Genomic DNA, 72,089 nt, shown 5'->3' with positions numbered 1-72,089 from the left:
ACTGTGAAAAGCTTCTCTTCTTATGTCAAAACAGAGGTCGTCGGTGAGCCTGATTTCCTCGCCTGAAGTCGTCGTTCTGGTTACTTGAGGTGCGAAGCCTTCCGGGTAGTTTAAGGTTCGTTCATGTTCCCGTTGACTGCTTGTTCGTCATTCTTTTAGTCGAGTTTGTGAGGTTGTCGATGAGTCCTTTGTTCCCGATGAGTTCTTGTTGAACTTCCGCATTTGTATTAAAGAAGTTTTCATACATAAAGGTCCGTTCCTTTCTCTGCTCCTATATAATTTTGGTGATATTTGAAGTCATTTTTGTCATATTCTATATTTTTTTTATTTTCTTTCTTTTGTTTAACAATTACGTAAACTTAGCTTCAGTCCTTTAGTTAATGTTTCGTGTTTTAGTCGTCCTCTCCAATTAGCTGTTTGCTTGGGATTAATTGGTTTTAATCTTCAATAGTAAAGTAAAATCTTGGTAAACCAGCACATACGGGAAAGGGAAATGGCATACATCAAATGTTGTGTATTTGTCTAAAGAGCATAAAGAAATATGACAAACTTACATTGTTATCCTTGCTCCCTGTTATTATAAGTGTTCTTCCAGAACTTGATACACATGAATTATTTTGTTAGACCCATTTCCACAATAAAGTTTTATTCAACCCATATCTTCTCCATAACCAATTTGGCCTAATCATTCTCAAATATTAGGAAAATAAATAATCTTGAATATTTGTAGTTTGCTTCAGTTGAGTAAAACCTTTTAGAATAATTCTAGGCGTGCCATGCCAAATAAAATCCCTAACCCCATGACCCTCATTTAATTAATTTTAATCCTTTAGAAATCGAGGTGTGCCATTTAGTTGAAATTCCATGGTCCTCGCAAAGTGCAAACGCGTAGTCGCTTTAAATGCACTCTTAATAAAATTACCTTTTTAAACTCGGGTGCGTATTGATGCGACCCAAATCCGAATCTAGACGAAGTCGAAATGTGTTGACAACCACGGGTGCATTGATTGCGACGTAGTTCGAAACGCGTTTTCACGACATCGCAATTCTTTTAAAAATAAATAATGATAAAAAGCGGTTTACGAATAAAAGGCACATAAGCTAGCATGTATTAAAATCAGATGAAATCAAATACAACAGTTAAGCGACCGTGCTAGAACCAAGGAACCCAAGAATGCCTAACACCTTCTCCCGGGTTAACAGAATTCCTTACCTGAATTTCTGGTTCGCGGACTATTAACAGAGTCATATTTTTCCTCGGTTCGGGATTCAATCGGTGACTTGGGACACCATTAATCTCTCAAGTGGCGACTCTGAATAATTAATAATTAAATCCCGTTCCGATTGTCCTTTAAATGGAAAAACTCTTTTACGCCCTTTCCGGGGGTGTAGGTAGAAAAAGGAGGTGTGACACTCCTTCAACTCCTTCAACTCAAGCGGGGCCATACGATAGGGCGGGATAGAAATGGGATGAGTGCCCGGAGCCAAATCAATACAGAAGTCAATATCCCTATCAAGTGGCATACCCGGTAGGTCTGAAGAAAATACCTCAGGAAACTCACGAACAACAGGCACAGAATCAATAAAAGGAATCTCGGCACTAGAATCACGAACATATTCCAAATAAGCCAAACACCCCTTCTCGACCATACATTGAGCCTTCATATATTAGATAACACTATGGGTAGAATGACCAAGAGTCCCTCTCCACTCTAAACGAAGCAAGCCCGGCAAGGCTAAGGTCACAGTCTTGGCATGAGAGTCCAAAATAGCGTGGTATGGTGATAACCAGTCCATCCCCAATATGACATCAAAATCAACCATATCCAAAAGTAACAAATCTACACAAGTCTCAAGACCCCCGATCACAACTATACATGAACGATGGACACGATATACCATAATAAAATCACCCACCAGCGTAGACACATATAGAGGAGCATTCAAGGAATCACTAGGCATGACCAGATACGGTGCAAAATAAGATGACACATAGGAGTATGTAGATCCTGGATCAAATAGAACTGAAGCATCTCTACTACAAACCAGAACAGTGCCTGTGATAACTGCATCGGAAGCCTCAGCCTCAGGCCTGGCTGGAAGAGCATAACATCGGGGTTGGGCCCCACCACCCTAAACTACATCTTTGGGACGACCTGCTGCTGGTTGGCCTCCACCTCTAGCGGCCTAACCTCCACCTCTAATATATCTACCTCCACCTTTAGCACCTCTACCTCTACCTCTAGCTGGCTGAGTAGGCTGTGGAACACTCGGTGCCTGAACCATAACACGGGAACCCTGGTGCTGAGAGCTGCTCAATGCTCGAGGGCAAAATCTAGCAATGTGACCCATATCACCACAAGTATAACAAGCCCTCGGCTGCTAAGACTACTGACCTTGACGACCTGAATGACCACCCCGAAAACTCTGGAGCGGCGGTGCATTGATAGGAGCTGGTGGTGCACTATAGAACTGCTGATTAGAATACTACATACGAGAACAACGGCCACCTGAAGCGTCGTAAGAAACCTAAAGTGCTGACTGAAAAGGCCTAGGAGGATGGCCTCTACCATACGAATCCCTGCCTCCAGACGATGAGCCACTGAATCTGCCTGAATGACGAGGCCTCTTGTCACACCCCTAACCACCTCCTTGCGATAGAACCATCTCAACTCTCTTGGCCACATTGGCCGCCTCCTGAAAAGAAATCTCACTCCCTGTCTCCTTAGCCATCTGAAGTTAAATAGGCTGAATGAATCCATCAATGAACCTCCTCACTCTCTCTCTCTCTCTCTCTCTCTTTCTCAGTGGGAAGTATAATAAGAGCATGACGGGCCAAATCAATAAACCTAGTCTTGTACTGAGTAACAGTCATAGAACCCTGTTGGAGACGCTCAAACTGCCTCCGATAGATCTCTCTATGAGTGATAGGGAGAAACTTCTCCAGAAATAGCTGAGAAAACTGCTCCCAAGTCAAAGTTGGTGACCCGGACGGTCTAGCCAAACAATTATCTCTACCAAGTCTTGGCGGATCCAGACAAGCAAAAAGTAGCAAAGTCGACCCCATTGGTCTCCACTATCCCCATGTTCCTGAGAACCTCATGACAGCTGTCTAAATAATCTTGGGGATCCTCAAAAGATGCACCGCTGAAAATGGTAGTGAAGAGCTTGGTAAACCTGTCCAATCTCCACAAGGCATCAGCAGACATAGTTGCTCCATCATCGATCTGAGCTACTACACCTGGCTGAACTGCTCCAACTGGTTAAGCTGCTGGAGTCTGAAATTGGGGAGACATCTTCTTCGAAGTTTGAGTAGCAGGAGTCTAGGCTCCTCCTCCAGCCTGAGAGATGGCTGGTGCTACATGAAGCAAGCCTGCCTGGGTGACACTCTCCATAAGGCCCACTAGACGTACTAGAGCATCTTGGAGTACTGGGATAGCAATGAACCCCTCTGGGACCAGATCTGGGCCCACCGGAACTGCCTGGGCCGGAACCTCATCATCGAACTCAACTTGAGGCTCCGCCGCTAGTGCTGCTGCTCTGGGCTGAGCTCTGCCCCTACCTCGGCCTCTAGCACGGCCTCGCCCTCTGCCCCTTGTGGGAGCTGTGCTGGGCGCTCGAGCTATTGATCAGTGGATGAGGAAGTGCGTGTTCTCGCCATCTGCGAAAGAACAGAGTAGAAATTCAATTAGCATTGAGAAACCAAACCGCACGATAGAAAAGAATAGATGTGAAGTCTTTCCTAACTCTGTAGCCTCTGGGGATAAATACAGACGTCTCTGTACCGATCCCTCAGACTCTACTAAACTTGTCCATGAATTGTGAGACTTATGTAACCTAGAGCTCTGATACCAACTTGTCACGACACGGATTTTCCACCTTCGGGAGTCATGATGGCACCTACTAGTGAAAGCTAGGCAAGCTAACCATTTAAAATATTTACCTTTTTTCCATTTTTAATCCTTTAACAATTAAGAGCCAATATTACATAAACAACGAAAATTTAAAAGCGGAAGACTGAAATGTAATATTTTAATAAAGATGTCAATACCAATCCATACATAAACAACCCAAGACAGGTGGCACAATTCCACAGACTGTCTTGGAATACTACAAATAAAGGTCTGAAAGAGTTACTACAGCATTGTCTCTGAATTACATAAAAAACATAACAAAAGGATAGAATGAGACGCCAAGGCCTGTGGATGCCGGCAGGACTACATCGGATCTCCGGATGGAAGGCAGCAACCCCAAAGCTAAGGTCCAAAAGTTGTTGCAACGGGATTTGCACACAGTGCAGAGTGTAGTATTTTTACAACCGACCCCATGTGCTGGTAAGTGCCTAGCCTAACTTCGGCGAAGTAGTGACGAGGCTAGGACCAGACTACCAAATAAACATGTGCATTTAAATCATATACCGCGGAAAATAAAAGCAGGAATGTACAGTTAAGAATGGGATGGGGAAACATTCTGCGAGGAACCATCAAATGATTAAAGAAGGACAACAGGTAAATACAAGGAACACCATAACTCAATTATCAACAAGAATCAAAAATCAAACAAGTTCACGACATCACCCTTCGTGATTTTACTCTCTTCCTCACCATAAGAATCAATATAATCTGCACGGCATTACCCTTCATACTTTTACTCTCGTCCTCACCATAAAATTAATATAATCGGCACGGAATTGTACATCGTGCGGCACGGCATCGCCCTTCAAATTTTTACACTCTTCCTCACAAAATCATACATGGCATTACCCTATGTGCTTTAACACTCTCTCACCAAAACAATGCACGGCATCACCCTTCGTGCTTTAACACTCTTCCTCACCCAAACAACAATCACAAGAAATAAGGCAAGGAAATAAATGAAATCATAATAAAATTCCGGCAAGGGAACAATAGTACAACAATCAAATCTCGGCAATGGAACAATATCAAAACATCAACATCCCGACAAGGGAGATAGCATTAAAAGCAACAACATCCCGGCAAGGGAGACAATATAATAACCCTCTTCTCTTTTTCACATTTACTTCACAACTCACTACACAACTTGAGTCAATGCTCTATAAGGTTCAATTACCAATTTTACTTCCACAATTCGTTTTACAACTTGAGCCAACACTCTTCAATATTAAATTACCAATATTACCTCCACAAGCTTTGCTCAAATAGAATCATCACATAAGGCATGAACAATACAAACGGAGTCAAAGTAATCATAATATAAGACTCACGGGCATGCTTAACACCAACGTATAGATACTCGTCACCATGCTTATACGTCGTACTCAACAAATAACACATAGCAAATAGGACACAACTCCTAATCCATCAAGCTATGGTTCTTCAAACACTTACCTCAAACTTCCACGGCCAACTCAAGCCTCAAACACCGCTTTCCTTTAGATTTCGCCTCCAAATAACTCGTATCTAGTCCAAATTGATTTAACAAAATTAATAAATGCTAAAGAATTCATACCCAATACTTAATTATAGGTTTTCTATCATTTTCCCCCAAAAAGTCAAAAATTGACCCCGAGCCCGCTTGGTCGAAACTTGAGGTTCGGACCAAAACCCGATCACCCATTTACCCACGAGCCCGAATATGCAATTAGTTTCGATATCCGACCCCAAAACGAGGTCTAAATTCCAATTATTCAAAAAGCGCTAACTCTACCCAAATTCCTAACGTCTACCATAAAAATTCTTAGCTTTTTCTTTAAAAGTGATGAAAAATAGTAAGGAATTGAAAGAACAAAGTTTAGAATTGATTACCTATGACTTGGGGATGATAATTGTTGATGAAAATCATTCTTAGGGCTGTAAACCTCGAAAATATGGTGAAGAAGAAGGTCTGCCGGTTTTTAAAAGAGTATTTATATTAGCTGGGTAACTGACCTATGTGTTCGCACTCAAAAGCATGCATTCGCATAGGTTAAGGGAAACTGGGCAGTGCATTTGCTTGGGGGGGGGGTGCGATCGTATAGAGTACTGGCCCTCCCCTCCCCCGAGCCTGTTTTAATTATATGCATTTGCACATAAGGGAGTGCATTCGCAGAGTACACAAAATAGGGCCCCCTGAGACTACACTATGTGATCACGAACCTACCTATGCGATCGCATAGCACAAAAACCTAGACACCAGCAAACAACAAAAACACCAGATTTTCTAAGTCCAAAAACACTCTGACGCCTATCCAAAACTCAACCAACCCCTCGGGGCTCCAAACCAAACATGTACACTACCTCAAAAACATCCTACAGACTTACTCGTGCGATCAAATCGCCAAAATAACATCTTAAACACCAAATTTAGCATAGAAATCTAAGAAAAATCTCAAAACTTTCAAAGTTTCAAACTTCACAAATACGGGTCCGAATCACATCAAACGACCTCCGTTTCTTAACAAATTTTACAGGCACAACTCAAACATCATATTGAACCTGTACCGGGCTCCATAACTAAAATACGAGCCCGATACCATAAAGTTCAAATATAATCAAATTTCCAAAAACTCATATTTTCAGCAAAATAATTTCTTTCAAAAATTCATTTCTCGGGCTTGGGACCTCGGAATTCGATTCCGAGCATACCCCTAAGTCCCATAAGGAACTACTAAAACCTCTATTCCCGTTTTTGGGCTATAAGACTCTTAGCTTCCAGCGAGCTAGGTACATAAGCTTTTTTCCTATGGACCCTCCGGGATCGTCAAATCATAGGTCCGGGTCTGTTTACCCAAAATTGACCGAAGTCAACTTAAATTCAATTTTAAAGGCCAAATTAACATTTTCATCACATTTTCACATAAAAGCATTCCGGATATACGCCCAGACCGCACATGAAAATCGAGGTGAGGAAAAAGGAGGATTCTAAGGTCATCACATTGCAGCATTAGTAAAACTCGATGCTTGCTAACTATCTCACTTAGGTGACAATTCATTAGTCAATTTGAATAGTTTAACGCATATAATCCCACTTAGTTTAAAATTTGGTCGGGAACCACATTTGTGGACCTCAAAGAGTGTCTAACACCTTATCTTTGAGGTAATTTATGCCCTTACCCGATCTTTGATGACGTTGACTAGTTAAAATAAGGTTATTTGAAAATAGGTGTCCTAACGCACCGTAAAAATTGTTAGGTAGTGACTCTTCTCTTTTAATACCCATTTAAAAAGAGTTGTCACATGTCGAAGCCCGCTTTGACGAGAAAATGGGGCGCGACACATGATTTTGAAGCTTGTAGTCTTCAATTTGCAAAGGAAGAGATGAAGGGTAGAACATGTTCCACTAGGCATGCCAAATTTGCAATAAATTTTTGAGATACAAAAAATAAACTGCAATCATAATATAAATATGAAAAAAACATAATTTTATTGATAAGCAATGTGGGTACAATTCTGTTTGTTCTCGTGATTCTTCTCGCCTGATTATCTCTGCGACTCGAGGATTGGAGCAGCAAATTTCTCGAAGGTAAGATGTAGTTGATCTCCATGCAAGGATGTTGTGGATCTTCTTGAACTATTTGATTGTCAAGAAGTATCCTGTCGCATCTTTATCTTTTTGTGAGTATTTGATAAGTAGAGATTTTTTACTACTTATTAGCGCCTTTTAGCTTTTATTTTAGTCTAAAAGTATTGAATTATGTTCCTAAAACTAATTAAATGTGCAAAATTGCAGGAATGTTGGAAGTTAGACTCCCGAGATGAAATCTGACTCAAAAAGGAGTAGTCTAAACACAAGGCAATAAAAGGCATAGAAGCTTACAATGTGCGGTCCGCAGAATTCCATCTATGGCCGTAATCAAAGAAGGAAAACTCAGCAGACTTTTGAGCAATTGAGGACCATGAATTATGTGGCCGCAAAAGCTGGGCTAGGATCCAAGATAAAAAATATAACAAAAAGCCAAGTCCAAAGCTTCCTCAAATTGCGGTCAGCACAAGATTTGTGCGACCACAGAAGATTATCTTGCGAAGCAAAAGAGTGCCTTGTGGCCGCAGTGCTAAATCTGTAGGCCACAGAAATAGTGCCTCATGGCCGCAGTTCAGAATTGTGCAGTTGCAGACCCCCAGTTCCTGATAAGATGAAGAAACATGCGGACCGTACATGGAATTGTGCGGCCGCAGAACTTCACGCGGGACATTTTTGTTCGAACTTGCCAGCCATGTATAAATAGAAGAGTTTCATGAAATTAGGTCAAGTATTGAATCTCTGTAGTACTATAGCCATTTTTCTTTACTTCTTTGGGAAACTTTAGCTTATTTTGGTTGTTTAATATTAGATTTCTCTATTTTAATCTTCTAATATGAGTTTTATTATCTTTTATTCTTTGTTTTCTTCTACACCCACTATGAGTAGCTAGATTTTTACTAGGGCTGTGACCCAACCCTAGTTTGTAAACCTTATGGGTGATTAATTTTATGTTTGTTTATGAATGGGTGTTTATTATTTAGCTTAGTTCATGCTTCAATTGTAGAATTAATAGTTGCAAATATTAATTCATGCCTAATTGCTTTGTCTATTCTTGAGAAAGAGAGACCTAGTCTAGGTTTACTTATCTAATAAGTAATTGGTTCAATTGAGAGAGTGATTAACCCAATTAAAGGGTTCAATCTAGAGATAGTAACAACCCGACTTGAGCTCTTATCAACCGTTTTTGTAGATACCTATGAGAAAGCCAAATTAGTCAAAACCACTCTCTTACCGAGAGGTATTGAGTGGGCAACGTAGTGTTGTGAGCTATAATACATCCCAGTCAATAAAATAAGCATAAAAGTCTTTATTCCATTAGGCAAACACCTAGGTCATGGTCAAAGCCCTATGCCTTTTATATATTTGGAAAACACTCAAAAACAATTAACTATAGTTTTATATCTTTAAATTTGCAATCATTAGCTTAATTTTAGAAGTAGAAACAAAACCCTATTTGTAGAAGTGCAATCTAGATACTTCACTTACTCATTCCGAATATATACTCCTAGCTCCCATCTTAGCTCCCTGAGGAATCGATCCCGACTCTTTGTTAGGTTTTATTATTGCAAACGACCATGCCATACCTCTTTAAAGGCGTGCATTTGGACGTGATCAATTTTTGGTGCTATTGACGGGGAATTAAAAATGGTGTTAGCTATATATTTGGGTGTATTTTTAGAATATCTTCTTTTCCTTCTGTGTTACTAACCTGCTTGAGAAATCGTAGGTCCAACCATAGAAAACAATGAGCTCAGAAATATTGCTTTGGGGGATGTGGACGCCGAGGATGAGCAAGTAGATGAGATTCCTCTTGAACCTCAAGCCAATAGAAGAGGTCGAGCGCCTCATGACAATGTCCCCGCTCCATCCCCACCTCCTCCACAAGCGGCTCTACACCGAGTGTTGCCCAATAAAGGGTATGCAAGTGCTATAGTCTCACCCTGTATTAGGGCGGAAAACTTTCAAATCACCAATATGATGCTCACTTTGCTAGAGCAACGAGGTTTCTTCACCGGGGCTCTGAGTAAAAATGCATATAAACACTTGGGTCACCCGCGTGGCAGGTGGGAATACTCACCATTATACTACAATGACATGACGGAGAATATGATTCAATAAACTTTCTACCGTAGAATTAATACGACCAACCAATGCATGCTGAATCAACTTGTCAGTGGAAAGTTCATGACCACGCCTTATGCAGAGGCTTGTGATATTTTGGATGAAATAGCGGAGACATCTTCGGCATGGAAATCTCGGGCTAATGTTCCACAAGGTGATCCCAATGTGATCCACCTTCACAAAGAGTTGCATGACCATGGGCAAGCCATTGCCGAATTGACTACCACCATGAATCAATTAGCAAAGGCTCAACTTCAACAAGTGCAAAATCCTAAGCAAGTCAATGACATGGATGGAATGAATATGATGGTGAACAAAAGAAAGACCAAGGGTCTGCAAGTACAACATAGAGTGGAATTATGTGCAAGAAGATAGTGGGTTTGATCAAGACGATTCTTACAATGAACAAGAAGAGGAAATGCAATATGTGAACCACTTTCAAGGGCAACGAAACAATTTCTAAGGCCCAAGTCAACAACAATAGCGACCTCAAAACAATCAAGGCAATTGGAATTCTAACAGCCAAGGTAATTGGAGTGGTGGAAACAATCAAGGTAAATAGGGGGTAACAATCAAGGCAGATAGAACAATAATCAAGGCAATCGGGGGTCAGGTTTTCAAAGGCCCCAATATATCAAGAACCGAGCAACCCGCCTCCTTATCCTTCCCATGGCCCAAGTTTTTCCAACAATGAAATGGGGTGTATTGAGAATATGTTCAAGCAAATAATGGAAAAGAATGTCGACTCAGATGCCCATCTTGACTCATACAACACATCAATCCGCAACTTAGAAGTCCATATGGGGAAAATCTCTCAAGCTCTAAATTCTCGTCCAAAGGGGGCACTACCAAGTGACACGGTGGTGAACCCAAAGGGTTGGAACAATACGGGGCATACCATGACTGTTACTACAAGAAGTGGAAGAGGTGGGAATACACCGACCTCAAGTTAAAGGCAACTTGTGGAGGATGAGCAAGTGGTACAAGAAGAAGAGATCATGAACAATGTGGAGCAATCTAATGATGAGGTTCGGATTGATATTGATGAAAGTGTGGAAGAGACACAAGAGGATATGAACCCGTTTAAGGATCACATTATTGACATATTGGAGCCGGTAGTGTAAAAGGCTAAGACACCATTGTCTAATCCTCCACCTCCATACCCTCAAAGACTTGCCGAGAAAAATGGTAAGAATCAATTCAAGAAGTTTATCCAAATGATGAAGAGCCTCTCAATCAATGCGCCATTCATTGAAGCCTTGGAGAAAATGGTCGGTTATGCAAAGTTCATGAAGGATCTTATGACAAAGAAGCGGTCGATGAATTTTGAAACTATCAAAGTCACTCATCAAGTGAGTGCAATTGTACACTCAATGGATCGCACGTTGGAGGATCCCGATGCTTTCAGGATTCCTTGTACAATTGGAAATGCCGAGTTTGCCAAAGCTCTTTGTGATCCTGGGGAAAGTACCAATTTGATGCCATATTCAGTTTTCAAGACTTTGAGAATTGGTCAACCAAGATCCACCTCTATGAGATTTCAAATGGTCGATCGCACTATGAAGAGACCTTTGGGAGTGATTGAAGATGTTTTGGTTCGTGTTGATAAATTTATTCTTACGACATATTTTTTCATTCTCGATTGTGAAGTCAACTACGAGGTGTCGATTATTCTTTGAAGACCTTTCCTTGCTACAGGAAGGCTCTTTATGATGTTGAGAACAGAGAACTTGTTTTCTAGGTTGGTGATGAAAAAGTGGTTTTCCATGTGTGTAAGTCCATGAGGCAACCCAATAGCAATGAGGTGTGCTATTTTGTGGACTTGGTAACTGATGTGATTGTTGAGGATACAAGTGCCACAATCAATGTTGGTGATATGTTGGAGGCCGTCTTGCTCAACTTTCATAATGACGAGATGGATGGCTTCATGGAATGTGTGAACTCTTTGCAAGGAATGGGGTTGTACAATTATGCACCCCGAAAACTATATTTGGACCTTGAAAATAAGACAACTCCTCCTACAAAGCCTTCAATTGAAGAGCCTCCTACCTTGGAGTTGAAGTTATTGCCTCCACATCTTCGGTATAAATTTCTTGGCCCGTCATCTACTTTACCGGTTATTCTTTCCTCTTGTTTGACTAATGTACAGGTAGATTCTACATTGGCAGTGTTACAAAAGAGGAAGAAGGCTATTGGGTGGATAAGCAGATATTCGGGGGGATAAGCCCGCATGATGCATACATAAATCAACTTGGAGGAAGGCGCCAAACCATCTATTGAACATCAAAGGAGACTCAATGAATCCATGTAAGAGGTTGTCAAAAAGGAGATCATCAAGTGGTTAGTGCCGGGGCTGTCTACCCCATTTTTAATAGTTCTTGGACTTCTTCGGTTCAATGTGTCCCAAAGAAGGGGGTATGACGGTGGTCACTAATAACAAAGATGAGTTGATTCCTACAAGAACAGTTACCGGATGGAGAGTGTGTACGGACTATTGCAAGCTCAACAAAGTCATAAGGAAGGATCATCTCCCACTTCCTTTTTTAAACCAAATGTTTGATACGTTGGCTGGTCGTGCTTTCTATTGCTTTCTTGATGAGTATTTAGGCTACAACCAAATCCCTATTGCTCTGGAGGATCAAGAGAAAACAACCTTTTCATGTCCCTATAGTACTTTCGCCTTCAAGCGGATGTCGTTAGGTTTGTGCAATGCACCATCGACTTTTCGAAGGTTTATAATGGATATCTTCACAGACATGGTGGAGGAATACCTTGAAATCTTCATGGATGACTTCTCAGTGGTTGGGAATTCTTTTGATGATTGTCTTGCAAATTTGGATAAAGTATTGACAAGATGTGAAGAAACAAATTTGGTGCTCAATTGGGAGAAATGTCATTTCATGATCTAGGAAGGCATTGTCCTTGGTCAGAAGATCTCAAAGAATGGCATTGAAGTTGACAAGGAAAAGATTGAGGTAATTTCTAAACTTCCACCTCCAACTTCGGTGAAAGGTGTGCGGAGTTTCTTAGGCCACGCGAGATTTTACCAGCGTTTCATCAAGGATTTCTCTAAAGTGGTGAACCCCTTGTGCAAGCTTTTAGAGAAAGATGATAAGTTTCACTTCAATGATGATTGCATGAGAGCCTTTGAATTGTTAATGTTCAAGTTGGCAACTACTCCCATTATCACCGTTCTAAATTGGAGTGTTCCTTTTGAGCTCTTGTGCTATGCAAGTGACGTAGCGGTGGGGGCTGTTTTGGGGCAACACATCAACAGGATTTTTTATCCGGTCTAATATGCTAGTAAGACCATGAATAGTGCTCAAGTCAATTATACCATTATGGAGAAAAATCTCCTTGCCATTGTGTTTTCAATTGAGAAATTTTGCCCGTACTTGATGGGTGCAAAAGTGATTGTCCACACGCATCATGCGACACTTTATTATCTTATGAGCAAGAAAGATTCCAAATGCTCGGTTGATGAGATGGGTGCTTTTGTTGCAAGAGTTTGATATTGACATCCAAGATCGAAAAGTGAGTGAAAATTAAGTGGCGGACCACTTGTCTCATTTGGAGGAGGAGGGAGGCCGCATGATGGCCTTGAACTCAATGGCTCTTTCCCCGATGAACAACTTTTGGCTATTTCAAAGAAAGAGGTGCCATGGTTCGCGGATCTAGCAAATTTCCTTGTGTGTGGTATCATCCTGAATGAGTTCTCTACAAACCAAAGGAAGAAGCTCAAACGAGATTGTCAAGATGATTATTGGGATAAACCGTACCTTTTCCAGATTTGTACGGATGGGGTGATTAGAAGATGTGTACCATAAGAGGAGAAATGTGAAATTCTTGAGGCTTGTCATTCTTCTCCATATGGTGGTCACCATGGTAGAGAAATAACGGCGGCCAAAGTGCTAAGTTGCGGTTTCTATTGGCCCACTCTTTACAAGGATGCAAGTGATGTAGTGAAACATGTGATGAATGTCAAAGGGCCGGTGTAATCTCAAAGAAAAATGAAATGCCCCTCACCATCATTTTGGAGATTGATATTTTTGATGTGTGGGGTATTGACTTCATGGGTCCATTCATGAGTTCTTGTGGAAACACCTACATCTTGGTTGCGGTTGATTATGTGTCAAAATGGGTTGAGACTGTTGCTCTTCCCAACAATGAGGCGAGAAGAGTGGTGGCGTTCTTGAAGAAGAATATTTTCACAAGGTTTGGTACTCCACGGGCTATTATAAGCGGTGAGGGGTTACATATTTGCAACAAGGCTTTCAACACCTTACTTACCAAGTATGGTGTCACTCATAAAGTCACGAATCCTTATCATCCATAAGCAAGTGGGCAAGTTGAAGTATCCAACCGGGAGATAAGGAGTATTTTGTCCAAAACAGTGAATGCTAACCGTATGGATTGGTCCAAGAAACTTGACGATGCTCTATGGGCTTATCAGACAGCTTACAAAACACCTATCGAAATGTCCCCATGCTGAGTGGTGTTCGGAAAAGCTTGTCATCTTCTGGTGGAACTTGAGCACAAAGCCATGTGGGCTCTAAAAAAGTTGAATCTTGATTGGGATGTAGCGGCTAACTTGAGGGTGGCACATTTGAATGAATTGGATGAGTTCCAGTAGCATGCATACACAAGTTCATCCTTATACAAAAAGAAGATGAAATATCTTCATGACAAGTACATTTGGAACAAAGAGTTCAAAGAGGGAGATCATTTATTGTTATTCAACTTACGGTTGAGGATGTTTCCCGGGAAGTTAAAGTCTAAATGGAGTGTCCCATTTGAAATTGTGGGTGTAACACCCTTTGGTGCATTGGACTTGAAGAACAAAAACAATGAGGTATTCCGAGTCAATGGTCACCGGGTGAAGCACTAATTGGGAAAAGTTGGAAATGGCCACGTCGTGGCAATGATTCATTTCAATTGATGGTATTCTGCGTCATGCCACGATATTAAATTAGGCACTTCTTGGGAGGCAACCTATGTTTCTTTTTCTTTTATTTTGTTTCTTTTGTTGTTAGTAGTTATTTTTGCGCTAACTTGATTTGAAGTGTACTGCAAGGGTGAGTGTGCTTTATAGGAATTGTGCCTAGAAATCTGGTCATGTGTGGAAGGAACTGCGGCCCGCAATTGCATTGTGCGGACCGCACAATTATAATGCTACAATAAAAAGATGCCCTGCGGCCATAACATTAAATTATGGACTGCACAAATTGAAGGGAGAAAGAGATAGCTCTCTCAAGTTGGCCTGTCAGAAAAGTTGCCGATCTGTAGCCGCAACAAAAAAATTTCGGCCAGTAACAGAGATCTGCGGCTGCACACACAATTCTGTGAACCACAAAACAAAAGGGTAATTAAGCCCCCGAGTAACAAAGTACGGAGTTCAATTGGAATTCTTTGGCGGCACTCTCTTCTCTTTCCCTTAGAAAAATTGACAAGTATAAATAGAGGGCTTAGGGATACTATTATTACCCTTTCCCTCTCTGAGCACACAACTGGTTGAAATCCCTTGCTAAATCATCTGCCCACACGTCTAGAAACTATTGATCACTCATTTCTTGACTCACTCACTTGGTATGCTTCATAATCTTGTTAGCTTCTTTTAATTCTTTTTCTTTTTAGATTTTTAGTTAAAATTTTAGGCCATTTGTCTGTTGAATCTAATTGTACATACTTGTGGGGTAAATCTGTAGTGGGTCAACTAGTACTTGCTAATTAGAGACTGTGTAACTAAATTTTCATGCTTGTGCGATGTTTCCATGTCAAATTTGTGCAAAAATTGCAAACCCTAGATAAAAAATGTCGAACTGTTCGTAATCATTTTGAAATCTTCGGCGATATAAGAAATTATGCGGTCCGCAGAAGCTAAATCTAGGGTACTTAGTAAGCAAGGTTTCTGCGACTGCACGAAAATTGTGCGGACCGCAAAAATCCTATTGCGGCTGCAAAACAGCCTTTTACCTATTATCAGAAAGTTGTCAATTTGATGACTCACATGTGCGGACACAAGACAAATTGTGCGAACCTTAGAAAATAGGTTGCGGCCGCACATCAGCCAATTCTCTAGTATCAGAGAGTTGGCACGTTTGGATTTTAAAGTTGTTGCCGTAAGGAAAAATGTACGGACCGCAATCCACATCTGCTGCCATAAGGGAAAATTGTGCAGTCCCCAAGGCTCAATCTGTGGCCGCAAGGAAAATTATGCGGATCACAAATCCCTACTATGCAAGCATGTTTCAACTGTATTCTTCACTATCTTCTCTGGTGTGTTCTTGTTTGTTTGAACTTGAATTGAAACTATCAACTACCTTTGCTTGGTATAGAAAATGGTTTGATCTCGAGGCAGAGGTGATACTTCAAAGGGTAGGGGTGAACCTTCCAAGGGTCGAGGAAAGAGTGCTTTACCCCTCGCCCTACAAAAGATAATCACAAAGAAGACTACAGCCGGCAGAGGGAGAGGCGTAGAGCCCTCTGAGTCCAGTTCTTATGTCCCGTCTAGGGAAGCACCGGAGGGCAACTCGATTCAAGAGTAGCTGGCTGTCCAATCAAATCCACCAGGAAGGTATCAACTCCGGGACGAGTCTTACACATCTTAGAGCACTTCTGAGGGTTCAAAAGTACTAGTCAGGCTTTTGATCCATCTACTACACCTATCCCTATGGCCCCAGATACTACAGTTGATGACATCCCGATGATGGCAGATGGGGAGATGCTACAGTTGACGGCCTTGAAAGGTCGAGAAAGAAAGAGGTATGGGAGGACCGGTTTGTCAGTTTAGTAGCCTTCTCCAGCTTCCGCGAGTGGTGGCCAGTGAGGTCGCTCACTCTTGAGCGACAGTTTTAGTTGAAGGATCTGGAGAAGTATAACCCAGCAGTGCTGACACAGTTCAAGGAATGCAAAGGGTGGATGTGGTTTACCCAAAGTGTGGTGGATGCTAAGGAGTAAATTGTCCAGGAATTCTACACTAATGTGGCACACATAAAAAGGAGACAAAGGTGACAAAAGTAAGAAACCTCAAAGTGTGGTTTGACCAGCATACATTGAACACATTCTTGGGATTTGATGAAGTCGAGCCCACAGAGTACTTAGAGAAGTATGCATTTGGGGAGGCAACTCATACTTGGTTAGCAGAGATTTTAGTACCTCCTTGGCCACCACTACCATGGATCACAGCAGGGGTTCATATTCAGAGAAACACTCTGAACTTTGAGGTGAAGGGGTGGCAAATCTTTGTCTGCATCAGATTAGACCCGTGCCAAAATGAGACCTATCTTCTGATTCTGTGGGCAGTTCTAGTTGCTTCTATCATGGTCGGGTACCCAATCAATGTGGGTGTCGTGATATCGACCAACATCTCTTTGATTGTTAGGCAAGATGACTCGTCTTACCCGTATCCCTACACTATTACAGAGTATCCCATAGATACGAGGGTAGAGCCAAGGGATTATGACATGAAGGTGCAGCCAAAGAGGCCTTTCTCATGGTACTCTCTGATGGATGCAACGAACCCAAAGAAGAAGGTTCAGCCTCCTACCATTGTGGGCCAGTCTAACGAGCCAGCTATGGTAGTTGCGGAGGCAGTTGATGGTCCATCCACTTCGGTCGAGCCTTCCTCCAGTGCTGCAACGATGCCTCCACCACCATCTTCAGTTCCTACTACATTTCCTGCCATAGGTTCCACCTCGGCTTTGAAGCCGGTACCCATGCCTACTGCTCCACCTTCTGCGCTGCGAATCTCCCAAACACTACCGAGCCTCAACAACTGGATGGAGATAGCCACTGTAAAGCTGTCTGATCTATCTAGTACTGTTGCAGCATAGTCATCCATTCAGGCACCTTAGGTTTCTCCAACAGTGGAAGATACATTGAATAAGCTCCTAGAGAACCAGACTACCATCATGAATACTTTGGTACAATATGGATCAGTGATTGAGGAACTGGGAAAGGAAGTAAAGAAAATGAGAAAGTCCCAGGCTTCCAAGAAGTCAGTTGACAAGCTCCGGAGACAGGTGACCGAGATTGCAATAGTCGGAGATCTCCCATTTGAGATGTTGATTGATCCAGCTCTTGCAGCACCAACAACATCATAAGCTCCATTGTCACCAGCTGGCCAGTCTGAGGAGCCATACTTGGATGCCGACACTACCTAGGTAGTACACCAGATGTTCACCAACCCGTCCACTCCCAGAATTGAAGATGATGAGATCCAATTGGAGCTTGAGGGTGGTGACACTTCTGGGGACACGGAGATGTCCAAGGATCCATAGGGTGTCTTCTTCACTCTTTACCTTCCTCCACTATTATTTTGTAAGCATTGAGGACAATGCTTATTTTTATGTTGGGGGTGGAGTTTATTTGATCGTATTTGCTGACTTTGAGGCATTTGGCTTGTAATTAACTTGATACTATTCTCTTTTTCTTTCTCATTATGTATACATTCTATCTCTTCTCTCATTATGTATATATCTTATCTTTCCTATCTCATTATGTACATTCGTTCTACTTTCAGTGGTTTTTGTTTTGTATCTTCTTTATGTTTATTTCCTCATTAGTTAGTGTTTGATTTAGTAGTTTCTTTTTATATTTTAGTAGATAATAAACCTTTTATTTTCTTAATGCCACAGTTTTTTCCAAAGGTAGTTGTTGTGTGAATCAGGTGACTCGTCCAACGATGGATGGCGTGACAACCTTCTTAAGGGAATGAGTCTGTTCTGTGTTTTGGTAATAATAGTAGTAGTAATGAATAAAAAGACCTGATTAAGTCAAATAAGAAGAGTCAAACATGTTTCATTTGGCACCAACACACTTAACTACATGCTTATGGTTAGAGACAAGGTATTGATATCATCGAGAGGTCTAATTGTACCATAGTGATCTTCAATCTTGAATGTGGTTGCTATGGGCCCTCGACTCTATCCTCTTTAACAATGTAGTTGCATAAAGGGTGAGATGATTTGTTACTAGTCCAAGTACACGTGCGGAAGGTCTAGAACTTGTCCCCGATATGTTTTAAGGCAAAATCGTAAGTTTTTCTTGGCTTGAGAAGTGATTGTGGGTTTTTCTTGGCTCGTTTGAGTTTTCTATTACCGACCAATGATATCTTCCCTAGTCAACCCATTCGAGCCTTTAGCCTTTCTCATTTGAAAACCATGTTACAAGAGTTTACCCGTTCTATCGTGACCCTCTCTTGGCACATGAGCTTTTCTTAACACTCATGCGAAACAAATGGCTAAAAATATAATTTTGGGGGAGAGATGAGGAAATTGAAAAAAGGTATCAAGACACAAAAAGAGAAAAGAAATGATGAGAAGGAAGGCAAAGAAAAGAAAAGAACAAAAAGAAAAAAAAGGTGAATAAATGGAAGAGTTAAAGGGATTCAAAGAAAGGCAATGATCTCAAACATGGAGAAATATGAACGTAATGATCAAGAAAGAGTTAAGTTAAGTCTCTCTAGTCCCCCAAGGAAAAGAAAGTGCCTCAAAGAATCGGCAAAGTGTGAACCAAGAATTGAAAAATAGAGTCCTCAAGGACGGTGTAACCACTTATTCATATTGTAAAAATCCTTAATCCAAAAGCCTTCATTACATCTCGAAAGAAGTCCTACGTGATTTTAAGCCGAGTGAGCTACATTAGTGGTGATCTACATGAGGGGCAAGCCTATGGTACTTGAAGTCGTACTTGTGACATTCCCTTGAGAGAGATGAGTGAACCTTTCATAAATCTTCAAACTGAGTGCTAAATTCGTAAGTGAGCTTGGCAAATGAAAAATAGAGGAGAAAGAGTTTGGAGTCCACCATGACCTACAAGATAGAGCGAGAGTCCTTGATGAGTAAAGTCAACCCTTGATGCTCGAATATCACACTTATGTGCATAAATGTTTAACTTGTTGACTTGTCAATAATGCATGAGTGGTGTGGGTAATTGTTAGTCCCAACTGAGCTGTGAATGGCTCATCAGTGGCTAGCTATAATGTCCCTTAACTTTTGGATGTGGGAACTATTTTATTTGCTTGAGGATAAGCAAAGTCTTAAGTTTTGGGGAGTTGATAAGTGGGAATTTTGACTACTTATTAGCACCTTTTAGCTTTTGTTTTCATCTAAAAACATTGAATTATTTTCCCAAAACTAATGAAATGTGCAAAATTTCAGGAATGTTGGAAGTTGGACTCCCGAAATTAAATTCGACTCAAAAAAGGAGTAGTCTAAACACAAGACAATAAAAGGCAAAGAATCTTACAATGTGCGGGCCGTAGAATCCCATCTGCGGTCATAATCAAAGAAGGAAAATTCAGCACACTTTTGAGCAAATTGCGGACCGCAAATGAATTGTGCGGCCGCAAAAGCTGGGCTAGGATCCAAGATCAAAGAAATGACAAAAAGGCAAGTCCAAAGATTCCTCAAATTACGGTCCGTACAAGATTCGTGTGGCGCAGAAGATTATCTTGCGACCGTAATCATCTATTGCAGACCGCAAAAGAGTGCCTTGCGGCCGCAGTGCTAAATCTGTGGACCGCAAAAATAGTGCCTCGTGGCCATAGTTCAGAATTGTGCGGCCATAGACCCCTAGTTCCTAACAAGATGAAGAAACTTGCGGATCGCACATGGAATTGTGCGGCCGCAGAACCTCACGAGGGACATTTTTGTCCAAAATTGTCAGCCACGTATAAATAGAAGAGTTTAACAAAATTAGGTCAAGTTTTGAATCTCTGAAGTACTATAGCCGTTTTTCTTTGCTTCTTTAGGAAACTTTAGCTTATTTTAGTGATTTAATATTATATTTCTCTATTTTAATCTACCAATATGAGTTTTATTATCTTTTATTCTTTGTTTTCTTCTACACCCACTATGAGTAGCTAGATTTTTACTAGGGTTGTGACCCAACCCTAGTTTGTAAACCTTATGGGTGATTAATTTTATGCTTGTTTATGAATGGGTATTTATTATTAGCTTAGTTCTTGCTTCAATTGTATAATTAATGGTTGCAAACATTGATTCACGCCAAATTGACTTATTCTCTTCTTGAGAAAGAAGGACTTAGTCAAGGTTAACTTAGCTAACAAGGAATTGGGTCAATTGAGAGATTGATTAAGCCAATTAAAGGGTTCAACCTAGAGATAGTAACAACCCGACTTGAGCTCTTATCAATCGTTTTGGTAGATACCCATTTGGTCTTGAGAAAGCCAAATTGGGCAAAACCACTCTCTGGTCGAGAGGTATTGAGTGGGCAACGTAGTGTTGTGAGCTATAATACACCTAGTCAATAAAAAGAGCATAAAGGTCTTTATCATATTAGGCAAATACCTAGATCATGGTCACAGCCTATGCCTTTTATATATTTGGAAAACACTCAAAAAAAATTAACTCTTGTTTTAATTTTTTAAATTTGCAATCATTAGCTTAAGTTTAGAAGTAGAAATAAAACCTATTTGTGAAAGTGCAATCTAGATACTTCACTTACTCATTATGAATATATACTCCTAGCTCCCATCTTAGCTCACCGAGGACTCAATCCCGACTCTTTGTTGGCTTTTAATATTATTGCAAATGACTGTGTCATACCACTTTAGAGGCTTGCATTTGGTCGTGATCAGTATTCCATGAGTTTATAATTGTGAGATGCTTTCAAAGGGAATATGTGACTCCTTTTATAAATGTGAGGTAGGTTTTCGGATGGAGTAGCCTCCAAGTTAAAGTTTCGGGTAGAGTAGCCTCCAAGCAACCCTAATGGCCCCCTGGGTTTTAAGATCATGTGATGATCCGATAGGTTGTTTTGAATACTAGCCCTTATTTCTGTATTTCAAGACCTATCATAGCTTCATTAGATGTTATATGACTTGTGTACGTGGTCCGTATCATTTTTTAAAAAGTTTCTACGTTAATTTTAAAGAAAATGTGATTTTTGGCTTTAAAAATAACTTGAGTTGGCCACGGTCAAGGTTCTTAGTAAACGACCTTGGATCGATATTTTGAAGATTCCGGTAGGTTTGTATGATATTTTTGAACTTGTACACACGTTTGGTTAGGGTCCGAGATGACCCGAGCGCATTTCGGCGCATTATGTGAAAGATTGTAAAAATGAGTTTTCAAGTTGAAATCTTGAGTTTTGATGATAGATTCTCATTATTTGATAATATTTTGATGATTTGAGGTAGAGAGCAAGTTTATATGATGTTATTACATTTGTGTGCATGTTCAGTTTGGAGCCGACGGGTTCGGGTGAGTTTCGGATTTCTTTCGGACCATTTTTGAACAATGTTGGAACTGCTGGTTTTGCTTCCAGAGCTTCGCGATCGCGAAGGGGAAACTTTGGGCTAGGGATGGTTACTCTTCATAAACGTGAGAGGCAGGTCCCGAACGTGAAGTATACGGGGCATTACCCTTCGCAAACACGGTCGGCCACTCGCGAACTTAAAACTTTGGGGATGACCTGGAGGGGTGGCAGGGATCGTCATTGTGAATGCAGACCTGGGTACACGAACGTGAAGGCAGGCTGGGGAATAAGCCTTTGCGAACGCGATGTAGACTTCGTGAACGCGAAGGAAATTGGTCCAGACTTCGCAAACGCGTCAAGTGCTTCGCAAATGCGAAGAACACCTTACACCCAATTATTTTAATAGCGAAAAATTGAGATTTATTCATTCAACACCATTTTTAAAGCTAGAGCTCGAACTAGAGAGGATTTTGAGGAGATTTTTATCCCAACTTCATTGGTTAGTGATTTTTAACTATATTGGATGTATTTCGATAATCACCCATTGATTTTTAAAATTAATCTATGAATTTCATGGTAGAAATTAGGGGTTTTGGGTAGAAATTAGGAATTTTATAAAATTGAGATTTAGACCTCAAATTGAGGTCAGATTTTAAAATAAATCGTATAACCGGGCTCGGGGGTGAATGGGTAATCAGTCTTTTGTCTGAATCTCGAATTTTGACCAAGCGCGCTCGTGGTTGACTGTTGTTGGCTTTTTTCGATTTCATTAAAGATTGAATATTTCACTTGTAGGTAATTTCTAAAGCTTATTTTGAATTATTTGAACTATATTTGGCTATATTTGATTGGTTTGGAGGCTAATTCTAAAGGAAAAGTCGTGGTTGATCATTGATTTGGTTGTGGGAAGAGGTAAGTGTCGTAGTTAACCTTGACTTGAGGGAATTAGAACCTAATTGGTTTATTTGTTACTTGATTTATGTGTGGGGATGGCGTATATGCAAGGTGACGAGTGTATATGCATAGTCACGGGTTAAGCATGGGGGTTGGGATATTTATTTATTGTCTTCAATCATTTTATGCTTTTATTTAATCCATGTTATTACTTGTTAAATGCTCTAATTGTTACTTGCCCTTACTTGTCAAATTCATGCGTTTTTTTCCGTTACGTGCCTTAAGTTGCTAATTATTTTCATGTATCCGTGTCTTTATTTATTAATTGCTTTTACTTGTTTTAAGGCCTTGTATGTTATTAGATAGCTTCTTTTATCCGCTTTATGTCTTTAATTATCTTATTGCATTTTATTTGAGATACGTCGTAGTTGGTTGAGGTTGTCCATTTATACTATTATTTTTTGGGGTCTGGTTGCTCACTCCAATGATTATTGGTATTATTGTGTGAGATCGGGTTGCACACTGCAACGGATATTGATATTACTATTTTGGATCGGATTGTATGCCGCAACGGAGAAGACATATTTTATTGTGTTTAACTGTTGTTACTGTATCCGTGTTGAATTTAGAAGTTGAGCATAAGTGTTATTCTAGGCCTCTGTTATGCGTTTTCAGTTCCAGTTTTATGTTAAATTCTTATTTTCTCTATTTCTGATATTATTTCATTTATATTCGTACATGTTTATAGTGAGTGCCTTGTTATAGCCGCGTCACTACTTCGTCGAGGTTAGGCTCGATACTTACGGAGTATATGGGGTTAGTTGTACTCATACTACTCTTCTGCACTTTTTGAGCAGATTCTGGTATTGGCCCCAGCGACAATTAGAGGAGGCTTACTCGGATAAGCTTTTCATGGAGACTTGAGGTAGAGCTACATGGTGATCGCAGTCCCTGAAGCCCCCTTCTTTATCTAGTTTTATTATTTATTTTGTTTTAAACAATTGTTTTTTCATTTAGACATTGGTTGTAGCACTTCTAGTATGCTCATGTACTTGTGATACCAGATTTCGGGATTTGATTAGTCAGCGTTTGAAGTTATTATATCTCTTTTGAATTTCTACAGCTTTGTTTCTTGTTAAATTGCCTTCAAATTGGTTTAAAAATGATTTGTTGTGTACTAATGTTGGCTTTCCTAGTAAGTGGACGTTTAGGCGCCATCATGGACTCGTGGTTGAGATTTTAGGTTGTGACAAGTTGGTATTAGAGCACTAGGTTGCCTAGGTCTCACAAGTTTAGTATGGTCTGGAGGATCGGTATGGAGACGTTTGCACTTATCTTCTTGAAGCTATAGGGCTTTAGGAAAATTTCATTTTTTTTCCTTCTCTATCGTGCGATTTTATTCTATCATTGAGTTTAAATTATTCTATTCTTGTTCTCTCAAAGATGGTGAGGACACGCACATCATCCACAGCGGGCCCCAAGCTGCAGCTACCACTAGGGGTAGGGGTCGGGGCCGAGTTAAGAGTCGAGGCAGAGGCAGAGCTCAGCCTAGAGCGTGTGCAGTAACACCTATTATAGAGCCTCGGATCGAACAGGAGGAGGACATCCCTATTCAGACTACACCAGTTGGACCAGCTCAAGTCCCGTAGGGTTTATAACCACTCCCATACTTCAGGACGCTCTAGTCCGTCTGGTCGTCCTTATGGAGAGTGTGGCCCAGGTCAAAGTACTTCTTATGGCACCAGCTGTCTCTTAGGCTAGGGGAGGAGCCGAGACTTCCACCATTCATACCCCAGAGCAAATGGCTCATGGATATCAAACTCTGGCAGTCTCAGTAGTGGGAGTAGTTCAGCCTGTCATTGTTACTCATCCCATGGAGAGCCCCACTAAGTCGTCCGAAGGGATGAAGAGGTTGGACAAGTTCACTAAGTTATTTCCTATTCGCTTGGTTGCACACCTTCTAAGGACCCACAAGATTTCATAGACCATTGCCATGAAGTGTTTATAATAACATGGTTATTGTGGAGTCCAATGGAGTCGACTTTGCAGTGTTTCAGATGCATGATTTTTCCAAGTGGTAGTGGCAGGAGTATGTTTGAGGCAGACTAGCAAGTTCACCTCCACTCACTTGGGATCAGTTCTCACCATTATTTTTGGATAAATTCATCCCTTTTACTCTGAGAGAGGACTACCGTAGCTATTTGAGCGCCTCTAGTAGGGTAGCATGACTGTTACCCAGTACGAGACCAGATTTGTTGATTTATCTTGTCATGCAGCTGTCATGATCCCTATTGAGAGGGAGAGGGTGGGGATATTTATTGATGGCCTTACTTATGGTATCATGCTACAAATGGATAAATAGACTAAGGATGATATTTCTTTCAACTGCATTGAAGAGATTGCTAGACGGATCGAGAGGGTTCGTAGTCAGGGCAGAGAGGCGGCTTCTGAGAAGAGGCCTCGACATTTTAGTGGTTTTAGTGATACCTGATCTGGAAGTCAGGGTTCTTTTGGTAGAGGCCATCCTATCAGGTCGGTTTAGTAAGCACTTCAGGCATAACACGGTACTTCGGGCAGTCGTGGTTCTTATTGGTCTCGTCCTGAGCAGTTAGCCTACAATGAACCTCCAGGTCTCATTAGTGCACCAACGATTCAAATCTATCACAATGGTTATCCGGGTCGTTAGGTTCAGTCCTAGATTCAGCAACCACATCAGTCGAGAGAGTGCTTTGAGTGTGGAGGGGCAGGTCATATCAGGAGGTACTTCCTTAGTAGGGTTGTCGTGTCGTGGTTCTGGCACCAGTTGCTCCACCGCTCACTTAGCTAGCAAGAGGTGGGATTAGGAAGCCCGACGTGGTGGTCAGGTCATTAGAGGTGGAGGCCAGCCAGGGAAAGGTTGTCTGAGAGGTGGATGTCAGACCAGTGGGGCTCAGCCCTATTTCTATGTATTTCCAGCTAGAACTGACGTAGAGTCATTTGATGCGGTCATCACAGGTATTGTTCCAATTTACCATAGAGATTCCTCAGTTTTATTTGGTTCGGGTTCCACTTATTCATGTGTGTCATCCTATTTTTCCCCATATTTGGATATGTCTCGTGATTCATTGAGTGCTCCTATTTATGTGTCTATGCCTAAGGGAGATTCTATCGTGGTAGATTACGTCTATCGCTCATGTGTGGTTTCTATCGAGGGTTACGAGACTAGAAAAAATCTTTCTTTACTCAACATGGTGGACTTTAATATTATTTTGGGAATGGACTAGTTGTCACACGCCATTCTGGATTGTCACGCCAAGACCATGACGTTGGTGATGTTGGGATTGCCGAGATTAGAATAGAGAGGTTCATTTGTTTATTTTCCCAGTAAGGTGGTATCTTATTTGAAGGCGCGACGAATGGTCGAGAAGGGGTTCTTGGCATATTTAGCCTCTATGAGGGATGTTGGTGTTGATACTCCTACCGTTAAGTCAGTTTCAGCAGTGAGAGACTTTCTAGATGTGTTCTCAGCAGATCTACTGGGTGTGTATGAGGAACTTGAGGGCAAAGACGGGGACAAGAAGCTATACAAGTTAGCCAAGGTGAAGGAGAGGAAGGCTTGTGACTTGGACCAAGTGAATTACATCAAAGATGAGGAAGGAAAAGTATTGATAAAAGAGACACATATTAGATCAACATGGCAAACATACTTTCATAAACTATTGAATGAGGAGGGGGCATAAGCATTGTGCTTGGTGAGTTGGACTGCGTTGAGAGTCGGTGTAATTTTGAGTATTGTAGGCATATTAACGCAGAGGAGGTCGAGGGGGCGATGTGTAAAATGAGCAAAGGTAGAGGGATTGGGCCAGATAAAATACCAAGGGAATTTTGGAAGAACACGGGCTGGATAGGTTTGGAGTGGCTTACTAGTTGTTTAATATAATTTTTAGAATGAAGAAGATGCTTGATGATTGGAGGTGGAGTACGATGATTTTGTTGTACAAGAATAAGGGTGATATCCTGAATTATAGAAACTATAGGGGCATCAAACTTCTGAGTCACACTATAAAAGTTTGGAAGAGAATGGTGGAAGTCAGGTAAGGAGGAGTGTGTCTATTTTTGAGAATCATTTTGGATTCAACGTCGGGGCAATCGACTACGGAAGCCATTTATCTTGTGCGGAGATTGATTGAACAATATAGGAAAAGGAAAAGGACTTGCATATGATGTTCATTGACCTAAAAAAACATACGATAAAGTCCCAATTGAGGTTCTTTAAAGTCTTTTGGAGGTAAGCAATGTTCTAGTAGCGTACACTACGGTGATTAAGGACATGTACGATGGTGGTAAGCCTCGGGTGAGGGTTGTGAGAGGTGACTCAAACACTTTTCAGTTATAATAGGGTTGCACTAGGGATCAACTCTTAGCTCATTTTTATTTGCCTTAGCGATGTATGTGCTGACACGACACATTCAACGGGAGGTGCCATGGTGCATGCTATTTGCTGATGACATAGTGTTGATTGACGATGCGGGGTTAAAGCAAGGCTGGTGGTTTGGAGATAGACCCTGGAGTCTAAATGTTTGAATTGGTAGGACCAAAACAGAATACTTGGAGTGATAATTCAGTGACGAAACTCGTGAAGCAAAAATGGATGTGAAGTTTGATACTCAAGTCATCCCCAAGAGATGTAGTTTCAAGTATCTCGGGTCTATTATCTAAGATAATGAGGAGATTGATGAGGTTGTCACACATCGTATTGGTGAGGTGTGGATAAAATAGAGGCTCGTATCCGGTCTCTTATGTCATAAGAATGTGACACCACAATTTAAAGGGAAGTTCTATAGAGTAGTGATTAGACCGACTATGTTGTATGGGACTGAGTGTTGGGCAGTCAAAAAATCTCATATTCAGAAGTTGAAAGTAGCAAAATGAGGATGTTGAGATGGGTGTGTGGGCATACCAGGAGCGACAAGATTAGTAATAAAATTATTCGGGACAATGTGAGAGTGGCCTCCGAGATGACAAGATGCGGGAGTTGAAGCTGATATGGTTCGGGCACATAAAGAGGAGAAGAAAAGATATTCCTGTTAGGAGGTGTGAGAAGTTGTCCATGGAGGGGATGAGAAGAGGTAAAGGTAGGCCTAAAAATTACTAGGGAGAGATAATTAGGCAGGACACGACGCTGCTCCATCTTGCCGAGGACATGACCCTTGATAGGAGGGTGTAGAGGTCGAGAATTAGAGTAAAAGGTTAGTAGATAGTCAAAAAAATTCCCACTTCTTACCAGTAGTATTAGTATCACTCTTGTATTTTCCTACTTTTAGATCTCTTTTACTTCATGTTTTTTCATTCACTTCAGTTATCTTATATTCCTTTGCTACTATTTGGTGATATTCCTTCATTTTCTTCTTCTTCTCCCCCTACTTTTTTTTCTTTTCTTCTTTGTTTTCTTCTTCTTCTTCTTCTTACTCATCCTTTTTTTCATCTTTTCTTGAGCCGAACATTTTTCGGAAACAACCTCTTTACATCCATCAGGTAGAGGTAAGGTCTGCATACAATCTATCCTTCCAAAATCTACTTTTGGGATTATACTAGATTTGTTGGTATTGTTGTTGTTGTTGTTGTTGTTGTATGTTGTTGGATTGGTTTAAAACCTTTTCGATCTCCTAATATTTATCTTTTACAAATATGGTAGAGTTTATATAAAAAGAATTTCTTGTTGTCAAATGGGGAAGAATTTAATACACAAACTTTAGTAGATTTTGAAATCTTAAATATTAAAAAAAATAGTTAAATGTCTGATTCGCTAATATTTATCATTTAAAAATATGGTAGAGTTTAAATGGGATGAATTTAATAAACAAATCTAGTAGATTTTTGTAGTCTTAAATATTAGAAATATAATTAAATGTCTATTCCTAATATTAGAGAAATAACTAAATGACTAGTAAAGGGTAAAAAAGATGAAATTTTGCAAAGGGACGTTCTATTTTTAATACAGTATAGATAGATAGATAGATAGATAGATAGATAGATAGATAGATAGATAGATAGATAGATAGATAGATAGATAGATAGATAGATAGATAGATAGATAGATAGATAGATAGATACTCAAATGCATTAAAGCTACTCAAATGCATATTTTAAAGAGTTAATACCCTAAACCCCCTTAAACTATCATGTTTTTTGTCAGTTTCCCACTTAAACTATTCGGTGTCCTGAAAATACCTCTGAACTATATTGCTCTTCATATGTAAACGAGCTCGTTGCTTACCTGGAATAATGCGTGTAATAACTCACTTGGGAGCGTGTGCCAACTGAAAAAAGCCACCAAAATGCCCCACCTAACAATATGTAATGGCTAATTAGCCTAAACCTCTTTCAACTTATATTTTTTTATAAATATTTTCCTTATTTCTTTATATCCACCTTTCTTCCTCATTTTTCACCATTCTTCCTTATTTTTCACCTTTATTTTTTATTTTTCACCCTCTTTTTCATCTTGTTCTTTTTTCCTTTTTTCTTCAGTTTTCCATATGGCTCCCTTTGAAAAAAATTCTCCTCTTTTTTTTCCTCTAAAATGATTTATTCTCTTTCTTGTTTTAGTGTTCTTTCATATCATATGCATATTGTTGAAAGAACGCTCATTTGAAATTTTCTTATTAAATCTAACACCTTGTAGATAATAAAGTTAAATCCCTTGAACCTTGTTTGTGTAATCTTGAATTAAAGAATATAGTCACTAGCCGTTTGGTTTCTTATTTGCGAAATTTCATTTTGTATAATTTTGTTTATGTAATATAAGATGATTTTTAATAAATACAACACTATATACCTTCATTTTTTGTTTATTATGTTGCAAAATAAATATAAATAAGGACTTATTCAACTGGAGTCTAGCATAAAGCATAATCACAACCAAACCTAGAATTAACTCATTACATTAAATATTATTTTTTGCTAAAACTCCTAGAATTAATCAGTTATCCGAGAGTAATACATCATGAATAAACTACAAAAAATCTCTAGTACAAACGATAAGTTAATATAGTTAGACGCACCTCTAAGAATTTAATATGGGGTTCTAATATATAGAAAAATATAGTTCGGGGGGATTTTAGGTACCAGATAGTTTAAGTAGATAACTGACAAAAACATTATAGTTTAGGAGGGTTTAAGGCTGTGTTAAATAGCCACGTGTAGTGTCACATGGCACGTTTGTATTAGGAGCATGTACTAGACGCACTTCTAAGAATGCAACAAGGAGGTTGTAATAAGAAGGGCAATATAGTTCGAGAACTTTGGGGACATCGAATTGTTTAAGTAAAAAACTAATAAAAATATAGTAATTGAGGGGTTTAGGTGTTAACTCTACTTTAAAGGATTGTTTTAGATCAAAATAAGGAATACGTTTTGTCATTCTCTTACCAAAAATAAAAATAAAAATAAAAATAATAGAGGGATTGCTAACATGGAGTATATCACGAAGAAATGACCAATGAGTGAAAAGAAACAAAAGCAAAGAAAAGGAGAGAATCGGTATCAAGAAAAAAAATGAGAAAATCTCACTTTATACCCATTAATTCCAAACTATTTACCCTTTAATGCCAAGGTCCAAACTATTTACTACTCCTATCCATGCTGCCCAAACTATTTATCCGGTTATTTTCCAATAATATGAGGGAGTAATAATTGGAATCACGTGGAGCTTGTCCCCCAGCTCAACTGCTTCTCCAACTCTTACTCCACTCTGCTCTTTTTTCATTTGAAGCAAAAACGGCAATCCCAATTTCAGCAATCAAAAATCCAAATCCCATATCATCTCTGTAAAAAGCACACATATGTGACCAAAAACTACTAATCTTCTCTTATTGTAGTATTCTGGGGTTCATCATTAATGGCAATTCACACTTGTTTCTCACTAATACCTTCTTTTTTCTCTTCACCCAACTGGTTTTTGGAGATTTATTGTACAAAAATTCAAATCCACCATTGAAGGACCTTGAAGCTTGAAACTCATAACTTGGTTTGTTTGAATTTTTAATTATTTTGATCCGATCCTATGTGGGTTTGTTTGGAAAGTTGATTGGAGGTTGTAGCTAAAGTTTTAGTCAATTTGGTGGAGATTTTGTAGTAGATTTTAGAAGTTTGAGTTGAAATATAGTTGAACAAGAGAAGAAGACGAATTTGTATTATATACTCAAATAGTATACAAATATACCATTTTGGTATACAATTCATTCCAACTATATACCCTATTAGTATAACTATATACTATATTGGTATCATATGCTAGTTGAATCATTTTTTGGTTGTATTAGCTGCATTTATTAGTACAATATTTAATTTTCTTTTAATAATAGTAATATAGTACAATATCTTGAAATACTTTATTATATTAATATGTGGTACACTATTTTTTTATTTTTCTCTTTATACATATGTGTTATGTAATAGTAGTATAGTCATACAGTTGTCACAACCCCGGTTCACCCTCTGTGAACCATCGTGACGGCACCTAGTCTCTACGACTAGGTAAGCCTAAATTTGCGGAAGATAACCAAACTTGCGGAAGTAAAATAATTTAAAAACAGAATAAAGCAATAACAATGTGTAAATGTGCCGCTCGACATATTCCATGTTTTAACTCTCAACACCAAACATAAATCCAAAACCCGGAAACCCATGAATCACAAGCTACGAAAGAAATACTACATATCTCTAACTCCGAAATTTCTAATAAAGAACAGAAAAGTGCAGAAGGGCTAAATACTAAAGGCGGGAATAGAAAGGGACTCCTTGGTCTGCGGATGCGGCAAATGTACCTCGGAGTCTCTAAGCACTCGTCTTCCTCAACGATAGTAGGCCTGATAAGTGGTACCTGGATCTGCACATGAAAAACATGCGCATAAGGGGCATGAGTACATCACAGCGGTACTTAGTAAGTTCCAAGTCTAACCTTGTTTGGGTAGTGACGAGGAAGGTCAGGGCCCTACTGGGGTGAAATAAAATATGAGGGTTAACAGTATGGAATAAAATAGTATAAATAAGTGCAACAATAAGAAATAACATAGAATTGACAGAACAACAACAACTAGATCAAAGACAAAACAAGTCACTGAAAGAAATACAGCTCAACACAGAGATAACAACCGGAGCGCCTTCCAGGATACCGTCCTGTGGTCCCAAATATAAATATCCAATGGATCTTCCGGGACACCGTCCCATAGTCCAACTCATAATGCGAAGGGGATCTACCGGAATCCCGATCCGTAGTACCAAATGTAAATACCCAGTACTAGGGAAATCTACTGGGTGCATTTCCGTAGTTCCATATAACTGTGCAGGGGGATCTACCGGGAATCTAACCCGTAGTCCCAAAGTAAACAAACAAGGGGGAGCTACCGGAATTCCACATTCGTAGTCCCAAAATAAATACAAAGCAACAGCAGGAAGTTATCCAGAAATGGCAAAATTTCATATTAAGGCAATAAGTGATTCTAGCCTAGCATGCTGCACAAAATTCAAGTAAGGCAGGTTGAATCAAATAAAGCAAATTAAGTCACTTAGACATGCTTTCCTAAGCTAATAATAGGCTTAATAATGCGAGAAATAGAAACAGAAAAGGAAACATACTAGTAATTACTTAAGAAAATCGGATTTCCAACAATTAGCACAAGTATGCACTCGTCACCTTACGTACAAGGCATTTCAATTACCAAATATACCAATCCTAAGGGGAAGGTCCCTCACACAAGGTTAGACAAGCCACTTACCTCGAACTGGCTCAAAATCAACCCAATACCATGAATGGCCCAAATCTATTCAATTCAATTGTGTAATGTAAATAACACTTCAAATAACTGATTCTACAATTAAATTCTAAGCTAATACGCGAAATTATGTAAAATGACCAAAATGCCCCTCAGGCCAACATCTCGAAATCGGATGAAATTTATATTTTCAAAAACCTCGTACTCTCACGAGTCTATACATAACAAGAACACTGAAATCGGAGTCCAAATGACCCCTCAAATCCTCAATCAAAGGTCTCATAAACTCAAACCCTAATTACCCCTTTTTCCCAAATCTCATTATTAATTAGGTCTTTAATCACATAAAAACGAGTTATGAAGTCAGGGACATTACCTCCAATCGATTTCCCTTTGTTTTCCTCAAAAATCCCTCTCAAAAGCTCCAAACCCGGATGAGAATGGTGGAAGAATAACCAAATTTCGCAAAGGCAATTATTTATATATTCTGCCCAGCGATTTCCGCATTTGCAGCCCTGGGACCGCATCTGCGGTCCCACTTCTGCGGAACAAGTGTCACATCTGCAACTTTCATTAAATGGCCAATTTTTCGCACTTGCGGTCTTCCACTCACAGATGTGATTCCGCTTCTGCGGAATATCCATCGCACCTGCGGAACCTACTAAACAAACCAAAATCCGCTTCTGCAGTCTCCTTGGCCTCATCTGCGGAGCCACATCTGCGGTCCCCAAGCCGCAGATGCGAAAATACCAGAAGCAGCAATGCTACAGCTGCTGCAACACTTCTGCATCATTCCCGTCAACCATCTGAAATCATCCTGAGGCCCCCAGGACCTCAACCAAAAGCACCAACATCACCTAATACCTTATTCAAACTTGTACCAATCCTCACCTAAAACAACATTGGGAACTCGAACTAATCAAGGATTTAAGCCTAAGAACTCCAATTTTTTCAAATACGCTTTCGATCAAAAACCTAACCAAAACACATCCGAATGACCTGAAACTTTGCACACACATCCCAAATGACATGACGGAACTACTGCAACTTCCAAAATTCCATTCCAACCCTCGAATCAAAATCTCACTATTGAACCGGAAACTTCAAAAATTCAACCTTCGGCATTTCAAGCCTAAATGAGCTATGGACCTCCAAAACATTATCCGAACACGCTCTCAACTCCAAAATCACCCAACGGAGCTAACGGAACATCAGATTTCCATTCTGAGGCCATCTTCACACTATTCCGACTACGGTCAATTTTCCAACACTTAAGCTCTCATTCAGGGACTAAGTGTCCCAAAACTCTCCGTAACTCACAGCCGAACATCCCGGCGAATCAAATTAGCAGAACTAAACTTGGGGAAAGCAGTTAATAGGGGATCGGGGCGTTAATTCTTAAGACGACCGGCCGGGTCGTCACATAGTTGCTAGGAATTAACCAATAAAATTGTATACCATGTTAGTATAGTTATATGCCATATTGGTATCATATGGTAGTTTGAACATTTTTTTGGTTGTTTTGGCTGCATTTTTTAAATGAATTCTATTCTGAAATTATTTATATGAACGTGATTTGCAGTGCTGGAATTTTTTTGTACTGATGGATATAGATTATGTGTATTATGTAATAGTTTTTATAATTGTAGACAATTGTTGGAACGACCCATATAAATATATACCTTGTTAGTATATGGAATGAGCAAGTTGCTTTGCGAATATTTAGCTTGCAATGCGAGCATGTAATTTTTTCATACTTTTATTGTATCTTTTAATGTTTTGGTACAGTAGTATAGTCACAGATAGTTGTATCAATATTCTAGAGCAATCATATACTCTATTGGTATACATGTATACTATATTGGTATCATATGGTACTAGAAGTCTTTTTTGCTACTTATATTTTTATTGCATTTTCCAATATTTTATTATCATTTCTATTCTAACTAGTATATATGGAGATTTAGTGGCCATAGATTATGTTTTCTTGCTCCATCACTAGTTGGTGTTATTGCTAATGGTAGAGTATGTACTGATATTTGTAGGGAAGGAGATCAAGGTTTGCATGGCAATCACGTGGAATTAGAAAAGGAACAAGAAATAAAGAAAAAAAATAAAAAAAATAAAGGAGTCAAATTTGAGTGTGAAATAACTTATGGTAAAAATAACAATAATACGATTTGGGCAAAAATAAATGAATAAAAGAGAAAAAATAAAAAAAAAATAGGAAGAAAATGAGAAAAAAGAAAAGGAGAAAAGAAAGAAAAAAAGGGAAAAAAAGAAGCATAGAAATAAAAAAGAATTGGAGAATAAAGAAAAAATTTCCCACAAAAACTACTATGGGTAGGAAATGTAATTAGTTTATGGGTAGAAAAATAAATAGGTAAACAAGGATAAATAGTTTTGTTTTTGTGAAATTGTGTCAAAAGGGCCACGCAGGTAATAAAGGAGAAATTTTGCCAAATCTGGTAAACAAGATTACCTGATGAACATTGGGCGGTAATTATCCCTTTATCAAAGTGCTAGATGAGGCAGGCCCGCACTCGCGGGCCCAACGTTGCAAATCTTGAATAAGATTTTAGAACTGTTGGGATTTTATGTTCTTTTTGTTTAGCTATGCATATTTCTTTTTCAAAGTGGGATGGTCATTTGCCTTCTTTTGCCCAACAAAAGATACCAAACTGAAAAACTACAATAGCGTAGAAAGAATTAACGAAATATTCATATTGCAAATGGGAGATAATTTCTAATTTCTTACGGTGATCAGAACCAACAAAAATTGGGAGTTTACAACAACAAAGTGTAGGAAATATGTGATGGGTCAACTTCCCTGAAAAAATATAGTCACTTGTTCAATACATTCTTAGGGAGTTTTACGATTTTCTTTTGGTAGGTAAATACAGGGTTTTATTTCACATAAAACTACTTAAAAAATGTAGGTCGAAATTGTATTCCACACATTTTTGAGATGTTCTTTACTTTCTTGCCAATCCAACTATGATTACTTCTATAATCCAAGAACATGCAATAAAGCTAAGAAACAATGGCACATGGAAGAACAAATGGACTTCAGCTTCCTCTACGCACACCTAACATCTTAAGCATATGATTTCACCAGCATGTGGGAAGTTTGCTCGAGTTAGGTCATATGACATGTAGTCCACTCCAAGAAAATTAATTTTGGTGCTGTTTTGCTCTTCCAAATACACCTCCAAGTTCTTGTTCCATATGCGCCAGTACTTTTTGAAAAGAACGGACTTCAACAACTGAGAAAAAACCATAGGTACTTCTATTCCATTTAACAGAATCAAGTTTGTTACATCACTACGTACATGGGCGGACTGCTTCAAGAATTTGTGTAAGAGAGAAAGTTCTTTCTATTCTCCATATACTGCAGTTTCTCTTGAAAGCAAGCTCCTACCCTAATTAATCTTGCATCGAGCAATGGTTCCATCTAAATCTGTAATCATTTCTCGTAATAAGATCAATAAGTAATTCTAGATTAAAAAATCCATCTCAGCAACAATTCCATGTAAGAATGCTTTTACATTTTATGTTTGAAAGAAAAAAAATTTAGAAGATTTGTCACTACTGTAGAACTGAAAGAGAGAATTCTTAGTAGAAAAGGATAAAAGGTTGAATAAATAAATAAATACAGAATACTTTTCTATGGAAAAAAAAAGGACCAGAAGCATGAGGGACGATTAAAACAAGAGAAACATGATATGACCAATCAGATGACAAAAAAGTGCAGATAAAAGAAAGGAGTTAAAAAGCAAGAATAAGAAAGAAGCTTTGGTAGCATTACATTAGATGTAGAAACCTCTAGGTTATGCCAAGTATATAGAAGCACTTGTCAAAATTCAGAATGAATGCAAAAAATATGTAACCGCTTTCAACCCTGCACTTCAAGAAGGATGAGATGCAAATACAGCTTGCATAAAATTGAAAATAGTAGTTAAAAGAGAATTTTTCCTTCGTTTGATTGAAAGGAAGGACCGAAGATTTTAGGAATACAGTCTTCTGCAAATTTTGCCTACATTTGTCAAGTCCGCATCTATCAAAAATTTCTTGTACTTGCTTTGTTAACCAATTTAGGCAACTAAATTTCTTTTAAGAAGTCATAAGTTCATTTATAAATTAAACAACAACGCAAGCAACATCGTATTTGTGTTCATGAAGTATGAAGCGAATCTCCGGTTGAGCTAAAAAGAAAACCACACAATGCATAACTGATCCAGAAATAAAAGCATTTCTGTAAAGGCACCAAAATAACAAGGAATGGTAGAAAAACATAATAGACAACGATAAGCTCCTTCAAGAAAAAATAAGGAAAAGGCACTTTCTCCTATTTTTTAATGAGTAATCATCCCCTAAACGGATTTTTCTGACAATGTCATACTGAAAATTGTGTTTTTAATGCTTTTCCTAGAAGAGAAAAAGATACAAAGGGGGAAAAGAAGACGATAGAAAGAGTTTTAAGGAAGATAACTATGACTGTTATGTTCTTCGACACCTGTGGGGATAGAAAGTTATCAATGGAATTCATTTAAAGACACTTGGAAAATATTGTAAAACCAAGGAAAAATGCCTCGCATCTAAGAGCTTAAAATAATAGACAGGCTTAAAACAATAGTCAAGGAGAAATGCTCCTTAGACTTGTAAGTCAGTCCAGCAAAGTGCCACAAATATTATTGAGAGTGCTTTCCCTAGATTGCTGCTATCTGCATTTTACCTCAGATGAGCGAGGACACAAACTCTTGAAATCAAGCATAAATTTTTTTTCTTCTTTCAGGTATTAAGAATTCTTATAAATTGGGAAATATAAACTGAATTCCTATCAAATCATGGTTTCGTAACCTCAAGTTTTATGACAGAAGTTGTTTCACACTCAAATACAAAGATTCAGGATGTACTACTCTTTTCTTCATATGCAAATTTGGTATTTGTATCTAAATATTAAATGTTGTTGTGTACACACAAACATAAAAAAACATTACAGAATATCTTAGTTTATTTGCTTAATTTGTAGCATCATATCCAAAATTTAGTTATTTCATTTTGAAATGGCGAGGGTTTTGTAGGCATTGAGAGAAAGTTAAAATCTACCAATAATAAATATTTTAGAAATCGGAAAGAATGCTAACTTTTCTGTTAGAGTAAAATTTAATAAAAGAGCAATCTACAAATGAATCTATGAAAAAAACTATTATAGGGTCGGGACTGTGAAGTACTATACATTGCATCAGCATGAAGCCATAATTAAAGCAATATTTACTTTCACATGCGGTAAACGGAATAAATTACCCTCCAAATATGATTAAAGACCTGAAACAAAGACACTACATGATGTCTTGCTTGTAGAATGGCACATGGTGACTAAAATAACATAATTATATTAGTACAAAAACAACAAATATCGAATCATCTTACTGAGCTAGCATCTTAATATTGCACAAACACATTACACAGTTCTTGTATTTCTTCGCATGCCCAGTCTCTCTTTATGTGTTGTTTGAAGATTGATAGTTAAAATAGACCAAGAAAATAGTTAAAACAGATAGCATGAATATGTGCAGCTATCCATTTGGGATCCTAAGCTATTTCCTAATATAACAGAAAAGATAATACGTATTTCTTCTTGAAACTTAAAAAAGTAAACAAAGATTTCCAATTTTATTTAACTAAGCTTCAAAATTTACCTTAGCAACTCTTTTCTCAGCATGATTCTACAGGAATAAATATAGCGACATCTTTGATGCCTGCAACAAAAAATATTCCAGCTAACTACTCATTTAAAATGACCAAAGCCTTTCATGGGTCAAAAGATAAAGGAGACCAAAAAAAATATTAAAGCTAAAGAGCACTTTAATGAAATTCAGCATACACTCGCAACTCATTTATAACGATCACATCATCTCATGTCTCAAAGATAACGGACACTAAATAAAAAAGATTAAACCTAGAGCTAACAATAAGCACTTTTCTTTTTTTCTCATGATCCGGGAGCTTAGTCCATTTCATTTCGGGGTGATATGTTAATTAAACACTGCGGTAAACAAAACTAACAGTTGGCTAAATGTAAACATTTGTTAAATGCTGTCCGATTAAAATGTCTATATGGTCAGTGTTTTCAACCATGTCACTACAATATTGATGAACAAACTCCTATATTAACATGTTCATATTCAACATAGAGAATCAGTTCCAGAATTTGTCGCATGTGTGTCTTCGGAAATCAACTAAAAGTCATTATATGATGTTTAATAACCCAATGAGGTTAGACTTGTAGCAAGGTATATGTCACACCTCTGGATAGCATTACACCACAAGACATTAGAAGAAGTCATGAAAGATTTCATTAGCAAACTTAACATATTTAGCAACCTATAATATGGGTCCAATGTACAAAAAACAGAGAACAAGAAAGAAAGAAAGAAAGAAAGAAAGCAAACAAGCAATAGAGGTAGTCCTAGATAAATACATTAGAAAAAAAAAAGGCAAGGAAAGCAACATTGGTGTGATGGGGATTGCCAATACAACTGTTGATCGTTCTAGTAAGCCACAACACCAATAATCAAGATTTTGCAAATTAATGAAAAGATACCTACCACTAAGATTCCGGACATCACTTGGTTTGATGGTAGCATAATGATACACCAAGTGCATGGGAAATGTAACTCCTTTAAATACAAAGAATAGTTTAAAACAGTCACAGCCACATGCGCATTCATATAATACTAAAAGATAGAAGAACACATGCCAACGAATATTTATATCTTTGCACAGATTACAAACATTGTGATGCTCACCTATACCACTTCCATTAACTGCTCATCGTCCACTTTCATTCTTTTGGATAAGATTTAGCATGTCACATGTGTCCAATAAAGACAAATTTTTATAGGGTTTAAATGAAAATATATGAGAAATCTAGAGACTATAGATTTTGATTTCTAATTTAAGAATAGCTTAAGGTGAGAATCCTAAAAATATTTACCATTAAATTAACTAAGAGGCCTGAAGAACAGAAAAAAGTACATAAGAGAGTTGAGAAACACTCCAAAATAGAGAGATGATACTTGTAAGAAGCGAAGGAGAACTCTGAAGTTGAGCAATAAACGTATTACCAGAGAACAAGGCCTAAAAGAGATACCTTAATAGCAGCGGATATTTGAAGATAGTGACATGAAATTTAGGAGCATGTGTTTCCCTAAAATGCAGTCTTGCACAATACCAGTTATTCTTTACCGAATAGTAACCAGAAATTCGCAAAGCAGTCTAAAATTCGAGAAATTGCACAAGACCTAGAAACTATTTTGCCCAAAATAAGACCTTCACTAGTTCACTTTTCTTTAGAATATGGGATGAACGAGGATATAGAAGAGAAAGTTAAAATGAATAATAACAGCAACAATTATTTTCATCGTAATACCAACAAATTTTTGAAAAGTAGAAGAAGATTAAATCAAAATTGAGGACTTACCTGAAATTAGAGAAGAAGAACGGATATACTAAGAGAGTAGTACTTCAGAAAGATAGGGAGAGTTCAAGAATTTGTGTCAGATATATTGTGAAGGAAATAAAGCGGTTTTATACTTAAATAATTAATGGCAGAGCAAATGTCATTTATGCCGTTGGTCGACCAAACAAGCCTTTTCTATATAAACTAGATAACGTTGCCCATGCTCCGCATGGGCCCAACAATTTGTAGTCTAAAGTTGTTTGTTGATTGTAACAAATATTAAGCATATTTTTGCTCTGTGGTTTCTCTCCTGAATTTAGACATGAGAATTCGCAAGAAACTGAAGAAGATAAAGTAATTTTCTGAATCGGGGTAAAATGAATACATTAGCTACCGGCATGAAAGACAGTGTTTCAAGCTCGTAAAATGTTCAAAGTAGTACCAAAAAAGCAAGAATACATTGAATAGCATGAGCCTAACAGTGAATAAATATTGCTTAGTAGCCTACATAGGGTCAAATTCCAAATCAATAAGAGAAATACCTTTAAACTATCGACGGTGGAAAAGTAACAGAACTGTTGGTATCATTACTCATTCCAACAGACTCTATGTAGAAGAACAAAAAATCTCAGGCTCACAAGCAATGTTGTCGTTTGTCTTCAGCATAACGTGCTTTACGGTATTGCAGAGACGAGTAATTCCAGGAATTTTCATTTTTAGGACAGATTAAGGTGGTGCTTCAAAACCTAGCAGCGACAAAGAAAAAACCGAATGAGATGGAACATATTCCTAATTTCAATTCTAAATCAAATAGTGAAAGAGGACAAAGTGAATAATTTGCTTCTTAATAATCTTATAAAACAGGATCCAATTAGCAGCTTGCTATTAATATACACAATTGGCTACATTACTCACTTACTTCTTGCTATTCGAGTCAGGCAAATTATCTATGAAAGTAATGGCACTACTAGTCAAAGATAACTAAAATTTATTGTACTTCAGTCAGCTTTCTAAATCATTCATTTTACAGTGGTACGCTACTCTGAGGTGAAAGTGTCTATACCTTTCTTGACAAGCTTTTTCCTGTGACAATGGCTGTGTAGGCTTATCACCTGAAAGAGCAATATTTGGAATGTGGATGAGCTTATTTGCCTCAACTTACTGTTTGAGTTGCTGATTATGCTTAGGCAAAGAACCATTGAGTGATATAGAACAAAGTTTCAAATTCATGCGCAAGCGAAGGTACTACAAATACATGGAATCTGTAACTTCCACTCCTAATAATCAAAACCAAGAGAGTTACTGGTACAGAATTTAATTCACCTGATCAGTTGTCTTTATTCGCATTAATTTACAGCAGTGGTCTCTGTTGTCTCGCTCGAGCCCTCTTTGTTTGTATTCCATGCTCTAATTGCTCTCTTTTGAAATGTTGTGATTCCTTTACACCAGCAACAATAAAAATCTGTACAATTGTAACAGATTCAAAAGTTTTTTCTTACTAAATGCCAAAAAGTGTAGCAAACTAAGCTGAAAAAGATATTGCTAACATAACCAATTGACAGTGAATACATTTGAATCAGAAAATAAAAACACAATTGTTACTGCTAATAGACAGTAAACCCTTTTCCTTTGTCCGGGCTTAGGATCAGCTGTGTTAAACAATAACTTATCACCAGCTAAATACGAGCTACTAAATAGATTTGATTAAGTGTTCATTCGTTTTAAGTTTTTTTTGGTGTATGTACATATTACTCAAGCTAAAAATAGTAACTGTGATTGCACTTGTTATTAAAATATTGGATTTATCTCTGTTTACTCCATTATGACTTAAAACAACTTTGAAACTTACCAAGTTTGAGGCAGTCCACCCCATATGAATCTCCTCTCAACAGTATACTAACTCAAATGTGCCTTCAAATTTTGGTACAGTGAGGTGAGTCCATCACTCTGGCAACCATTTGGCAAGGCCAAAATCACAAATCTGAAAGACAAAAAGGAAATATTCAAGGCTCAAGCAGCTGAGACCCTTTACACAAGATTCATTAGGATTCATATGATACTAAGGTCAGTAAGTGAGAAACTTAAAATACTATCTCCAGTAAGTAGAGGTTACTTTATACCAATAACAACTATGACAATCATAATAATACCTGAGATTCAAAGTCCTTAGTAAGCAATATATTTGCAGCCTTAATATCTCTGTGGATAGTTATTCTTTGATCTCCCTCATGAAGATATCGCAGCCCCTCAGCTGTCCCTACGCCAATTTTATATCTGATTTTAAAAAGTAAAATCACTACCCACAAAAGTTGCAGAGCAACAATTTTTTTTCTTATTATGGAGTTTCTATATCATATATAACTATAAAATAATCATAAATATGAGACGGACCTATTCCCTTCATTATTAAGAAAAATAAACAACAAATACACAAGTTATGAAACATAATCACTGTGTAAAGTCTTAAAAATCTATGGTTTTTTCTAGAAATTGTATCCATCGTAGCAATGCAAAAACAAGATAACGAATATTATATCTGAACAAATTGTCCAACCATTTTCCGGTAGTAAAACTGATGACATCATTGAAATATGCCAAGATATCTATACAAAATAAAGAAATGTAACAATGTTTAAGGTAGAAAATGAAATTACTATATTGCAACTTGGTTAGGGTCACAATACCTTTTAGTACCAAGATGTGGAAGCATTTTACTTTGTAGGATCACTTTGACATACCTGCAATACAGATTACGTGTGTTACTAAGCAGTAAGGGAATATAAAAGCATCAAAATATAAGATGAATAAGTTTTTAACTTAATTCTCATTTCGTTTTTTAGATGAACAATAGATTCTCTTTTGCCAACATATTGAATTGTGGCATATAAAATTTTATAAGAGGAAATAATTTTGATAGAGCAGCATATATATTTTAATAATAAATGAATAAATTTAAATACATAGTAACATTACCAATTCACTGTGAGTATGTGCAACTGGAAAAATAAAAATACAACTGTTATACCAATAGACAATAGACCCTCCTCCTTTGTCTGGGCTTGGGACCGACTGTGTCACAATATTATTTGAACACAGAAGGAGTTAAAAACATGAATTTTTTTCGTTATGTAAAAATCAGCCAGGACAGCTTCACAGAGTTGAACAAAAATCAGATAAATATGTAATAAGCTTTTGTACATATAGATTTGGAAAGACGAATATTTCCACCGATTGTGTCACAATATTATTTGAACACGGAAGGAGTTAAAAACATGAATTTTTTTCGTTATGTAAAAATCAGCCAGGACAGCTTCACAGAGTTGAACAAAAATCAGATAAATATGTAATAAGCTTTTGTACATATAGATTTGGAAAGACGAATATTTCCACTGATTGTTGCTCGGGAAATTTCACAATGTAAACATTTGAGAAAAGTAAAAATTTAGCAAGGATTTGCAAATACATAAGCCAACTCTTATTTAGTGCATGTATGGTCACACAAGGAATATGAACAACAAAGCTGCGAAGTTATAGAAGGACTTTTTGAATGATTTCATCGTATACTATGTTATATGTAGATTGGTCATAATCGTTATCTATGGTAGGTGGATTAATATTTTTATACGATTTGAACCTTTTGCTCTTGATAAAGCAACATATAGCTGACCATGAGAAAACACTGGCTCGCGTAAATAAATACCAATATAATCTAATGTTTGTCCTTGCGCTTTATTTATTGTCATTGCAAAACACAGGCGTATTGGAAATTGTGTTCTTTTAAATGGGATAGGTAACTTCTCATTATCTGAAGATAACAACAGTATTCTACGAATAAATACATGTGTATCTTTAAAATCACCGCTTGCAATTTTAGCACTTATAACACACGGCTCTTAAAATCACAGCATACTAGTCGTGTACCATTGCATAAACCTTCACAAGGATTTAAGTTTCGCAGCAACATAACAGGACAATTTTAATTTTTCTTCAAGATTAATTTGTAAGGAGGCAAACCGGTAGGGTTTAATGAATGTAGAAAACCCTCAAACTGGCTCTGATCATTGGATTCAACAGTTTCATCCATGCAACAAATGTCTTGGAGTCATTAGGAAATTGAGCTATAAGTCTATTATTTATCAAGAGATTTATCTAAGGTGAGTTGCTACAAAGATCCTTAAATCATAGGTTCAAGTCTCTCTTCGTGATGAGTTGCAAAAGGATCCTCCTGGTCTATTCTTGTTCTTTATTTACCCCATATTCTACTCCACAATCAGTGGGTGCATGAGTGTTCCGCACGACATATAAATTACCAAGTGGATCTCATCTTCTCCTGATTTCTTGCACATGAAGCTCCATGTATGGTCGACAGGTTTTATTTTTCCTTTAACATGGGAAGTTGTCGTGAAGACGCGTATGCAAATCAGGATATATTATGTTAAATAAAAAATCCAGTGATTCTTTTTCAGTAATATAAGGAACAATGAAAGACCTCGGAATTTTTATTTTACCATCCATGTTTGTCTTTTCTTTTCCATTTCCAATTCGCATCAAATATTCACAGAAAGATGGATCAGTTTTCGCACGCATATTCTCTGATAATCGTAGTTTTTCAAGCTCATTCCATATTTCGGAGTTCAATATGCTTTCTCGAATGAAGTCTTTTTTTTTTCCACTTCGAACCACAGGAAGAGATTGTCTAAAATCTCCATCAAACACAACAACTTTTCCACCAAAAAGTATATTTGTATCCATTATATCTTTCAGAAAAGAGTCTAATGCTTCAATCACGTTTTTTTTCACCATCGATACTTCATCCCACACAATTAAATTTGCATCGCGAATCAAAGACGCTAGTGAACTTTGCTTACTGATATTGCAAGAGAACTTTTCATCGATATTAATCGGAAATTTAAAACGTGAATGAACTGTTCATCCTCCCGGAAGGATCGAAGCTGCAACACCGGAGGTTGCTGTTGCTAATGCTACAAATCCTTTAGATCTCACAATTGCTAATAAGGCACAATATAAGAATGTCTTACCACTTCCTCCAGGACCATCAATAAAAAATACTCCTGATTTGTTGGCAAATACTCTCTGAAGGATAACGTTGTATGCCATTTTCTGTTCTTTATTTAATTTTCTATGCATCAGTAAATCTTCGTTACTCACAATGATGCTTCTTTCGAAATATACTTCCTTCGCTTCATTTGCCATTTTCGAAGATGTGATAGTTTCGGAAACAAGGTTGAACTCATTAATATCATGGCCCATAGAATATAGTATATCATTGATGTGATTTAGGACAACAAGGTGGATATCTTTTGTCGTTACATTGGCTAGGTTCTTAAAGTCTTCGGACATTGAAGCTTCAAATTGTTCCCACAGTTCCCTTAGATTGTCGGGGCTGCAATGTACTAATATTGTAGCAAATAAACATCTTAAACTATAAGGCATTTGATAACATACAGCCTCTGACATACATTCAACCAAGCTGTTGTCGCAGTGCAACTATCCTCTTTTTTCCGCAGATTCTCTAAATGTGTCGCAGCATATCTCTTTTACTCTCAGAAGATCTTCAAATGATTTTGGAGCTCTCACATTCATTAGTAATAATCTAAGGTAATATCTTTCTCCTTCTGTTGGATGACATGTTACAACACGGCCGATAATATGACCTCGTTGTCGTCGAGTCCACATTTTATAGGTAGATGACCATAAGAAGTATTGCGGAAAATCTTTATACAACAACTTAAGTTCTTTAGCATCTTTGTTTGTTTCATTCATCAAAAAAAATTCTGACAGCATTGTTTTCTTAATCATAGGGTTTTTCAGGATATTGTCTATTGTGTCAATTTTTTTAAAAGAGACAAACTGTAGTCCATCAAGATGTAGCTGGAGGTGATAAACACTTGGAGTCATTTCATTGATAGCAAATGCAAATAAACGCCACATAGCTTCCGGAGGTGACACCCATCTAGCAGATTGATACTCTTTTATCTCATCTATTTGTATATTTGTGTTATCTTCGTGTAAGCCAAATGAAATCATATCATGCCCTTTACAAATATATTTTGTATATATATTTCAACACTTTAATATCAGAGCAAACCTCTACATTTATATGACAATTATACTTGCACAACAGATAAAGATTATAAGGAACAACTCATGAGTTATCAAGAAATTATTTTCTAACTTTTACAGATTTACCAGTGTTTCATCTTCTATAAATCGGATATGAGTTCTTTCCTTTTGTTGTCTCACCAACGAAGCTCTTGGGGTACTTAAATTTACACTCATTTCTTTTCGTACATGAATTAGTAGGATTTAAATGGCCACAAGGCCCATGCATCATGTGTTTAATAACAAGCTTATGTAAGTAAGAGTTTGTATCAGGATCGGGCAGCTCAGCACAGACAAATTTGTCATAAGCCTCAGGCGTTAATAACTTGTAGTCATCAGTAAGTATAATAAGAAAATGAGCATGTGGAAGACCGCGTTTTTGAAATTCTATAGTGTACATATAAGCTGCAACTTTTCCAAATATGTTTCTTTTTAATATCTCTGTCTTGATCTCTTCTACCTTTGCTTTGAACACTCGGCTAATTAAATCAGGCCTATTTTGAGTTTCATTTGTTGGGAGCAAATGTTGCTTAATTTCGGGCCAAGAGGGATTACATGTCATGGTCAGAAATATATCAGGTTTTCCAAAATGTTGCACTAACGCAATAGCATCCATGTAACGCTGGCGCATATCTCTCGGACCACCCGTAAAACTTGTCGGAAGAAAGTTTTGTTTTACTGTCTTAGAAGCTTCTCTTTCGCCAAGTCTTAGGATATCCAAAAGTCCTTGTAGTACATCAATCCGAAATAAATCTTGGTTAAATGAGGCAAAATCTAACCTCTGAGTTTCTATTTTTATGAATTCATCAACTGAGTATTGTTGAAATAATCTGCCAGAATGTAAAACGTCATTTTCTTCATTGTCTCTCATTTGGAGTTTGTAACAGTAGTATTCACGACAAGAAATATTATTCCTTTTCCGTTTCCCCTTTTCCAAAACATCAGCTTCCATATCAAGTAGTCCATCAATTGAAGACATGTTAGAAACGCTCGGAAGCTGCTCAGTCTCATAGTAAGCTCGCTTTCTCAATTTATTGTTAGGTTACACGATTTTTGGAATACCGCAATGCCATCCGTTTTGACCATAAGGAATAAAAGCGGATATTGCAAAGGATCATAGCAGCCATAGTAGTAATTTACTAACTGGCTTTTGTTACTGTGAGTATAAATGCGGATATGGGGTGCGGAGCTATTATTGTTTGTTTCTTGTTCTAACCATAATGCTGCTACCTCTGACACAGCTGGCAAGTTATATATTCGTTGATCTAAGCCAAAGCCGCATCTCAATGCAATATAAAAATTTGATAATTCTGGGATATGTATCAGATATTTCAAGAAGATACAATAAGGATTTATCTTCAGTATATCCATTAGCTTCTCAACAACCGACTATCGAAGTATATCAGAGGAAGCCATTCGATTAAATATTTCTGTGTTCTCATCATAAAAATACAACTGTAAATTTCTTGGTTGACGATTTGTTGGAATCAAATCATTTATGAAGTGATACATTTGACCTTGTACTTTAAATGTATAAATTCCTTGGTTTCTTTTTGCTAGTGCTTTGTCGTAGTTCACTCCAAGTGAAGTAAATGCAAACATATTGTTGTATAGTCTAAGGTAGGTACGGAAGTGTTCCGATTCTTCGGTATTGCCTAAATATAGATTCAAGAGTTCATTAGGCATTTCATGTGACATCAATTTAACTGAACCATTGCTACAACAAAATAAATATATCCTATTAGTGTTGAGAAGAGAGCAGTAATAAATGTTGTGATAAGATTAAAGCGAGACAAACCTTTATTTGTGACGACAGATGTCTCAGTATGGTGTTGGTCATAGGATGCACCAGAGGTCGAGCCTAATATACAAACAATTCTTATTAATATACTAAAAGAGAGTACAATCAAACTGAAACAACATATTTTCATTCACTTACCATGTTCAAAAACGGAGAAGTGATCGGTAATATTTTTTCCTATGTCACAACCAGCTACTGGGCCGGCAATGGAAGATATACCGGCTAACATCCGAATCCAAATATGTTTAGCAAGAGAAAATTGTATTTAAGTATAATCACGAAACATAACACATATATACATGCATATATTTATGTCTACAAAGAGTGTGTAAATGGGTCTTTTTCTGGATTAAATCATTTTTTGCTTTTAATCTGTCGGGATAAGACATAGTGGCTCAACAATTGTTAGAGTTTTGGTGTCGATAATTCAAACCCAGCAGCTTGTTTGGCATATTTAAGTAGCACGCTTTGACCCTTTTTTAGTTCAAGCTTTTTTGATCGTCGTTGCGCTAAAAGCAACTCTCTTTTATCACCTGGCAACTGTTTGTACAGATCACGTCTCCTATCGTTAATTTTAGAAACTGTTTCTACCGAGTATTGCTTCCTTTTCTACGGGCAGCAAGATGATGCCAAAGGTTTTTTATCGGTCGACATCTGCAGTTCGAGCAATCTATAAAAGTTTAACAGAGATTTATAGTTCAATTGGAAGTATAGACACACTACAAATGTCCAAATAGTTCTATCACTACAATATTTATACATCACTAAAAATATGACAGTTTACACCATAAATGAATCGAGAAAAAAGATAACAGATAGATGGAACAAACCACAAAATCCTTGACCTATTAACAATTATGTCAACGCTTTATGTTCATAAAGTTCCATAATTCACAGAATGTGACATATAAGAAATGAAGTAGCAAAAGTAATAGCTTTAACTTATTCTAGGCAGAACTTTTACTGTAATTGAAGCCTGGAAACTTGAGTTTTCCTTGTACGCATTCAAAAGTCAGGAGATGAAAAATATTGGAACAAAAAGGAAAGAAAACTCTTTGAAATAGTGAAAAAATGGTGAACGTAATCAATTTTTAACAGAAACTCATTGATCTATTCATGGCTTGGCTAAAGCTTTACTTTAACGAAGCTGCATAATTCAAAAATAAAGTGACATACAACAAACAAGGTACAAAGTCAATATATAAATTACAACAACATGAAGAAAGCGCAAAAGGAAGTCAACGTAGAGCCCAGTAAATTTATTATACTCCATTTTTATTAATTTAATAACAAAATGGATAATCGAGACCTACAAGTAGATACAAAGTTAGACAGTATATTTAGATACTAAGACCACGTATCAGCGGGTACAATTAGCAAAACAAAACGTTCCAAATTGCTAGAAGGCAAATTAGAGTACAAAGTAAGACCCTTATTTAGAATTAGTAACGACAAATTTTAAATAAAAGGAAAAATAAAACCTGTCGACCATACATGGAGCTTCATGTGCAAGAAATCAGGAGAAGATGGGATCCACTTGGTAATTTATATGTCGTGCGGAACACTCATGCACCCACTGATTGTGGAGTAGAATATGGGGTAAATAAAGAACAAGAATGGACCAGGAGGATCCTTTTGCAACGCATCACGAAGAGTTACTTAAACCTATGATTTAAGGATCTTTGTAGCAACTCACCTTAGATAAATCTCTCGGCACCTTATGAAAAGTTAGTTAATATATGAAGTGTCACTCTATCACGATTTCATGTAATCCTACCAGTTTACATTGAGCATGTTCTTTTATCTGAGATATTTCTTTAGGCTTTAACAAAAGAACTCTATTCAAGCATTACTTCACCAGAGGAGAAACTAAGAAGAAAATATTGTGAAATTGTGTTGTTTACCCTAATAATAATTAAAATAATATAGTAACAACATAAACAGAATACCTAGAGGGAATCGTATGTCCTAAGCACAGAAGAATAGAGTGTCGCAAATCCTTGAATTTCGGCTCTTAAAAATGCCAATGAAGGTGTGATTTTCCTTCCGAACGACATTGACCTATTCTTAAATACGTAATAGATGTAGAGAAAAGAACTTCAAGAGCAGATAAGGGGTTTTTTCCCCAAAGTGGTCACCTTAACTTCTGCACATGCAAAATGTTTCCCAATGAAATAAGTAATTTAACAAATGTATAACCATGAAAAGTAGTAACTATTAATAGTCAAGGATGAATAGTATGAAAAATACCTAATATAAGAGTTAGCTTAAGAATTTTATATCCTGAAGCTAGAAGAATCCTCCATGAGTAATTATTATGGAACCACAAAGAGCTGTTTAAGTATCGTTTTAAACATTTAAACCTTAAGATGAACAGAAGATGATCTAAAGTAAAATATAGAAATGTGTGCTATACTGATTTAATAGCAAGGCTACCCTAAACACATGGAGTCCTAACTGGCAGTGACAATGGGCTAGTTTAACTAAGAGGACGAAAATAGAGATATATAAGAAAATCAGAGGAAGACCAATGGATAATCTGAGAAACTTGAAACAAGACTGAATGCAACAGAAACAACAGTAGAAAGAACTCACAATGTAACCTGACATGAAAGAGAACCTATCTAACTAAAACAACTCTCTAGCAAGTGAGTTAACAAAATGATACAGTATACATGAATAAACGATAAACCAGATTAAATGCAACACCTAAATAAAGAAAAATCATTTAGTACCTTAAAACAGCCAAAACGAACTAAATGCAGAATCTAGAAGAGCATAAAAGCAATTGCAAATTGGGGAAAGATGAAATAACAATTTGTTTGTCAAGTATTGAATGTATTGGCCTTCATTTTTTATGACTCGAAACTAATATTTAAAACCTTCACATAACCTTAACCTGCAAGGCTGCAACTATAAGTACCGAACATTAAACTGATAACATCAATCTCGGAACAGCTAAAATCAACCAATCTATTATCAAAGAATGCGAGTGGGAATGAGAAAAACAAATTTAGGGCTTTTTCAATTGGAATTACCACTCTTAACCACAGAACTGAAGAGGCTCACTCCAATGTTATGAAGTCTACTCTGTCATGCTCCCATCACGTGTATACGCATCTCAAATTAGAAATAAGCTCTGGGTGAGTACGTTCTCTAAGTAGAAGATTAGTTGAATTTCAAGCTTAGCAATGGGAACAAGCCAAAGAAATTAGGTTTAAGCTCCAATTTTACAGCTCAAAATTAGGTTAAGCATATAGATTTGCCAAGTAAAAAATTAGGTAAAGCATAAAAAAACAAGAATACACAGCAACACCCATAAATTGCAGCAATTTTAAACCTTTTTCCGAATAAATAACTGGTACAATAAAATATAAAACAAAGACAAAGAACAATAGGAAGTGCAAACTAACCAGTTCAGCTGTAGAAACCAAGCCAGTCACAGAATTTGTTAATCTACCAATTTTCTTATTTGAACCACGTTTTTAATCACTATAAAATAGAAAGAAATCGATCATTGAAGCAGAGAAAAAAAGAGGATGAACAGAAGGAGGGATTAAGCGCTGGCAGAGGGAGGTCTTATATCGCACCACCCGTCAAAGTTACCCTACACGTGTTAACTGTTAGCAAAATTAACGAAAAGACTAAAATAGCCCTTTGGAAGCAGGCATGACGACCCTGACCTGCTTCCAAGCGGCTTCTATATATGAAGAATAATTTTGGAGGAATAAAGGCCACTGGGGCCAACATGAATGTTTTTAAGCAGTGGAGAATGTAATGCCCCATAACTCTTTCAATACTTTGCTAAGTATTTTAATGCTTACAAAGCTAACATGTTGTTTAAAGTTGTTGGGGATTGGTAAATACATCTGTTGGAGGAGTTAGAATGATACACTAGTATTGTAATATCGAGCTATACTTTCAGAGCGTCTAATAGAAAATGAACTAGTACAATATTTAAGTCAAAACGGAGGAGAAAGACAGTAGGTAATTGTTGTTTAGCTTAGTTTATTTGCATCAAATCTAGCTCTCAAACTTCAAAAGAAAGCAAGAACAGAACTGTTGATAAGAGAACCTTACAAGATGAGAATTAAAACAGTATTAACTCTTTACTGATTGCATAGCAGATGCTAATTAGAGATGACAAGTCCTTTTTTTTTTTTGGAAATGGTGCCGATGACAAGTCCATTGCCGGGTGCTTTTAGCGCCCGTATATAGTTGTAGGTGAAAAGGCAGAAAGATGACTTCTTCCATACGATAAATACTGGTATACAACAATGCCAGTTGAGTTCTATTTGTTCTTGCTAATAAGATGGAAACGTACAAAAATATTCTTTCACAGTAATGGATCACATAACAGTAATGGAGCAAAATGTGCTGCTCCACCTGATAAATTCTTAAAAGCTTCCCTTCTCTTTCGAACCATAAAATCCCAACACCACCATTTCCCTACAACTAAGCTATATGTTTTTCATCTTCAGTATTTAAGTCATGGTAATGCACAATCCCAAGGATCCAAAGAAGCACCAGACTCCAGTCCCAAAAGTTGCGATACAATTGGCAATCTTTGTTTCTTCTTTGTTTTAATTTCTTTAAATAACAGCATAGTATTTCATACTCAGTCGAGTCTACTGAACCCAGTGTCTTATGCCAAGTTGCTATTTGAATAAAAGGCATGATATGAAAATATGCTCCATTCAAGGTAACTAACACATAATATATGCATAAATTTCTCTCCCAACTGGGAAAGCTCAGGCAAAAAATCTGCATATAAAGTGGTTTGATCAGCCTGAAACTTGAAAATAGCAGCAATACCAGGAGACCTTTAGTATATACTCCACATTGATGCACACAAGATGGATAAAGTGCAAACTAACGTAGTAATAGAAATTGGACTAGATGATTTGAATTGTAAAGATAGATCTTAATCCTGCACAAGTACTACGTGATAATCAAAGACTCATCACAAAATATTGCACAACCAACAAATGTAAAAAGTGTGTAGGTCGCAAACAAACAAATTATGTGCCTCATATAATCAACTACAAATTATGTGCCTCACATAATCAACTACACCGGGGGATTTTTACTGGGTGTGTTGTTGTTGTTGTTGTTATAATCAACTACACCAGCAGAATTGCTAATGATCGATATACACCCATCCTTGGAAGGAACTTCAGCCATTATTATCAACAGGAGAAAAGAATGAATAAATGTCAAAAAAGGAAGAAAACAAAAACGTAGAAGGCATGACCCTTTAGTAAGACCACGTCGGTGAAATCAACTTCAGCCACTGAAAAATACAAGGTTAATCCCCAGAGTTCCACACTTATCCATATGAATTAGCTAGCTAAACACTACTCATACATTGCAGCATTGTATTCTAGCAATAAGGCATAAGTTGCCACACATTTGACATGGAAATAAATCATACGTCGGCAAGACATATTTTTCAGAATCAGTTTTCTTCTACAATAAATGCAGCTAATAAAAATAAATTGTTCCGAAAAATGGAGGGATACAGAACTCATTAAGTTGCTAAGAAGCTTTTAAAACTATCAGAACTCATAGATAATACGTAGTCAGGAATAGTTAAATTGAGGGAAATATAGCCAGCCAGCGAAAGAAGCACTAACGTGTGTCCGGACTCCAAAAACTTTTCAAAAAAAGAATCAGCAGGTCTTTGTCCTTTTTATTATTTTTTCTTATAACGTTACCAATCAATTTGACTCTTAGCTGGTGAAGTAACCAAATTAAAAAGAACAAAAGGGGAATTGAAATCTGTAAACAATCAAGTAGAACAACAAATTCTAGTCTGAAGGCAACTTTCCAAAAGCCGAAGAATGCAGCAATACAGCCCCTTAAGCTTGGTAAAGTTTTTCATTTAAACACCTTATAAGGGTTGGTTAAGTCAACTTCAGCCACTGAAAAATACAAGGCTAATCCCCAGAGTTCCACACCTATCCGTATGAATTAGCTAGCTAAACACTTCTCATACATTGTAGCATTGTTCTCTAGTAAAAAGGCACAGGTTGCCACGCATTTTACATGAAAACAAATCATACGTCGGCAAGACATCATTTTCAGAGTTGGTTTTCTTCTACAATAAATGCAGCTAACAAAACAAATTGTTCCGAAATAATGAAGGGATACAGAAGTCATTGATTTGCTAAGAAGCTTTTAAAAATATCAAACCTCATAGATAATATGTAGTCCGGATTAGTTTAAATTGAGGGAAATCAACGTTATCAAAGGCGAAAAGCGCAAAAAAGCTCTAAGGTGGGCTTTAATGAAAAAAGGCGCAAATGGAGAAAAAATATAAATATGTATGTGTAGCCCAAGATAATATCAATAAGCATGAATACCAAATATAAGGACAAAGAAATTGAAAAAAATTTACGACAAAGTAAAATATCAATTGCTTAGTGTCGCCTCTTCAAGATTACACTCATTGGCAAGGAAAAGTATGTCTTGGAACCTTGATAACAACACTGAAGCGCTCAACATGTTTTGAGCCTCGCATTAGGGCTTAAGCACGCCTTTGATAACACTGAGGGAAATATAGCGGAAGAAGCACTAACACGTGTCCGGGCTTCAAAAAATTTTAAAAAAAGAAAAAAGAATCAGCAGGTCTTTGTCCTTTTTATTATTTTTCTTATAAAATTACCAATCAACTTGACCCTTAGCCGGTGAAGTAACCAAATTGAAATTAACAAAAGGGGAATTAAAATCTGTAAACAATCAAGTAGAACCACAAATACTAGTCTGAAGGAAACTTTCTCAAAAGCCCAAGAATGCAGCAATATCTAACTTCTTCACCATCCCCATGCTCCCCCCACCCCAACCCCCCATCCCAAAAAAAAACTAGTAATTATTTCTGTATATTACATTTTTCCAAAATTAAATGGTCAAGTACATTGACAGCCCCTGAGCTTGGTAAAAATTTCCATTTAAACACCTTATAAGGGTCTAACCTATCGAACACCCGATATTATAGTTGAAAATTTACCTATTAATAATGCACTGACATGGCACAATATCTGTATTACACACCCTTTGAGAGCGTGAGCTGAGTTTATTTTAAGCTGACATAAGTCCAAAACCACATGCCAATAGAAAGAAAAAAAAAAAGACAAATTTTTCGTTTTGTTTTTCCTTTCTCCTCCTTTTCTTCATCTTTAGAGCATGACACTTAACTCCATCAAATACCAAGCTTCTTCCCAAGGCCATCAGCACAAACAGACACATACACTCAAGCACAATATTCTACACTTACCTCATGGTGCTCACCACCAGATTGTAGCTGAGAAGACCAGCATGAAGTCAAGAATCACAAGCATAGCAGCACTAACACCCCATCAGACAGACCCAACAAATCTCTCCCTCTACATAACCAGCACCCTGATGCACCTTAAATCATCCTTGAAAATCATACCTCGAAACACTATATATGTATATATAAAGAGAGAGAGAGAGAGAGGGGGGTTATATATTCGGGCATACATCCCTAAAGAAGTTGAAAGGATATCTTATGCTTCTTAAAACAAGAGATGAAACTCCACTCTCAGCCTCGTTACAATGATGTCTCTTTCACCATTATCACTACTTCTTACTTGTGAAGGGTCCAATTGTGTTCTTGATCTTTGCCTTCAAGGATAGAAATGGCAGTATTCGTGTATGAAGACGGACTGCAAATAGAATCAAATGCGGTTTGAACTTCTGAGGAATTTAAGTCAGGAAAAGATAACAGGGCTCAGGAATCTTGCTTGTGATGGAGGTTGAATTGTATAGAGAACTATAAATTAGAAGTGTCACCATGGACTTGAATGGTGACATCCAGAAGAAGGCAACAAAGTCAACAGTGAACATTATGAATCCACCCTCCGGTCATTTGTAACTCAAAGGGGCACTAGATCTTCCTTTATTTTCATCACTCTCTTTGCGTGCAAGTGCCAGCATCAATACACCCCTGTTCAAGGCTTCAAGCGCTAGAACTCCACCCAAGTATGTACCCTAGTAGATAGGTTTGGGTGTAAAACACGAGCGTGCGAGAGAGAGAGAAGAAAGAAGCGAAGAAGGACCAAAAGTCAAAATAGTCGGCCATGTGTCCTGTTTTCGTTTGACATTTTGCCACATCAGCACGTTTAACCATCATGTGTCGTGTTCTTTAAAATTATTGTTAATGGAGTGTTTAATAGGTATATTTTCAGCTAAAATCGGGTGTTCAATAGGTAATACCCTTAGATAAGGTATCTAAATTAAAAACTTTGACAAGTATAAGGGGTCGTTGATGTGCTTGGTCAAAATTAAATAAAGTAACAAGAGCAAAAGTGGCATATAACAAATCTTTCTATAGCATACATAAATACGTGCAAGAACCTTCAGATAACAAAATTAATGCAACTCAAATTATCACTTCCTGCAGTACTTCAGCAGAATTTGTGGATCACTTTGGTTCATTGAGACCGTAATCATAGTTCCCCAGAGATAAGACTTCTTTAGATATATCATCCCCAGAGGTATAGCTGTTGCTGTTGTTCTTAAGTTTTTTGATAACTGTTGTTGTTCTAAAGTTATCATAAACATGAAAGGCTTCACATTGTAAAACTACTAACAAAAGATAATTGTAATTGTATTTCATTAAGTTGAGCTGAAATTAGAAAAAAATTACCATGTCGTTGCAGAATAAATGGATAAACATTTGATTGCTAGCAGGACAATAATTTGCACAATTCTGGCGCTCAAAATATTGAGTTTACCATTCCTGAATTTTGGTTAGCATGTCCAAACCTAAGTCTAAGTATGTCACAAAGAAATTTGGATAAGATTGAAGCAACCAAATTACAACAGTAGATAAGACAATTGAAGCTCTGTATTGATCTAATTCTTGGGAGGGAAAGAAAAACTTAGTTTTAAATACTTCAATAACTACTTTATTCAGATGCTCATGACAAAAGAAAGAATCCAGTACTTCTCAGGGTGTCATGCTATTAGTTACTATGAGGTATAAATTTCAATAAAATCCACAAGGACGAAAAGTTTACAGGACCAGACCTCTCTAGACGCCGGCCGTTCAATTCATCTACTACCAACTTCAGAGTTCAGAGGGCATCTTCGCCACGATTGACAACGCGTGTAATCCATTCTGCAACTCATCTTGCAGCAAATCATAAATCATCCTATGCCTCTTAACCAAACTCTTCCCTTCAAATTCCTTAGAAACCACTCTTAAATTAAAATGTGTCTCTCCGTCACTGCCTCTAACCCCAGCATGCCCTGCGTGCTGATAAGATATATCTTCAACTTCCAATTCGACAGGCCTAAGTTCCTTCTCCAGCCTCTCTTTAATTCTCATCCCTCTACTCCTCAAAACACCATCATCACCACCACCACCACTCACATTATTCCCACTAACATCAGTACTCTCTCTAGACTCAACATTTCCATTAACATTAACACTGCCCAACGAAGAAGCCTCAATCGAGGCATTTAAGGATTCGCTATGGCCTAAATCAGCAGCCTTTTCAGCTTCAACGTACAACTGCAGTGCCTTTTTCTGCATCAGCTTCAACATATTCAAAAACCCATTATTCCTAGAAGGAGTTAAGCTTTGTTGCAGCCCTAAAAGGACAGCAAAATCAGGTGAAACTTTTATAATCTCTTCAACGGGCCGACCAGATAGACCCAGAACCAACAAAGCAGCAAGCCCTTTAGTGAGTACCGAATCAGAATCAGCCTCAAAGATCACATTTTTCTCCGAATCAAAATAAGCCCTAACCCAAACCTGTGAAACACAACCCTGAACTTTATTTTCAGTGGTCTTGTATTTTGCGTCAAGTGAGTTTAAATTTTTACCGTAAAATAAGAGTTGCTCGTATTTAGCCTTTGGTTGTTCGACTGCTTGAAAGAGTTTGACGATTTCTTGGAGTTTCGGTGGGAGCTCTTCAATGGGTTGGAGAGGTGATGAGGGTTGTGAAGAAGCACTTGTGGGAGTAGCAAAAATTGATTTTGTGGAGATTTTTTCAATAGTAATGGATCTAAAGAAGGTTAATTTATTGGGTGTAGAATGTAAAGAAGAAGAAGAGGGTTTTAGGGCTTTATTAAGGGATGGAGAATTAGGGTGATGGAGGAGAGGGTGCGGGATTTTGGTGGAAATCGACATCAGATAAGGTGAAAGAGAAAATGGTAGGTTTGATGTTGAACTTAGTTGTTGTTGGTGGTGGCGGTGGTGGTGGAGGGAAGAACGGAGGATTCGAGAGAAAAGAGAGCCAAGAGATGGAAAACGTGCCTCACTTAGCATACCACCGCCAACCTTGTTACAGCCTACTGCTACTCCTACAAGACAAGAGAGCAGAGAACTGTCTGTTTGTTTGTAGCCAGCTAATTGCATTTTCAGCCTCGCTGGAAGGGTAAATTTTTCAGATTAGGTTCGCTTTTGTGGGTTATTCAAAATACTGTAAGTTATAATAATTATTAATTTAAAATATTTAAAAGATATATGAAATCAAGGAAAAACTTATTTTGCCCTCAAAATCTGAACAATGCCACACAAACCGAGACAAAGAGAGTAATGCTTATAATTAAGGCTTAATAGCAAATATACCTACTTAAAACGATTTCTATTTTTCATCCTTCAATTTCATGAGTTTTTGATGTATTATTTTAAATGAGCATGAATAGAGAGTGATTTTGATCAAAGGAAAAGGTCAAAGTTGTCTTATACTATCTTGAGTTTCTCAATTTTTCCCTCATTACACATTTTTGTTTATTCATATCTTTTGCCTTTAACAAATTGTCTCGTGCCTTTCCTTGTCGTTCAAGGAGTACTAATAAATTGGTGAGTTCCATGTAGCCAAATTCTTCAAGAAAAAAATATTGAAATTTACTCCTTTACTTTTAAATTTATTTTAAGATTGTGCATAAATTAGATTTTCATTAGTGATCAAGGAAAAAAGGAGATCTTTTTATAGTGACATAGGTAATATGAGACCAAAAGTCTAAAGAGGGATAAAGTTGCTCAATTTTGAATTCTAGATGGACAAATATGGCCCCTTATTTTTGGTTAGAAAAGCGGCTAAAATAAGAAAATGAAAAGAAAAAAATTAAAGTAAACGGATAACACCTTCATTCCTATCTTCAAATTCTCTCTTCCCTCCACCCTTTCCCTGGCTGCTAATGCAATGTTGGTTGGAATAGGGGAAGTAATTACAGAAGCAAGAGTTTGAAACGAGCAAAATGAGTGAAGAACAAAGGGTTAGATTTTCGTGAGAACATTGTGGAAACTCTCATTTATATTTTATATGTTAAAAAAGAAGACACCAGCATAATTGTTGGACTAGAAAAGCGTTAAAGATAAAAATTTCAAACATAAAGCATATGACGGAATATCAAAGCCCCAAAAAGCTACAAGATATAGATAACTTTTTTCCAAAATCTAAATAGAAAACTCCCAGCTCTTTAGATTCGAGTATGCAAGGTGACATTACTTTTCTTCTATTTAACTCAATACAAGAAACCACTATCATCGAAAAAGTAGAAGATGGTTCTTTCTAAGTGACGTGCAAAACCATTTTCAATAATGGAAGCGAAGTACAAGCATCATCTTGAGGACGAAGTGCAGGTGAAAAAGAAATTGGCGAGGTTTTAAATAAAGTGAAAAAAGAAGCATGACAACGATAAAATTTTCTCAAAAAGAGGACAAGAGGGATTTTGGGAGATGTAAAAAAATGGTGGAGCTCATTATTTGTCTAGAGATATGGGGCATACTTGAGTAGTGGTTGTCTAGTAAATAAATTATGAAAAGAGAAAATGGAGTGTATTTGAATTTTAAAAAAGTAGATTCGTGATGATGAATGCATATTCTTATCTAATGTGGATATCCAAATTAATGCGATTGAGAGACACACAAGGTCAAGTGCCATTGATGTAGTGACTTTAAACAAATTAATGTCTAGTCAACAACCAGGCGATTACTGAAATGCTAGTCAAGCATCTTCAAATCAATACACAATGTGTCTTCCACAATACATACTCTTCTCAAGCGATACAAGATAGTGCTAGCATCCTCTTAAATATCTGAAATTCCCCTTGATGTCTAAAACTCCCGACCTTTCTTCTGAACTAAACTACAGTCTTAGCCATACAATCCCAGTACCTCATGACCTCACTGCATCTACCATGCTACAATATGAAAATACGTGAACCTCATCATCAACTCTAAATCACGAGTAGGATAAACACTTCACTAACCAGAAATCTTATATTTAACTTAATCTATGAGAACATCGCGACACATAACAAACCTCACATGAACATAGAAGACATCAACCTGAAGTCGTGGTCAAAACCACCGTGAGTTCTTCGAAACCCATTAGCGGACGATCAAGCCATCAGAACTAGATCTATCTAAATCAGTTAAGTCACACAGACTGTCAATCCCAAAAGTAACTCAAACCAAAAATGTACTAAATAGACCTTATGTGGATCTGTAACTATTTCTTTCATCTCTCTAATACTGCAAGGTAGTGTTATATCCAATTTTAACACAGGTCAAATAAAGTACAACGTATTGGTGATTAATTACTAATTAAAGAGTCGCCACCTAATTATTTTAAAGGCGAATTAGGACACCTATTTTAACTAAGTAATGTAAAGTTAAACTTCGTTAAAGTCTACTAAATATGAGAGATTCTAAGGTAAGTGTTCAAATTAATTTAAGGGGAAGGTGCCTCGCACCCCTCAAGACTCGCATGAGACGCAGTTACCTTCCGGACTTAGTGTAATCTAACTAAAGCTTTATAAGACTATTAGACTACAATACTAAAATATTTCAACAAAACACTGTATGTCATTTGAAAACTCAAAATTTTGCTTTTTAGGATTTTAACTCCAAAATGCGTAGAGGCTTAAGAAAACGTCATTTTCGCAAAAGTTGAAGCTTGAAACTAAGAAAGTTTAGAAAGCCAAATCTAATAGATAGGCAAAGCATCATATTGATTTAAAGGACAATCAGATCTAGTATGATAAGAAAAATACTTGGTAAGGAAAATTCTAATTGGACTAAATCTAAGACCAACCCATATTGACTTAATTATTATTCATTTTAACTGATTTCATAAGCACTGCTAGATAGTTAGGTGTTAGTGGAATTACTAGTTTGATTTTTAACTATATCTGTTACCCTTAAATGTTCATGCAAGAACTAATTAAGAATAATTGTAAATAAAACATATGTAATAAGAAAGCAGTTAATAGAAATGGAAGCAGAATAACAGTGATAATCCATCCCCTTTATAGGGAGGCCAAAATTAACTTTTGGCATTTTCTTATCTCTATCCAACACGAATAATCAAGTCTACAAAAGAGAAATCATGATGGAGGAAACGCAGCGGTGGTGACTTCATGGCTGCAACAAGTCTCGTATTGAGACTCAAAATTGCTCCAAAGTATACATGCAAATAAAGAAAGATAGGAAGATAAAGATTAGTAAAGATAGCCTTACACTAATATTATATGAAAAGCTAGAATAAACACTGACAGATTATTTTATAAACTTAGATTGGTTCTTACATTGTTATCAAGCAAAAGGTTAAGCTTACAAGGGGGTCTTTCATATCAGATTTATATAACCAAAGAAATTCCAAACAAATTTCTCAGTGTATAGTCTTCAAAAAAGTTTTGACAGTGAATTTCTATAAGAATCTTTACATCTAGGTGATTAAAATTGACAAGAATTAGAATTTAAGACATGTGTCTTTAATAACAAATTATTATACATGTTCAGCAATAAGCTAGCTAGAAGCTAATTAGACATGCTCGTTCCAGATCCGTCCAAAATGTGTCAGAAAGAAGATCAACAAAATCGTCCTCTTGGTTTAGAGACACAACGATTTGGTCAACTACGATACCAAAGTTTTCGGCTTTTCATTTAACATGCAAGAGAGAAAATGAAGACTTTGTTGAAAATGGAGGAACACACATTGTTCATAGCTGATATGAGAGGGCTTTTGGTGCAAATATGGAAGGGAAAGAAAAGCCTACTGCTAGTGAGGTTAGGGAAGACCTAATTCGTTTCTAAGCGTCAAAGAAAGATGAAATATTGGCCGCTAGATCAAGAATAAAAGGCTGGGATTAAAGATCTAGAGAGTTCGTGGTTTTGGACTTATTAATTTGGGATGATTGGGATTAGATTATGGGTTTATCATTATTGATTTGGGCCATTTCTTGTTGGCGAAATGGATCAGGTAAACGGGCTAATTTTGAGCAAATTTTGGACTTTGATTTTGGAATTCAAATCCTTTCTTCTTTTTATTTCCTTGGCTTCCTCGTCTAAATATTTGGACATAATAATAATAATATAATAGACATATAGATCAATTTAAATCAGTAGTTAATTTATAAAAATATAATAATAATAATAATAATAATAATAATAATGGTACTACTACTAATTACAAAATTAATGATAATAAATAATCATAAGATAGCTAATAACACTATTAGAGTATTAATGACCAGGAAGCACAATGAAATTAATTAGAAGAAAAGTAGGACAAAATTGGGTATCAACAGGTAGAATCAGTGATGATATATAAATACTACAAGTCTCGGCACCATCCATGAAAAATCTTAAATTCTTAGCCATTCAACGAAATTCAACAAATCCTAAAGATACCACACATGAATCTTGAACACACTACAACCATCCTCAAGAGTCACTCATTCCGGCCAAGTCTTGGATACATAACCAATATGCTGAACAACTAGCTCTTCTCTGGCACATGCATACTACAAAAGAAGCAACCGAGAAATTCATTCCTTCTGCACACTACATCCACATTGGAATAACAAACCTGAATGATCTCAAGATTTTTATATACCCATAAAGTCTAGTACATCATGCATCCAACAAATCTCTTTCTCGAATCATCCTCAAAGTCATTCCTTCAAGTCATAACTAATCCACAAGCATATCCTAGTCCAGGAATTATAACAATACATGTCCATATGACCTAATCATCGATAGTAAACTCCTTATTTAGCTGGAAGCCATAAAACACATCATCTGTTAATCCACTGTACTCTTCCTTTGTAACTGTCATGATCTCGCACTGCCATCTAACTAAATCACCTCATAGGCTCATGCAACATTAGCCATCACGCCTTCCAAATCATCCTCCAAGTTCATACTCATCCTCGTGACATTTGTACAAACCTCCTTAAGCGATCCGAACTCTAATTGTAGCACATATATCCCATTGGATAGAAGAAAAACTCTTCAGAGAAACCACATAACGATTACACAACATTACTCCTTCTTGCAAGAGATAACCCACATGCTTAGCCTCCAACCGACGTCTCTCTAAGACCCCACCATGGTCATAATCATTATGCAATCAATTAATCCTTCTGAGTCCATACTCATCGATCAGATACAAAAATCTGCTTCATCCCACAAATGAACAACTGAAAGATCCACCAACACATTCACATCTAAAACTAGACAACATACCGAGATGATAATCAAGTATTCATAGCCCATCACAGTCTATCCACAATGTCACAAGCCGTCAGTGCACACATCTGAGTCTGAGTACTCAACATCGCACTTGAATCAAAGAGAACGAAACTAGAGATTTAGGCTTCAAGCTTAAATAAGGTCGCACGATGCGGAAAGAGAGATAGAAAGTTTCCTAGATGTTATGTAGCCTTTCGAAGATAAGTATGGACGTAATCATACTGATCCGCAAGATTATAATAGACACTTGCTCATGACTCGTAGAACCTATGAACCTAGAGCTCTGATACCAACTTGTCACGATCCAAAATCTCACCAAGACTTTATGGTACCTAATATAACCCGCTAGGTAAGCCAAACAATATAAGTTACAACTATAATAAGAATCATTAGTATTCATATAAAGACTGCAAAAGAGTTCAATACACTATCTCAAGGGCTGATAGTACAAGCCATGAGCCATGATGATTTAGATTTACCAAGTTGATAAAGGGAATAAATAAAATATTTATTTGAAGTTTACATAAACAGAAATGAAGTTCTAAACTACCATGTGTAAGCACGTGATTTTTGCCCTATATGAGCATTACTCCCAAAAAAAATCCAAAATAAAACAATTTTCCTTTTGTGTGCAATTTTAGAATTTTTGTGGCATTTTTGATAATTATTTATATTTCTGTTTGTGCGTGTTTATTTGTTAAAAACTAATAAAAAATACAAAAATATATCGCATTTTGCATGTAGGATTTAATTCTACAATTGTTAGTAATTAAGTTTGTTTTGCAAAAATTAAAAATTACAAAAATAGGCATCTTTTGCATTTTTAGCATTTAATGTCCAAATATACAATTTTATGCTTAATTATTACTTAATTGTGCGTTAATTATTATTGGGAGTTAATTTGCACTTTTATAACTTAATTTAGTTCTTAATAATAATTTAAGGATTTTTAGAATTTAGTTTTAGAAAAATAAAAGAAGAAAAGAGAGCAAAAATACAAAAAATCGGAATTGGGCCTCTTCTTCAATTTCAAACCACAGGCCCAAAAATTTACCCAACCTTCCCCATGACCCGGTCCATTTCAAACCGGGTCGACCCGGTCCATAACCCCAAAGACCCAACACCCCCTATCTTGCATTTCAAAAAAAAAAAAAACACAAAAACCCTAAAAAAAAACCTAAACCATCCGCCCCCCCTCTTCCTCTCTTCTCCTTCTTCTCCAAAAAGAGCTCAAAGCCCCTCCCATGGCTGCCCCTATCCCGTTCCCTTCATCCCCACGCCACACACACAACCACGTTGACAACACACACACACACACACAACCACGGCGACGTAACACACACACACACCCGCGACTTCACCAACATGAACGACCATCCATGAACGACCACGGCCTCGTCGCCTTTGCTCCAAAGCCAAGCGGCTTCTGCTGCTCCTGCTGCATCTAGCATGGTCGAGCAGTTGGTTCGAAAAACCGACCCCGTCACTCCAAACGACCAGCCCGTCGTTGCTGCTCCATTCCAGCTGCCTCGTCGAGCAGCTACTGCTTCACTACTCCAGTAGTGTTACTGCTGCTTGCTCCGTCGAGCTCCACCATGAAAACCCAGTATACTGTCGCTTCATCTTCTCCATCTCCTCCGTGTTGCTGCTCACGTTTCTGCTTCTGCTCCCCGCTGCTTCCTACGATGCTGTTGTCCGTTACTTCTCCTTCAAGTTCTTCGTTTGTCCGTTCGTGATCGTCTTCGGCGTCAAATGGTTTTGGTGCGATATTTGTTTCCGGGCATATTTGTTTTCGTTCGAGTTCATCATCGTTCCGATCCGGTTAGTTGGTTTAAGTTTCGTTCCCATCCGTAATTTGTTTGATATTTTTCGGATATGAAATCATTAAATGTTTGATTCTTGTTCTTGATCTTTATTCAGTTGTTTTATTTTTCTTGTTTATTTTTTGTAGAAATTGTTAGTTTGATTAATTATATTGTTGATATATTTAAGTTGAAGATTCAATTAAATTATTTTTCAGTTTGTTTTATTAATTTTAAGAGGATTTAGTTTTAATATAGAAAAGTGTTAGCTTAAATCGTTTGAATCCGTTGTTTGTTGTTAATATAGATTTAATTCGTATTCATTTTTTTTGAAGTTCGTTTTTAATTCAGTGATTTAATGTGAAGTTATGTTTTGGTTTTTAATTTTTGGATCATGTATCTTTGTTATAATTTTGTTGGATTTAATTTAAAAAGATTAATTGATTATTTGAAGATTAGTGATTTGAATATGTTTATTTGTTTTGTTTAAGTTTAATTCGAAGTTTGAATAAAGCTTGTTTGTTATTGTTGTTGAATCTTTTCATTTATGTTCATACTTTGTTTGATTGATCTTGAATCCGAAATTAGTATAGTTTGATCTTCTTGTTTGTTGATTATCATTTTTGATTATTTCTTCAGTTTGCTTCATGATTTTGTTTAAGTTTTAATATAGGAATTGTTGGTTGTAAAGTTGTTAGATTTTAAGTTCAAATGATTATTGAATTTAGAAATCTGAATATATTTGTTTGTTGTTGTTGTTGAATCTGAAAGTAGGTTTGTTTGTTATTAAAGATGTTGTTCAATCAAGATAACTTTAGTTGTTTCCTTGTTGTTCATTATTTAGTTTGAATTTGTTGTTGAACATTGTTAGAAATTGATCATATTGGCTATATTTTGGTTAAGATTGATTAGGTGAATTGGTTATAGCTGATGGGGGTAGTTTGGTAATTTGCAGTACGTTCAGGGGTAAAATGATAATTGTAATAAGGTCGGAGGGGTAGTTTGGGAATTGAACATTTTGAATAATTCTTTATGTTAAGCATGGGGGACAAAATGTAATGGGGTGTGGATGATATAATTGTTTAATATAAATGGGGGACAAGACATAATGTAGTGGAGGAGAATATGGTAATTGTTTATGTTAGGCATGGCGGACAAGATGTAATGGGTTGGATTGATATATTTGTTTAATGTAGTGGGGGATGAGTGGGAAGATAGTGGGTTTGGTAGGACAAAGTGGTTGTTATTAATTGATTAAAGAGTTTGAGATGAGATATAAATGAAAGGCTTGAATCAGATTTTGGGAGAGCACAAATAATAGAGGAGAGAATACAGAAAAAAGATTTTAACAGAATAAAAGAGGACAGAATACAGAAAAAAGATTTGAACAGAATAAAAGAGGACAGAATAAAAAGGGAGGAGAGATACAGAGAGAATAGAGAAGAGATAAAAATTGGAGAAATTTCAAAACTAAAGGAGAGAACAAAAACTGAAAAAAAATCTTCTACTTTCTTTCATTGTTTGAAATCAGCATTAATTGTTGTTGTTTCATCGAAGCTTGAAGTTTTTTTTGGGATTACTACTCCACCGGTTTGCAAACTCTGTTCCTGGGTTGTTACTGTTGCTGAGCTGTTGTCGCTGTGCTGTATTGTTATTACTGCTGCTGATTCTCATCTTCATCTTCTTTTGTTTCCAATATCAGGTACACAACTGACACGCTGATTATTGTAAACTGAAACAGGAAGCATGAATACGAAAATGAAGAATTGAAGTTCTAAATTTATTTTAATTATATTCTGAATTTTATTTGTATATATAAATTATTTAGCTTACAAAAATCAGAATCATGTAGCTATTTAATATATATAGTGGAACATCTGACGATAGCTTAACGGATGAACTATCTATATATATTGCCTAAAAAATAAATAAATGGTGTATTAACTCCGTCTAGTTAAAAATCAAACGAATAGGCCATTTAGGAACTTGGTAGGAATATTGTTTAGTTAAATATTATTGGTTAATTTCAACATGTAAATAAATTAAGACATTTTCTCTTTTATTTTGTAGAGACAAATTTAATAGAGAAAAATGTAGGCATTTAGGATTGTCTTTTAAAAATAAATGAGATGAGCCTCGCCCAATAAAACGCACTAATTGTGGGGCCCTCAATAAATGTTTAATTGAATATTTAGAATTTGGGATGGACTGTTTAGTGAATTTCACTGCCTTCCCCAAAGATAATGACACATTAGACTCTTTAGACGCGATTCAATTAAATTAATTTTCTTAAACTCGGGTGCACATTTATGTGACCCAAATCCAAATCTCAACGGAGTCAAAGTGTGTCGACGACCGCGGGTACATTGATTATGACGCGGTTCGAGATACATTTTCACAACGTTGCAATTCCCTGTAAAATAATAATAATAATAATAATAATAATAATAATAATAATAATTATGAAAGCGTAAAAAGTTAAAATTTGCACATAAGTTCATATTTGTATAAAATCAGATAATCAAGCCGAATATGACAGTTGAGCGACCGTGCTAGAACCACGGAACTCGAGAATGCCTAACACCTTCTCCCGGGTTAACAGAATTCCTTATCCGGATTTCTGGTACGCAGACTGTAATATGGAGTCATTCTTTTTCTCGATTCGGGATTAAAATTGGTGACTTGGGACACCCTAAATCTCCCAAGTGGCGACTTCTAAATAAATAAACAAATCCTGTTTCGATTGTCCTTTAATTGGAAAAAACTCCTACGCCCATCGCGGGGGCAGAAAAAGGAGGTGTGACAGCTCTGGCGACTCTGCTGGGGATAAAACTCAGAACCACTGGTTCAGGGTTAGAAATTCGAGCTTAGATGAATTGTTATATTTGGTTTTATCTGATTTTGTTACATGATACATGCCTAATGTGCTAAATGATGCTTTTACCGCTTTGATATTATGTGAACTGTATATAAACTGTGCCGAAACCCTTCTCTTCTTACCTCCGGGGAGAAGCTCGCTGGTCGAGACTCCCTATTCTGTTAGTGTCAATACCTGAAATAAGAAAGAGGCCGGACAAGTTACAAAGCCGGACGATCCCGCGGGTCCCAGGTACGTAGCCCCCTCCTCGACTCGAGTTGTCAGCTCGGGTACATAGTCTAGAACAAATACCCAGGTTATGAACCTAGAATAACTCAGCTTCATGCCGGATCCCTAGTAGGAACGTTTGTTTGCATCACGTGCATTTGACTTTGGAGGCTCAACACAGGGGATGGGTCTGTCTAGGACAGGTGTACCAAAAATGAAAATGACCATCCTAATGCATCTTACTGCTGCTACTTGCGCATTTATTTGATTCAGACTTGTGTGTTGACCAACTTTTGAATATCAGGAATATTGTGAAATTGAAAAAAAAAATAGCGGTTAGGGAATTGATTGTTTATTTTTGAAAAAAAACCAATACCCAAATACTGTCAAATTCTGCCGAAATTTTGAGAAAATGAAAAAAAAAATGTCTTATTAGTTTGTTTTATTAAAAGCAAAGGAAAAATAGAAGGAAAAAAAATCGTTGTTCTGTCTTGTTTTTCAAAAAAAAAAATAGAAAAAAATAGTTTGTCTTGCCATGAAAATGAAAATGAAAAAGAGTTTTGTTTTTAAAATGTTTTTTTATTTATTTGTTTATGAAAATGCCAAAAATAAAAAATAAAAAAAAGAATCGGGCGTTGAAAGTGGTTTCATTATTTGTTGCAAATATATATATATATATATATATATATATATATATATATATATATATATAAATCCAAAAAGTTTTTCTTTATTTCCAAAAAATGTATATATATCTTTATTTGTTGCAAAAATATTTGTCCTGCCAAAAAGTCTAGAAAAGTTTTTTTTAGACTCCCAATTTTCAAAATAAAAAATCCAAAAATATTTTTCATTATTGACTTCTTTAAGAAAGTCTTTTTAATTATTTAAAAAATAAATAAATAAAATATATATATATAATAAAATAAAAAATCCGAAAATATTTTCCTTCTTCTTTCAAAATTGAAAAGAAAATTCAAAATTCAAAAAAAATACTTTTAGAAGCATTTCTTTCATTGAAAGTAAAATTCCAAAAATATTTTCTTAGAAATCCTTTTTTGCAAAAATGCTCCCTTTCTTCTTTATAAGTTTTTCCTTCAAAAAAAAAAAAGTTAGTTCATTTACTTATTCATGATCTTCCCGAACTACGCGGGTTTGATTCTCACCGGATGTGAGATACGTAGGCAACTCTCATCGGGTCCAACCCACTTTTTGCTAAAATAGCCAAAAACAAACAAATAAATAAAAAACATGTCAAAGTTTTAATTTTGTCATAAATAAGTCGGGTGATGCTGTTTTGTCAAAAATAGCCAAATGTTCCCGAAAGGGACGCCGGAAGACTGACTTTGCATAAACAGCCACCTTTTGGGTCATGTTTAGGATTTTGGTCCAATTGACCCACACAGCCTTAAAAATCTTCGTCCCCGAGGCGCTGAAGGGCCGTGTTTACAACACCACGTTTTCATTGTAATTTGAAAAAAAAAACAAAGAGTCAGCGGTCAGGTGAATACCGTTTGAATTTTTAGTCAAAAATAAGTCGAGCCAGCTTCGGCCGCGTCTTAAATCGTTCTTGCCGAAATAGCCTTAGAGTATCTTTCAGTTGTCGAAAGGCTATTTTCGTAAAAGAACGGACAAGTTTGTAAAGTGTCATAAAATAATCCTCCCCGGCCTCAAATTCATGTGAAATTTGGAGGGGGCCACGTTTGCAAAAATAACCGTTTGGTTGCATTTGTCGAACAGAGAAAGGGAGCTGGCCTTTTGTTTTTGAGTTTTAAATCTTTTGATTAGAATATGTGGGTTGTTTGATTTTCGAGTTTGTAAGTCATCTTTAAACCTTTGAAACCTAGTTTGTTTATTATGAAAATTGATAAAGAAAAAAAATGTTTCATTGTTGTTACCTTTCATTTTGGCCGAACTACGCAAGGTCTGATTCATGCGGGGTCATGATACGTAGGCAATCTCCATAAGATTCGACCACAACAAAAAAGAAAGAAGAGAAAAGATAAAAATGAAAAAAAAATGAAAAAATCGAAGAAAAAAAAATGTTGTTAATAATGAGGACCGACTGAGTCCATTCTAACCTGTTTTGTTTTGAATCGCAAAGAAAGTTAAGGTGGTTGGTTTGTGGTAAGCCGGACAATGACACCCAGAATATCGCGCGGAATCCTTTACCTGCACATCATGATACACACTTTGCAGGGATCAGGCCTGATGACAGAAGCACTCGAATCCTATTGGGGAATTGTTGACTAAGGTTGATGATATCGAAGTTGGCAATGGTCTGGACAATACTGATGTGAAGCTCAGTGGCTAAGATGCCAATTTTGATAAAGTGGGAGGACGCTCCGTTCCTTGGTTAGCAAGAGAAAAGCTTGTGGTGGCTTATTTTGTTGTCATTTCTGTTGTTCGGATTATTCTTAGGGTTGTAATCCGGATATTGTCTTGTGTCAAACCTTCTTATCTTTCCATTTTGTCATAGCAGTTTGTTTAAGTTTTGTTCAGGTTGTTTAGGATTTTATTCTGGTTTGTTTCGTTTGTTTTGTTATTAAAACCATTTCACCGGTAGTCTAATGCAAAATCCGGTCTTTTATTATTTTCAGTCATCTTTTTGTTTGGTCCTTTTATCATTTTTTCAGCGCCGATTCCAGTAACATGACATGTGCACACAGTTTGGGCCTAGTCTTTAAAGTTAATCATAAAACCCTGAAAAATAAGGACGGTTTGAGAATATTCGGAGCTCGAGTCATGTAGAACTAGGGCGAGTTAAACACAAAGAAAATCGTTAAAAGCAAGATTCGCCAAATTGGCATGAGGGTCGTTCATGATAATGAGAGTGAGAGTGTCGCCCAACGGTGCTTTAGAAGTGACAAATGAACAAGCAGATGTTGAATATAATTGTCAAGTCCAGCACCATCAGAAGAGGCTACAAATCTTTGTTTAATTGTGTTGTTTGCATTTGGCATGTTTTGAAGACTGGAATGACGAAGGCATTTTGTTCTGCTACCTAAACACTTTATCCTTCGTTAACCCCTTTTGAGCCTTATTGTTTTCCTTTCGTACCCCTCGTTCGGAATCAGTAGAAACGGCTAGAAAACGCAAGCATGGCAAGTAAAGAAAAAAAAAACAACAAAAAACAACAAAAGAGAAAAAAAAAGAAGAAAAGAAAAATGATAACAAAAAAAACAAAACAAAAGAAAGTCAGAAGAAAACAGAGGAATTGGGAACTACGTTCGACCTGATTCCTCAAAGAGGATACGTAGGCGCCTCACTGCTCGGTCATGGTATAATAAAAATTAATAAATAAATAAATAAATAATCCCCAAGCAAGAAATTGGGGCAAGGGTTGTGCTTGTTGTAAACAAATATGGTTCCGAAGGTTGTAATTTTGAACCTCAAATTGATTTGTTTTTGAGCCTTTAATACCCTTTCTTTCTAGCCCTATCCAAAAACCCACATTACGGTCCAAAGAAAGACCTTCTGATCAGTCTTCAAAAGATGCCAAGTCAGACAAATGAGAGTCTTACCGGTGAACATAACACTCTGTTCCACAATAGAAAGGACTCTAATCCCCAGCAGAAAGAGTCATACCGGCAACACTCCAAATCCCCAGCTGGAAAGTGATACAAATGAGAGAGTCTTATCGGTGAAAATCTTTACTGACACCATAAGGCGATGCAAGCTGAGAAAAAAAACAAAACGAGCGAGGCTTGATAGTGAAAACCCTTCGGGCACTACAAGTCGTAAGATTGAGAATCAGATGGGGAATCGCCAAGCAAAGATCTTGAAAGACGATTGACGACAGAGGATAGGCCACAGGTGCAT

At 37.1% G+C, this 72,089-nt stretch overlaps 4 protein-coding genes across 15 annotated transcripts; all 4 read right to left on the bottom strand.

Moving 5' to 3' along the window:
• Positions 1 to 40,284: 40,284 nt before the first annotated feature.
• LOC104229432 (sufE-like protein 1, chloroplastic/mitochondrial) lies at positions 40,285 to 58,249 on the bottom strand. 12 transcript variants are annotated; one of them, XR_011401682.1, is made up of 11 exons: positions 56,918 to 58,249; positions 56,535 to 56,659; positions 51,277 to 51,355; positions 48,002 to 48,085; positions 47,861 to 47,923; positions 42,624 to 42,677; positions 42,090 to 42,213; positions 41,789 to 41,920; positions 41,263 to 41,401; positions 41,003 to 41,051; positions 40,285 to 40,685 (listed from the first exon to the last, which is right to left on the bottom strand). XR_011401682.1 is itself a non-coding variant. In XM_009782084.2 (2 exons), exon 1 carries the CDS (start codon positions 58,161 to 58,163, stop codon positions 56,958 to 56,960), a length of 1,206 nt encoding a protein of 401 aa, XP_009780386.2. In that variant the 5' UTR covers positions 58,164 to 58,249; the 3' UTR covers positions 56,478 to 56,659; positions 56,918 to 56,957. The 12 variants fall into 12 exon arrangements, 1 of the variants encoding a protein (XP_009780386.2); XR_011401678.1 differs by having other exon boundaries at positions 42,090 to 42,196; XR_011401686.1 differs by having other exon boundaries at positions 41,263 to 41,377; positions 42,090 to 42,196.
• Positions 41,291 to 44,742, bottom strand: LOC138876353 (uncharacterized). The gene is made up of 4 exons (XM_070155265.1): positions 44,429 to 44,742; positions 42,624 to 42,677; positions 42,090 to 42,213; positions 41,291 to 41,401 (listed from the first exon to the last, which is right to left on the bottom strand). Exons 1-4 carry the CDS (start codon positions 44,740 to 44,742, stop codon positions 41,291 to 41,293), a joined length of 603 nt encoding a protein of 200 aa, XP_070011366.1.
• Positions 45,448 to 45,987, bottom strand: LOC138876352 (uncharacterized). Its single transcript, XM_070155264.1, has one exon. The coding sequence runs from the start codon at positions 45,985 to 45,987 to the stop codon at positions 45,448 to 45,450; it is 540 nt and encodes a 179-aa protein (XP_070011365.1).
• Positions 46,157 to 47,041, bottom strand: LOC138876351 (uncharacterized). Its single transcript, XM_070155263.1, has one exon. It carries the CDS (start codon positions 47,039 to 47,041, stop codon positions 46,157 to 46,159), a length of 885 nt encoding a protein of 294 aa, XP_070011364.1.
• Positions 58,250 to 72,089: the final 13,840 nt, after the last annotated feature.

The sequence above is a fragment of the Nicotiana sylvestris genome, chromosome 8 (assembly GCF_000393655.2).
Source record: "Nicotiana sylvestris chromosome 8, ASM39365v2, whole genome shotgun sequence".
Lineage (NCBI taxonomy): Eukaryota > Viridiplantae > Streptophyta > Magnoliopsida > Solanales > Solanaceae > Nicotiana > Nicotiana sylvestris.
Note: the sequence above shows the minus strand (reverse complement) of the source record. Positions and strands in the feature narration are given on the sequence as shown.

What these genes read in the sequence shown, in the direction of transcription:
- LOC138876351 (XM_070155263.1), bottom strand. Translation starts at nt 47,041, where the DNA reads ATGTCTTCAATTGATGGACTACTTGATATGGAAGCTGATGTTTTGGAA.
- LOC138876352 (XM_070155264.1), bottom strand. Translation starts at nt 45,987, where the DNA reads ATGATTTCATTTGGCTTACACGAAGATAACACAAATATACAAATAGAT.
- LOC104229432 (XM_009782084.2), bottom strand. Translation starts at nt 58,163, where the DNA reads ATGCTAAGTGAGGCACGTTTTCCATCTCTTGGCTCTCTTTTCTCTCGA.
- LOC138876353 (XM_070155265.1), bottom strand. Translation starts at nt 44,742, where the DNA reads ATGGTGAAAAAAAACGTGATTGAAGCATTAGACTCTTTTCTGAAAGAT. An exon ending in GGTAAAATAAAAATTCCGAG is followed by an intron (nt 42,678 to 44,428) that starts GTCTTTCATTGT and finishes TCTGTATTGCAG; the next exon opens with GTATGTCAAAGTGATCCTAC. An exon ending in CCACATCTTGGTACTAAAAG is followed by an intron (nt 42,214 to 42,623) that starts GTATTGTGACCC and finishes TTTTAAAATCAG; the next exon opens with ATATAAAATTGGCGTAGGGA.